This window comes from Neolamprologus multifasciatus, chromosome 22 (assembly GCF_963576455.1).
Source record: "Neolamprologus multifasciatus chromosome 22, fNeoMul1.2, whole genome shotgun sequence".
In the NCBI taxonomy this organism is placed as follows: domain Eukaryota; kingdom Metazoa; phylum Chordata; class Actinopteri; order Cichliformes; family Cichlidae; genus Neolamprologus; species Neolamprologus multifasciatus.
In genome coordinates this window covers 30,686,100-30,758,188 of record NC_140459.1, presented here as the reverse complement: position 1 = coordinate 30,758,188, position 72,089 = coordinate 30,686,100, and the positions used below count along the sequence as shown (strand labels likewise).

General features: G+C 41.3%; 1 long non-coding RNA gene across 1 annotated transcript; it reads right to left on the bottom strand.

The window, feature by feature from the left end:
• Positions 1–56,056: 56,056 nt before the first annotated feature.
• Positions 56,057–70,801, bottom strand: LOC146493736 (uncharacterized). Its single transcript, XR_014871796.1, has 2 exons — positions 59,531–70,801; positions 56,057–59,452 (listed from the first exon to the last, which is right to left on the bottom strand). It is a non-coding gene; the product is annotated as an uncharacterized LOC146493736 (long non-coding RNA).
• Positions 70,802–72,089: the final 1,288 nt, after the last annotated feature.

The following is a 72,089-nucleotide window of genomic DNA, read 5'->3' as shown; positions in this document are numbered from 1 at the left end:
ACTGCAAAGAATTTAGTCTGAATCAAATAAATAGTGAGGATTCAGTGATGATGTCACAGCTTGCACATGCAACAGCCAATGTGGGGATCATGAATTAAGCATTAGGTAGAAATTAGGGGGAGCTACTTCCTGTCATTAGATTAGTTGGGCTGGTGCAGCGGTGATGGTGGTTAGCACTGTTGCCTCACAGTAGAAAGATCCTAGGTTCAATTCATGGCTCTGGCCTTTCTGTTTGGTGATTGCATGTTCTGCCTGTGCTTGTGTGGGTTCTTTCTGGGTACTCCAGCATCCTCCCACAGTCCAAAAACATGCATGGGTTACGTTAATTGGTGATTCTAAATTGGTTGTGGGATCGAATGGTTGCCTGTTGCCTGCCTGGGACAGACTGACGTCTTGTCCAGGGTGTGTCCTCCCGCTTGCCCCATGACAGCTGAGATATTCTTCAGCCCCTCCATAAATCTGAAATGAATAAGCAGAAAAAATGGATGATTTAATACTAACAATTAGTTAAGTCTTTGACACTTCTGTTAGAGGTCAGCTTTTGTTTTGTTTTTCTGAGCTGAGTAACGCGTCCCCACCCAGATTTAAACTGTGCTTTATTCCTGTATCTCTGTGAACACACTTTTAGCTCAACCTCTGACCACCTGGTTGCTAATAACAACCTAACAAACTGGATTGTGATTGGATTTTGTTTTCTGTACCCAACAATCCCACACCTAAACTACCCGTACAATGAAGCAAAATTAGAGAAACCTCCCAAATACATGACCTTGCATTTACCCCAAATCTTCCATCCTACAAGAGTTGAAACTGCACTTTCCATGTGACACTAATCCTCCATCCTACAGCAATCAGGCAGCGTATATCTCACGCTGATCAGCGATAACAATAAACCACTGACAGATAACAGTAACAGTAATGTTACAGTGGAATGTTCTGTTGCAAAATCTCTGACTCTTAGCGCTCTTATGAATGTTACTTTCACATGTACCATCCACCTCGCCATTGTTGGCACCAGCAGTAGCCTCCTACAGCAGAAAAAGTTCCTGATAAACCACAAAAAACACACAGGCGTAACACAGCAAAGAGCCCAAGGCAATGACTCAACCTTCAAACCTTGCCTACCAATTGATTGAACATCTACAAAGGGTGCCAGAACAAGCCTGATCCATGAAAGTTGTGCCCTACAACCTAAAGGACCCCGACGTTTTGCTAAGGTGCCCACTGCTCTTTGAGCTCCTTCATGCATCCTCGATGCATGAAGGAGCGTTTCCGCAGGTCCTTCCTCCCTGCAGCTGTCAGACTGTACAATCTGAACTGCTCCCAACAAACATAGATGTTTACATCAATGCTGTAACTGCAATAAGTTAGTTAATTAACCAATTCGCACTACAACCTGGTTTGCCTCTTACCTGTAATTATTTTTATTTAATTTAATAACTGTACAGTACTCTCTGTTTATAGTAACCATTGTCCTTAATGTAAATATGTAAGAAAAATTGTGTATGTTTCTGTTCCGTGTCCTGTGTACTGTTTGTTTGTATATTTGTCTTTTTGGCTGCTGTTACAACCAAATTTCCCCTTGTGGGACAATTAAAGGATTATTCTATTCTATTCCATTCTCTTATCCCCCAGGCGTCAACTGGTTCATGGTTCATTTATACAAAAGGTATAGTCAGACAGGGCTGTTGCTTCCAGTTTTTTCAGCCACAATGTTTTCCTAAAAGCCAAGTACTTTTCAAAGCCTACATCTAATTGGAGCGAAAGGTAACATAAGAAGCAGGTAAATAAAAAAGAAAAAAAGAAAGCCAGAACACAAAGGTCCCGACAGGATATGAAGCATGTCTAACAAACCTGTGACTTAGGACACATCCACATGGACTTTGTGGGTCTTTGAAAAAGACTTGTTGTTAACAATATGTTGGTCCCTATTGTCCAAAGAAGACTCCCAGAAGCCCGATGTCTGTGACTCAGTGGGTCAGAGTGTTTTTGACAGCATGAAGAAACCTGCACACAACATTAGGTAGCTTAAGTACTGAATCTGACTGGTGTATTTCCTCAAAGTTTCCCAGTATCTAAAGATCCTTCATTCTGCCAATCACAAAATGGTTAATATCCATATTCTGCTTTCTACATATCAAACCCAGTATTTTATATCACAGATTGATCAGTACATTTTTGGCCCTATATCATACATCTGCAAGCAGTCTGTATGCGTAGGATGTAGACAATTTGCCAGCTACCTAGTTTTTGGCCACCATAAAGAACACTACAGCTGAAAAAAGAGCCAATCCTCAATTAGAAAATAATTGTGTGGGATGTTGAGAAAAGAAGACCAGAAATATTCTGTCTTAAGGGGCACTTTGGTGAAAATTATGGGTTTAATCTTATTAAACTCAGAGTTCTGCCACTATTTACTGGTGTTAAAGAGGATAAGCTGCTTATGGCGTGGTGGGGAATAAAGTCAGGCTCGGCTGAGAGAACCTCTCTCAATGTCACTCGCCATCAATAAGCGAGCTATTCAACCCGGCGCCGCGTGCTAGCGCATCACACCAGCATAAGTGAAATACTGTAGTTTACAGTGAGTCTAAAAAGATTACACGCATGCTGCGCTGTCATGTGACTTCAGTTTTTGCCACAAAAAACAGTTTGTGACTTTCCCGTAACATTAGCAGGCGGGGTTTCATGCACCCTAAGGCTAGCACACATACAATTGCCAACGCACACATTGAAAGAACACAAACACACATACACACAGGCACCAAAGGATCCAGCAGGCTTTGGGAGCCTGACCTCTGGTTCCCAGTCAAAGGAGCGCTGTTCACCAGCACACAACGGCACTACTGATCCCTTGTGTTCCTCTTGTAAATTTTGCTCTTTCTCCTCGGGGGCTCAGAAGAGCCCTGCGTTGTTTTGTGAAAAGGAGGAGGAGGAGAAAGAAGGAGTGAAGCCAGTATCTGTGTGTGACCACTAAATCACTGTGTCTGCATGAAGGCTGGGATTGTGCATGCGTTTCTATGTCTGTGTGTGTGTGAGACCCTCGACAGTACGTGTGCATATAAAAAGAGCAGAGAACAAGGGACCTATAGTGCGCGATGAAAACATAGACCAATGTTACAGGCCAAATAAGATTAACTGGTCTAATGGACACACTTATTTTCATTATTCTGCATCGTTGCTACAGCCCAGAAAGAATAGGCTTACTACTACTAGAAGCCCCGAGGCAAAGACGTCTCGATAAAGAAGACTTTGCCTCATCCACTTCTCATTTCCAAGAAGTCGCTTGTTCCTCCTCCCGTTTTGCCATTTCAAACGTCACCGTTTCCATTTATACATAATTTATTGTTTTCAAGTATGTGCAAATTTATAGTATTCCATTTGTGACGGTACAGCGTGCTGTCATGTGCCCGTGCTATATAAAACAGTCTTTTTTCTTTTTGCAGATCTGCACTGTCCAGGGTAATAAAGATAAATAAATGAGAGATAGTGAGGGAGGAGCCACATATATACCCCTCGTCCCCCTCTTTAATCTAGCCTTCCTCATTAACGCAGGCGTAAATATGTAAATGAGAGGAGACAGCATGGAAATACACTAGCCCATTACACAATTAACATGACTGCTTGATTAAACAATATAAAGAGACTTTATAATGGCAGGGTGCATGCATGTATATACATGCTCACACTTTTTTTCCCCTTATTAAGACAAATTCACATCTACACTGGTTTTTCCCATTTAAAAGGGTTTTTTTTCCATTTAAATAATCAATCTATAGTTTAACCTTGAACTGAACACAAAGCCTCAAATCCAGATGTCATATATCTCACGGCTATGTGATGCAAGCTCATTCAGATTAACGGCATGGCCATATAAAGTTATATCTAATCCCATTCTTGCCCTGATTACCTAAGAGCTGGATAGCATCTAAATCTGCTCAATAATTGCAATGCAGATGATGATCAAGCGAGATGGAGACAGAATGACAGTGAGAGGTATCGCCAGTTTGACATGATTACAGCACCGGCCTCCGGGGACCCGTATCTTGATTTAGATTAAACCGCACTCATCAAATGGAAAGCACCCGTCTTTAATGCAGCCATATATCAGCCGCTGCATAAAAATCTGAGGTTACATCAAGTCCATGAAAAGTCCATGAAGGGGTTGATTAAATGAAGAAAGACGGAACGAGGGAAGAAATCAAAAAGCGGCATAGACCAGCGAGAGAACATGAAATGACGGCCAGCAAATATTTTGACACTGAATGAAAGTTGATACGACAGCTTGTGATGGAAAGAAGTGCAGCTGAAATGTGGCACCTGTAAAAAATATCAGACAGGATGCACACCAGCAGTCATCTACAGCTGCGTGCACATCAAATCAGGATGGCAATATGGTACAGGTATCAATTAAAAAGTCTTTCTGTTGTCACTTGCAAATTGATATCTAACATCCTTGCAGATAATTTAGGCTTCGGTGTTTTTAAGTCATGGTTTTCAAAGGCAACATTTCTTCCTGGAGGAATAATAGACAGAAATATACCAATGAATCCATCCATTCGTCCATTTTCTTCCATTTATCTAATTCAGTGGGAGAAATCCAGTTCAGGGTCACGGTTGGGCTGGAGTCCACCCCGGTTTTCATGGGGCAAGAGGTAGAGTTGCTGTCGACAGGTTACCCATCTATTAGACAGCTAACAAGACAGACAATTTAGAATCACCAGTTAATCTAACATGCATCTTGGGAAACCAGATTGCCCAGAGAGAACCCACGGAGACTTGGGGAGATCACAGAAAGGCCCTGAGCTACCCAGTTGATTTGAAGTCAGGACCTTTTTACTGTGAGGTTGTGGCACTAACCACTGCTCCACCATTCCACCACACAAATAGACCCCCAAAGGTAACACGACATACACTTTTGGGGGGGTGAAAAGCTATATATGTGTACCTAAGCATCAAATATCTTACTGAGCATGGGTGATGCTGCAGTGACAAATTAGTAAACCCCTAAAGGTACAATGAGTTACTTTACCTGCTGGACTAGGGTTTAGAGATGTTCATTCACAAAGGGACAAGCATTTTCAAGCAATCTTAAACAGAAAACCTCTAAAGTTTAGCATTAAAAAAGGATCCAGATGACAAAAGTACCACAAATGGAAAAAAAAAAGTCTATTGCCAGTTTTATGGTAAAATACCTGCAGCACACACATTGTGGGCTGCATTTGCATTATCATATATTCCTGTGACAGACGAGTGAGAGACGAGCTCTTCACAGCAGGAAATCTTAATAGTTTTTTCAGAAGCACCGGAGACTTTATTCCTTTCTGAGAACGCAGATCAGTTTTACTGCAGCTAAAAAAATAACAGCGTTGATTTTTTTTCTGGGATTCATCAAGGCCAAAACCCATCCTGAACAAACCATCTTAAGTGTTGTCACTGGTGATAACCCCAACTCTAACTCTAGCCAATCAGAATATGTCTTTTTGTTGTTGTTTCTTTAAATGAAATTGTTCTCCAAAGTCTGGCCGTCAAAGAACAAAGAACAAAGGCCATTTTGACCCAGTGTTTTGAGTTTCTGGTGTTTTAGTATTATCCTCTATTATGGTTTATGTTCTATTAGTATTATCCTATGTTTTGGTAAATGGTAAATGGCCTGTATTTGTACAGCGCTTTTACTAGTCCCCCCTAGGGACCCCAAAGCGCTTTACACACCCAGTCATCCACCCATTCACACACTGGTGGAGGCAGCTACAGTTGTATCCACAGCTGCCCTGGGGCAGACTGACAGAAGCAAGGCTGCCATATCGCCCCATCGGCCCTTCTGGCCAACACCAGTAGGCGGTAGGTGAAGTGTATCTAGTTTTGCCTTCCCTCGTCTCTGATTTGTCTCAGCTGTGTTCTTCCTGTTTCCCCATCCTCTCATAACCCGACCTGTGTATTTTAGTCCTGACGTGACAACAAGCAGGGGGGCTTTTTGTCACGTCGTTAACCTTCCTATACCTCCTCAGTGCTGTGTTTCTCTCCTCATGTTCCTGGTTTTGGTACCTCGGGTCTCCTTGTGTCTCCTCGTGTTAGGTTCCAGTACCCGCAGCATTTAGTTTCCATGTTTGTGATTTTTGGTTTGTTTTGTGATGTTTTGTGCTGCGCTTTAAGTTTACCTTTTCGTTTCAGAGTCCTGTGTTTGGGTCCACATCCTGCCTGCGACACAGCACACACCATGACAAAAATAATGTTTTCTAAAATGGTTTTGGCCTTCCAGGGCTACTACAACAATAATGAGTTAGACTAAAGAGGATTACCAATTCATTCTGTCTGAAATTATGACATGAATTAAATTGAAATGAAAGCCTATTGACTAAAAGTAAATAAGAAGAAAAAGGATGGTTTGCCCATTTTGGTTTTGTGATGAACTGCTCCCCCATGTAGACGAGTTCAAGTATCCCAGGGTGTACTTCACGAGTAGGTTCAGTAGAGCAGCAGAGCAACAGATGGACTGACACACCGTGTGCAGTGATAACGTTTCTGTCCTGATCTGTTGCGGTGAAGAGCACATTTAACAAAAAGGCAACATGATTAACTTCCTGGTTGGTCTACCCGCCTATTCTCACCTACAGCCATTAATATGAGCGAGTACACTGATCAGCATCCAGGCAACTGTGTTAAAAACAGACTGAGGGAGGTTGGTTAGTCGTAGTGTATCCATGTTTTCAGAACAGAATTTCAAATTTCACATTTTCAGACCACATAACAGTTTTTCACTTTGCCTCAGTCCATTTTAAATGAGCTCTGTTTCAGAGATGACAGCAGTGTTTCTGGATATGCCTCTCTAAGATGCAGTCATGTTACTGACCTGTTGCCAATTAACTTAATTAGCTGCAAACTTTTCCTCCAGCTGTTTCTTTTTAGTACCACTTAATTTTTTAGCCTTTTGTTGCCCTTTCTGAGACGTGTCGCTGATATCAAATTCAAACCGAGTTAAAAGTATTTGTGGATGGATGGATTCCAACACACTGCCTGTCCACAGTATTCCCAAAATTACAAATTATAACCAACTATTTCTAGAGAAACACAGCAAACATTACTTCGCATTATGTGTCTTTTACTGGATCTCAATTTAGAGATGAAATGGTCCCAATGAAACACCAACTAAATCCATTCACCTTCAGCACATTGAGCAGGCCCCAAAAACGATTTGCATAGCTTTATGCTACCACAGAAAAAAAGAGATCACATGCTTGCCCTTTTTTCCCATTTGCATAAACTTATTGGTGATCAAGCTGAACTTCCGTGTCACATAAACCTGTAGTAAGAAGCCAGTCCTCGCTGCCACCAGCTCGAACGCATTTATCAAAACCCTGTGAGTTGACATGAACTGATCCTGACGGGGGAACACCGAAGGAGACGCGGCGCTGAGGGAGAAAGTTGACAGAAAACACAGCAGGCAGTGCGATTTTCCTCGGGGGGAGAAAGCCTGCGCAGGAGATAACTTCATGGAAGAGATGGATGATGATCACATGAAAACGATCTCTCGCATGCACCACATTAATGACGTGAGAAAGCACTGCGGCCCGCGCGGAGAAACAAGGCAGGGAACTAAGTTAAACGGGAAAAAGATGCACTGTTTAAATGGAGAAAATGGTGAAATTGTACAAACATGCGCGCATGTCTTGCACAGTCATAACTTGCCTGGGGATTGCAGTTAGTTTGTGATGGAGTGGATGTTTAAGCACCAACATATGTACCAAATGTACGAACCGAACAACAGCAGGAGAGTTGTAGCGTTTCCACTTCTCCTTTAAAATCGTTCTCTCTTTTGTCTCTCTATTTTTCATTCTCTTGCTCTCCATAGGAGAAAAAAAACATGTTTTAGTAGGTGTCAGGCAATCAATATAGTGATGAGGGTTGTTGTTTTGAGGCCTGATATACTACACGCACACCAACACAAGAGTAATGACTACTATCCACAGGCACTGTAACAGTCATGAATTATACTTTATTGGCTGCACTTTGTCAGATATATGACTCTCCTGCCTCCTCGTATGTATTCTACAGCTGACAAGATTTGATACATGCATGAGTACACACACACACGCGCGGGTACAAAGAAAAAAAACTGATCGCAGAACATTCTATGAACTCCTGAACCGTGACCTGAGGCACTCTGCCAGCACACAGAGAGAAAAAAGTGCAGATGAAAGCTTTTGAAAATAACAGAACAAGACATTTTCAAATCAATACTTGTTTCTCTTTTTTCCCCCCATCGTGAGCAGTGCTTGATGACCCACGCCATTAGAGCGGGAGGCGCGTCTGCGAGGTGCTCAACACGCCGAGTGGCGTGAACAATGCCGGGGCTGATTGTAAGAGCCTGTATGCTCCTGGGGGGGTTAATAAAGAGGATTGTTCTTTGTTGTAGTTTCTCTTTACTCATTTATGTCCAGCTAGGTGGAGGCCGGGCATTGTGTCCCTTGAAACCATACAGCAGCACATGTGCGTGTGTTTTCAGGAGGATGAAACCCAGTAGCCTCGAACAGAGAACTCTGAATATATACTCTCTGCTTCACTGACCAAATCAATCATTGATACCTGGTGCTGCTGCCCTCTCAGAAATGTTAAAAAAATGCAGTGTGGCACAAGCAAACTGTGTGCATCTATGCCTATGTGTAAACATGTGCAATAAAATATGAAGAATATGAAGAAATTGTTTTTTTAGCAGGTGTAAAGGTTGAAATGGACCCAAAGGAAGCTGACGATGACCACAATGGAGGGAAAATGATAAAGGAAGGAAGTAAAAATGCACGAAACAGTTACCTTCAAAATAAATTTGCGTAAGTAACTAAAAGACAAATAAGTCATGTTGAAAACAACATGTGGCTTACAGCAGGCAGGAAGAAAACAGGATGGAGAGCCTACTTCCAAGGAGCACGCAGGAGAGCAAGAGTCTAAAAAGATCGAAGCTCTGGGAAAGTAAAGTCCCCTTCAAACAACACGGACTATAACCTGTCACCTGTGGGCTCAATCAACCTTTTTAAATAATCAGGCCCCATCTTATCTTAATGACCTTGTAGTACCATATCACCCTATTAGAGCACTTCGCTCTCGCACTGCAGGCTTGTTGTTCCTAGAGTATTTAAAAGTAGAATGGGAGGCAGAGCCTTCAGTTTTCAGGCCCCTCTTCTGTGGAACCAGCTTCCAGTTTGGATTCAGGAGACAGACACTATCTCTACTTTTAAGATTAGGCTTAAAACTTTCCTTTTTGCTAAAGCATATAGTTAGGGCTGGACCAGGTGACCCTGAATCCTCCCTTAGTTATGCTGCAATAGATGTAGGCTGCCGGGGATTCCCATGATGCATTGAGTTTTTCCTTTCCAGTCACCTTTCTCACTCACTATGTGTTAATAGACCTCTCTGCACTGAATCATACTTGTTATTAATCTCTCTCTGTCTACCACAGCATGTCTTTATCCTGTCTTCAAAGCGCTTGCTCATAGGGGGTCCTATGATTGTTGGTTTTTCTCTGTATGTATTATTGTACGGTCTACCTTACAATATAAAGCGCCTTGAGGCAACTGTTGTTGTGATTTGGCGCTGTATAAATAAAATTGAATTGAATTGAATTTGGACCCTTATGTTGAAAGTTCACATGGCGTTTCATATACAGGGTGTCTTAGCGCATACTGATCAAAACATGTGCTGTTAGAAAGAGCGGATTCGTGAGTTTCACACAGTTGACATGGTTCTACCTGCTGAAAAACTGTTTCATGTGCTGCTTATGATGAGCTCATAAAGGCTACAGAGGAAGGAAGTAACTGCCATCAAAGCTTCAGGTTTAAGCAGTAGAGGTTCTGTCACAATGTGAAACTTCTACAGCTAAAAAATCCCCAAAACAGCTATTCCTCTAAAATTCTTGTCAAATCTTTACAGCATTAAAAGACATGTTTTACTATTGTCGTGTCCCCCTCCCCTCACCCCCAACAGGTCGTGTCAGATGGCTGCGTGCTTGCTCACGTTGGTGTTATTGGTCGAGACTGTTGTTGTGATTTATATAAATACAATTTATTTAAACTGGATAGTTTCCCTCTTCATTACAACTGTATGGGGAGGTGTTTCCTTTTTTTTTTTTTTTTTTTTTACCTCTTGGCTACACCTGCATCACACATTTCACCTCAAGTCCCCACAGCTTGTAAACCCAACTGGTCCAAGCAGCCAATTCATTCATTTTGCTTCCTTGGCTGAGGGAGCTGGCTAATGACATGACAGAGGAGCTCCATGCAAATAGCCAACATCTGTCACATCGCAAGCTCCACTCCATATATTTATTTGCTGATCCTACTTAATATTTCTGCATATTACCGGCTGTTTGTCGGAGGCGGACAGTGATGCATGTTGCCGTGTGACACTGTACAAAAGAAAGCAATCTCCTGCAATCCTCACATCCACTCCTGCTGCTTCTTCTAAATGCATATTTTGTGCTGGCTTTGCAGCCCGCTGAAGGTCAGAGGAAAGTAAGGCCCCCTTCATTGTGGAAATAGGAGAAACACATTTGGTGAAGTTAATGCACACCGCATTTATCACCGACACAATAAGGAAGGCCAGATAATATATCTCATACAATGTGGAGGGAATACATTACACGGAGGTGTTGTGATGGCTGCATCTTGGTGTTATCTCTGGGGGTTATTTAGGTTTATCTTGCATCATGGTGACATTCAGGTTCTGAATACATCCAAGGTGCCCGCTGAGTTAGTTTAAACTCATTTCACCATGTAAATGAGTGTGTTTATATACCTTAGACTAAAACTTTAATAACTCAGATCCCTCCTTCTTATCTGTAAAATAGGAGCCGGTCAGATACTAAATCCTCCTGAGACAACCTAATTGGCATTTAGCTGTCAGCGCCTCATCAACTTACACTGCCGTCCGCCCCGGTTTCTTTTCTTTCCTTGCACGTGGGGGTTGGGTCAAACGTTGACATGGCTGTTTTTTTTTTCCTGTCTCTGATCCAGTGTCAGCCTTCAGAAGTGATCCCTCACCGACATAGGGCTGTCTCAGGTGCCCCGAGCATTGACTGGCAGGTCTTGGAAGTGGAGAACTGCTTTAGTCCGACGTTCAGTCAGCCTGCCTGCTCTCTGACACATTCAGACAGATAGATCACTGAGGGCCAATGACAGCTCGTTATTGCTAGAGATGATAGAAGCTCACCATAGGGATTTGTATCAAAGCAGTAATGTTTGTGGGTGTGTGTGTGTGTATGCATGTATAGAAGCTCAGATGAGAGGTGAAGACACAAGGGTACGAGGGCTGCCAGCAATTTTCTAACCTGAAAACGGGGAAGCCGCTTCCTCCTTTCAGCTTGAAGGGAATACGGAGAGTGCAAAAAAAAATCCAAGCAGCTTTCCTGATCTTTGGATTTCCAAATATGTCTCCCCGTTTGTTGACGGTGGTTGTGGTTGACAAAAATTGCATTTGCTTATAACTGGAAACTACCAAATCAAATCATATGTTCCCTGGCTCACGTCTCGCTTTGCCTGCCGTCTGCTCTTTTCTGTGTAAATGTGTTCACTTCTGAGGAAATGTGTTCATATCTAATAAGAAACAATCAAATTAAGAAACATGGATGAAAGCAGAACTGGGCTGGCATAAATAAACTTAAAAAAAAAAGAAAATAAATTTTGAGCTGGCTTTAAAGGTATAAATGCAAGATTATGAGGATATATTACCGCTTCCTCTACAATAGTGCTTATCCATTTTCAGTGTGTGAAAAATAACACTATAAATCTACCGTATGACCATCAATCCACCGATTGAGCCACTTTGCAGATAATTAGATTTATGGAATGCTTAAAGGGACTTTGATTCATATGTTTATCTGCCGTACAAAGCATCCCAGTGTCTTTTAACTGACTGTTTTGTTCTGCCTGCTTGACAGTTTTAGTGTTTTGGTGCACTCTCACTGCTCTCTTAGTGTTGTTTTTGCCCACAGAAGACAGCTGTTTTAAGGAAAAGTGCCCTAAAAACTAAATATATCAGGATTTTCTTCACAGTACCCGGGTGATGACACAAGGAGGATATAAAAACTGAGAAATCAAAGCACAGACAAAGCTAAAAGAAAAACAGCACAATCTAATGGAGAGCGGAAAGCGAACAGTGGATAATATAGCATACTAGTGTAAGTACAACATGACTGCAATAGGAACATGGATGTACAGCATATATACTACAAGAATGTTTTCTTTTTTATCACAGTATGATAACAATGGTATCAGAATACCTCAAACTTTGCAAGACAGTAGTTTACAGTGCCAGCAAAAAACCCAACCTCTGGCCTTTTTCACCAGGTCAGCGGCACTTTTTCTTCATTTCGGGTTTAGTGGTGACTTGAACAAAATTCTGCAGTAGATACACATTTTGGTGTGAGACAAATGCAGGAGAACATAGCACCACATTCACAGGAAAATGATGAATATGAAAATCAAAAGACCTAAAATATATACGTGACGATTTTCGCGCAAAGTTTGATTGAGATTGGCCGACCCACTAAGGAGGATATGAGGTACAAACAAATGGTCTTTGTGTGTTCTTTAAGCTCAGGTCTGCTAGGTCTGAATGAAAATCAAAGCTCTCTGTCTGCCTTCCAATTTCAAAGTCTCAAACTGAAATTAAGGCTCTCATCACTTAGTTAATTTTGAGCCAGCATTTACCATATTTTGAAAAATATGCCAGCAAGTTAATATTGAGTTAATATTGAGTGTAGATCAAGTATAGAGTGCTATTAGTGCTAACTTTGGTCAAGTTACTTGAAAAAAGTAATCAGTAACTAATTACCGATTACTTCCCCAAAAAAGTAATCCCATTACTTTACTGATTACTTATTTTCAAAAGTAATTAATTACTTAGTTACTTAGTTACTTTTTTGAAACACGCTTTACACCCTGAATAGGTGATAAAGCGATAGATCTTTCAGCCCAATTCTACTTTTTCTGCATAATCCATCATACAAAATGTAATCAGATGGAAAAGTCTCTTTTTAAAACTTGTTTTATCAGTTTTAATCTTTTAACTTTAAGCATCAAGCAAAAATTTAATTATATGCAACATTCTCTGACTGGAAGAAATTTGTTTAACATTTAAACTTATTTTCTGCACATTCCAGCACATAAAATAAAATATTTTTTTGTGCTACACTCAGTCTTTCAAATAGATGCAAGTAAAACAGCAGAAAATAAATAAAGTCAAAGACTAGCGGTCCTGTTGCTCTATTTTCACCTGTAAAGCAGGAGTCAGGCAGGCGGAGGTTTACCCTGGTGCAGGTGTGCCGCAGCGGTCAGTGGAAGGATACGGCAGCTTCTCTGTGAATTTCCCATTACGTTGTTGCGCACTCGGTGGTAGCTTGGAAGTTTAGGGGGTTTTTTTCGCTGTAAAAAGAAGTTTTCTTCCCACGCACAGCGGACACTAATGTTTTTGTCACTTTTTATTGAATCAAACTCAAAGTAAGGTCAGTACTTCCACGCTTTAAACGCTGCACGCTCATACTCTCACGCACTCGATATATGATCCATTGTTGATCTGTGCACAGCTGTTGTCACGAACGTCGCACTTGCTTACGTCACTGTCATGAGACATTCTCGCAAAAAATCACAGTTTTAGTAACGCAGTAACGCATCGTTCCTACGGGAAAGTAACGGTAATCTAATTACCGTTTTTGCAATAGTAATCCCTTACTTTACTCGTTACATGAAAAAATGGGCAGTAACGCGTTACTTGTAACGCGTTACTGCCCATCTCTGGTGCTAAGTAACATACTAATTAGATACCAGGGGAAAATAATATTATTCACAGAATTACATTACATATCTAAAGTGACTACAGAATAATGTAAATCCTTTATACAATTGAAACAGTTAAAAGAATAATAAATAATAATCCAAATTTGTACCAAGTCGTAAACCTTAGACTTTAATTGATGGATAAACCCACCATGATATCACCCTTTGGTTTTGGAAGGTGCAATTTAAAGCCTCAACATTCTTATTTTGTCCACCATCGTTACAGTTTTTTGGGTGAGAGAAATGATGTCGTGTCAGCTGATGTTAGCAGGCTTGGTTAGCAAGCTGTACCCATAGACATCATCCATAGTCTTTTGTCTTGTCTCTGCCCCCTCACCCCCAACCAGTCGCAGCAGATGGTGCCCCTCCCTGAGCCTGGTTCTGCTGGAGGTTTCTTCCTGTTAAAAGGGAGTTTTTCCTTCCCACTGTCGCCAAAGTGCTTGCTCATAGGGGGCCGTCTGATTGTTGGGGTTTCCCTGTATCATTGTAAGGTCCTTACTTTACAATATAAAGTGCCGTGAGGTGACTGTTGGTATGATTCGGTGCTATATAAATAAAATTGAATTAAGTTGAAAAAACTGTATGGGTGTATCACAAAGTCACACATATCTGCTAATGAGCACTACATAACATATTGCAAACACTTAAATTCTCCCAAATGCAATCAAACAGGGCAGCAGCATGAACACAGCAGAGAGGTCCAGTTTAGTGGCTAATTAGTGCAGGTAAGGCCTGGCAGGTACCAAGTGGCTACACCTGTCTGTGCTGGGACAACTGTGAGTCAAAAGCAGCCAATCCAGTGTCCAGATGAATGAGCGTTCAATAAATTCACAGACCCAGAACTGATTTGAAGGAGGAAACTCATAGAGGTCGAAACAGTTTTTCTGTATCAGCCTTCAGAAATGCTTTTTAATGCTTTAAAGTTTGACATTTTATTGGAATTGATTCACTTTTGGCAGTTACCTGCACTGCAGTTACCTTTTTCCTGCTGTTCAGGTAACAATAGACCTTCTGTGTGGTTATCTGTATCAGGACTATAGGCTGTTTAAAAATCCTGTTCTCCTTTTCACATTTTGATAACTATATCGCCTGTTCTGTAAATCCAAGCCTGTGTGTGTGGGCAGGAGGGGCATGCATGTGGGACACATCATCTTCATCATAATACCATTAAACAGTCAATCCCTGTTACAATCAACCCTTTTCATGGGAAGGCCAATTCAAAATGAAGCTTTCACGGAGACAGTGAGGGCTATTGATCTCAACTATGTAATCTGAAATGACTTCTGTGTTATTATTTCTCTCGCACTCTGTGACCCAGATAGAGTATGCATGTGTGTGTGTGTGTGTCTTAGGGGATGATGTGTCGCTTTTTATATCTGACCCTAGTTATGCAACGCAGGTTATTCAACATGCTGGGCCAAGGGAGGGTTACACCCTGGAGAGTGTGTATGTGCATGTGTATGTGTGCGTTCATTAAAACACGCTTTTTCCCATGCTGCTTTTTTTCTTAGAGTCATTTTCACTTACCAGTTTAGTACTGAAAGTGGTGAAGCACGTAGGGCAGTGCGGGAGAGGTGAGTAATGCTTAAAATGCTGAAACTGTGATACAGTGTGTGAGCCAGAGAGGGACACAGAGACAGAGAGCGAGAGTCCTGCTGTTAGATTGAGTGAGTGATGTGATAGCAAGCAGATCCTCTGAGGATTAGCCTCTTTCTCTCTGTAATAACATGTGCTGCTCTCCGCACAGCCGGAGCAAAGATTCGAGCCCAGTGATGACTGAAACTGTAGCACGGGCATGCTGGAAGAATGGAACAACTTTATCTTATTCAGATTACATCTCATTTTCATAAATAAATGTCAGTTCAACTGCCGCTTGCTATTTCACAACAATGATTTAATCTTTATTCAGATCTTTGGGTACATTCAAAACAGTGTCTCTACTAGGACATTCCTGTGAAAACCTACTGACCCAGAGGAATAGGTGTGTGCTATGTGTGTTATGGCTCTGTGTGAAACTGCACAGAGAGCACGCACAGCAATTACAGATGAACAGAAAAGGGGAAAAAAACAAAGCCCTTTGAGACTCAAGTAAGTTGGAAGCCTGAATTGTGAAATTGAATTGATTAAGAAGAAATAAAGAGTAGCTAATTAGGCCTTGTAGTTAAGGTTTTTTCTTTCTTTTTTTATATAATTGGATTTGATTTCTGTTTTTTCCCTTTGGAGTGTCTCAGCAGGTGGTCTCCACACTTCCTGTGTGTTCAGAGTTATTTCTGAGAAAAGTGTAAACTCCCTGTTGCTGGAGGAAATGACCAAGTATCGTCCTGAATCTGTCAAGCCTGAAGTGAAAGAGAGCATTACTTATAAATAACTGAACGCCAGCTGTATCGTACTGTACCATTCTCTGTGGTAGAAGGTATGCTTCGGTTTTTGAATATTAAAAATGCTACACTTGCCTGTTTTTGCAGTATACAGTAAACTTCTTCTCATTCTCACTCCCTTTGTCTGTATTTACCTCAGTGCTCAGAGGTCTTCACAGGCTGACTTCACCAGGAGTAGAAAAAAATGTTCGTACAGTATTATTCTGACTATGGGGCTTGAAAACTGTAGCCTGTAAGTGCGAAAGCATTACACAGAACGTGTCCTTTGTGCAGGTTTGATCTGTCACTGTGTATTTAAGAGGAAGAGTCCCACAACATAATTTTAACCCATATAATTCACGAATGATATGAAATATGTTGTTCATGTTGCACACAAAGGGGTTGCAGATGGGAAAAATTAGTGGTTAGCAGTGACTGTACTGCATATTTTTGCTGTTGGAAACTGATTGGACGTATTTGCAACAAACAACTGTCACCAGGAGGTAGCATGCAACGCGTCAACCTCTTAGTGACCACTTTGGATCACAAGCCAGGTCATTTCGTGGAAGGCATCCTCTGTCCAAGCAGTCCCTAGTCCAGTCACTCTCACACAGATTAGTCAAGGTTTGCAAATCATTGCTATCGAATTCCTGAATGAGTTCCTGCCCCAAGTGGAGGAGTTCAAGTATCTCGGGGTCTTGTTCGCGAGTGATGGGAGAAGGGAGCCGGAGATCGACAGACGGATTGGGGCTGCAGCTGCAGTAATGCAGACGCTGCACCGGTCCGTCGTGGTGAAGAGGGAGCTGAGTGTAAAAGCGAAGCTCTCAATTTACCGGTTGATCTACGTCCCTACCCTCACCTATGGCCACGAGCTGTGGGTAGTGACCGAAAGGACGAGATCGCGGATACAAGCGGCAGAAATGAGCTTCCTCCGAAGGGTGGCTGGCCTCTCCCTTAGAGATAGGGTGAGAAGTTCGGCCATCCGGGAGGGGCTCAGAGTAGAGCCGCTGCTGCTCCACATCGAAAGGAGCCAGCTGAGGTGGTTCGGGTATCTGACAAGGATGCCCCCTGGGCGCCTCCTGGGTGAGGTGTTCCAGGCATGTCCCACCGGGAGGAAGCCCCGCGGCAGACCCAGGAGATGCTGGAGAGATTATATCTCTCGGCTGGCTTGGGAACGCCTTGGTGTTCCCCCGGATAAGCTGGAGGAGGTGGCTGGGGAGAGGGAGGTCTGGGCCTCTTTGCTTAGGCTGCTGCCCCCGCGACCCGGCCTCGGATAAAGCGGAGGAAGATGGATGGATGGATGGATGCTATCGAATTTAAAAACAAAGATTGCTAACATGTTGCAATCAGTCAGCTTACACTGATCAGAGCAACTTGTCAGTTATGTATACCTTTCCAATCCAGGACTCAACTCAACTGGTTGCCAGATGGTTTTATGCTGGTTATATTTCTATATAAAACGCAAGGTTATCGAGCGCCCATGTCATTTTGTAGTTAAATTGCCGTCCTGCAGCAACATCGTTTTCTGTAGGGGAATTTCTGAATTTCTCTTTCAAATCTATGAGGTTCAGGCTGGACTCTGAATGTAAACAGTTAATGTAAAGGATTTGCAAATTTCAGTGATTTACCACGATTCATTGTGATATTAACCATGGTGCGTGTGACTCCACCTTCTTGCAGTTTTATCACTGCTGTAATAATTAATCTATCCTAAGGCATAAAGTTGCTTTGAACATGGCAACTGACTGTGAGTGCTTGCAGACCTGGTCCGCATCTTTGAAGCACCAAGATGGTAAGTTGCACACAGTTGCAATAATTTTAGTTTCGGTCAGATGTCCAACCACTGTTTTCTCTGGCGTGACTGAAGCACAACAAAAACACAAACATATGATATGTAGATGCTGTGTATCATTAATATATAACTATTCTAATGTCAAACTAATCACTTTAGCAATATCTTTTATCAGTATTTATGCCAACACAGACCACTGCATTTAAATGTTAATGATGAGAGAGGTTACAATAGTTATGGACACAATAATATATATTTACCATTACTGAAAGAATTTAAAGTGAAGAAATAATATATAAAAATACAGTGTGCCAAAAGGTTTAAACTAACTGCCCACCCACTAACCATCAGTGGGTTTCCCTTCCTCTTATTTGCCATGACATTTATTTGGGCCGCATGACAGGATGAAAACGAGGGTAAATATGTTTGCATTAGCAACCCCGATGCAAGGCTGCAATATTAAACTGTCCTCTTTGGATGCTTGTTTGTGTGTGCGAGGGAAGAAGCATTACATAGAAGTGACCAGACATGCAACGAACCCCGATTTGAAATCTATGGGAAAATTCCAGCAGCAAAAATGGTGGTAGAATTATAATTTCTTGGGGGGGGGGGAGCCTTATTTTGAACTAAACTTTGGAGTGATTGGGTACATCAATTTTTTTATGTGCTGGTAAGCATTTAAATTACTTATTTTAGATAAATACATCCCCAAAGAACTGCCTGGAGGCTTAACTGAGATGTGGGCCAAGTAGTGAGTCTTGTTTCTGGAAGGAGCCATTAGTAATACACCTGAGTGGAAAAAAGAAGTACATTATAGCTCTTTCTGCTGCATCGATTTAAAATCTTTTTTTTTTTCCCCAACTGGCCACTTTGAGTCTGACAGGAACTCATCGCTGTATGGGTGGAGTACTTTTGTTAAGAGTGTTGGTTCCAAGCAGATTTTTCAATCATGATGACCTCCGCTGGGCATTTCCGAGTATTTGCAAGAGCCAATCCAAAGAAAATTGGACTCGCTGCTTAGTGCGGTTGATTAGACAGCATTCATTGAAAAGAGGCTTACAAGCTATTGAGTGGTCCCAGGCATTCAAACCTCTAATGATCTCATGCATCGTGTAAGAGCGTACCTGAGATCACATATGCGTCATTAAGGTCACGAGACAGACAAGAAATGCATCAATTTAATGCAAAGTGTGAAATACTGAGAGACTGCCTGCCATCTGGGAAACACCTCTGACCTGTAAGAGTAAAATCTTCATAGTCACAATTAACTGGATGATACTGTGACTTCAAACCCAATATTTAACATAGATACATGTACATAAATATACTGCCATGATGACAAAACAAAAAGAAAGTTCAGCCTGTTTCAGTATTAAGGTTTAAAATATCAGGACATCATAAATGAAAATATCTAGTTCTTGAGTAAGTCATAAAATCAGTTAAATACAGCACCTGGCACATTTCACCGTGCCAGTATTTATTTCACAGAAAGCCAAAGTGTAGAAGCAGCATGTGAAAAACTAAGAACACCCCATGATTCAGTAGCTTGTTGAACCACTACTAGTCACAACAACATGACGTAATCGTTTTCTGTGTGACTCTATCAGTCTCTGGTATTACTTTAGAAGACTTTTGATCCAGTTTTCTTTGCAGTGTTGCTTTAGTTCACTGAGGTTTGTGGGAATTTGTTTATGCACAGTTCCCACCACATCATTCCAGTCAGATTTTGACTGGATGACTGAAACACCAGTGGGTTTGTGTTCTTTTCTTTTTCAGTCTTTCTGTTGTAAATTTGCTTCTGTACTTGGATTCTTTGTCATGTTGCATTTGGACCAAGCTTTACATGTCAGACAGATGGTCTCACATTTGACTCTAGAGTACTTCGGTATACAGAGGAGTTCGTGGTTGACTCAGTGGCAGTGAGTGGCTGCTACACAAGTCTGAATCATCACATCTCCACCACCGTGCTTGCCAGTTGGTGTGAGCTGTTTGTGCTGATATGCTCTGTTTGGTTTTTACAAAACATGCTACAATTATTCCTGAAGTCTCAGGAGCTGGTTTACAAACCTAAACCATGTTGTCATGTTCTTTTTATAGGGAGAGTTAATTTTACCACTTAGCATGCTATCTGAGGTCTGTAGAGTCAAAGATGTAGCTCTTGGGTTTGTTTGTTTTTTTGTTTGTTTGTTTTTTTTTGCATTTGTTTTAGAGCACTGCACAGTCTGTCCTTGGGGTGTACTTACTGAAATGTCCATTTCTGTAAAGATTGTGGCATGTGTTAGCTGTCACGACTTTCCTTTTTGCAAAAGCATTTAGTTAGGGCTGGATTGGGTGACCCTGAATCCTCCCTTAGTTATGCTGCAATAGCCGTAGGCTGTTGGAAGAGTCCCATGATGCATTGAGTATTTCTTCTTCAGTCACCTTTCTCACTCACTGTGTGTTAATAGACGTCTCTACACTGAATTACTTGTTATTAATCTCTGGCTCTCTTCCACAGATGGCCCCACCCCTCCCTGAGCCTGGTTCTGCTGGAGGTTTCTTCCTGTTAAAACGAGTTTTTCCTTCCCACTGTCGCCAAAGTGCTTGTTCATAGGGGGTCATATGATTGTTGGGTTTTTTCTCTGTATGTATTATTGTAGGGTCTACTTTACAATATAAAGCGCCTTGAGGTGACTGTTGTAGTGATTTGATGCTATATAAATAAAATTGAACTGAACTAATACTGCCTACACAATGAATGGAATCTGGGATGTGAAGGGGGTGGGACAAAAGGGGCTACGGGTGTATTAAATTGTGCTGAATGAAATAATAGGGGCAGGTGTTGTTCTCCTTTTTACTTGTTTGGCAGATACACTTCCTTTTGTTAAATTTCATCAACTATTAAATTTAATTCAATTTTATTTCTGTAGCACCATCACAACAACAATTGCCTCAGGGTGCTTTATACTGTAAGGTAAAGACCCAACAACCAGAAAACCCCAGCAATTAAACAACCCCCTATGAGTAAACACTTGGTGACAGTGGGAAGGAAAAACTCCCTTTTAACAGGAAGAAGAACAGGTTCTGGCAGAACCAGGCTCAGGGAGGGGCCTTTTTGGCAACCCCACACTTGTTCACACTGGGCATGTGAACAAGTGTGGGCTTGTTGTAGCAGGTTTGTGTGCCGCCCCTATATTGATGTTAGATCCGCAGCCTGGTTTGGTGACCACGACTTTGACCACACACCTGAATGCTCCAGACCTGCAAACTACCAAACCTTTTGTTTTCAAAGAGGTGCTCACACTTGCTCATGATCAGTTAATCAAGTGAATTTGATTAGCAACACCTGACTGCGATTTACCATTGAATTCCTACGGAAGCCAAAACAATGTAGAATTAATATGGCCTCCCCCTAACCAACCATTTAAACAGTCTCTCTCGTTTGGGTCTGGGGGCTGTATTGAAGAATATTCTACATTGACTCCCTCTGATCGTCTCTGAGGCCAAATCAGAGCTTTACAACACTGGTCCAAACATCGAAATTATGCATACCATAGCAAAAGTAAAGAGAAAAATTTCTGCTTATTAACCAGTGAACGGCATCGCTGCCGCCCTGGCTGACCTTGCCCTACAGAGCTACCCTCTGGCTACAGTTTCTGACTTAATTCTCTAGCACAGCAGTGCTGCTGACTTGGGATGGGCTCCCACCTATTCCGAGTCTTTTCCCAGTATTATCTGGAATTTTAATATTCCTATCACAATTTCTTTTCTTTTTATACCTCTCCCCATTAGCAGCCTCACACCTGCTACACGCTCACACACTCACCTCTGTTCCAGTTGTCTTTTTTTTGCTGTTTGTATGTGCTTAATTGCCTAAACCTGATTTCATGCTTTATCCTACTCTGCATGTTGTTTTATTTATTTTAGTAAAGCTATAAAAATATATATTTTCTGACAAACTAAACTTATAGAAAATGATTTCAATATCTGGCAAATCACAGTGATTTTTAACATGGACAGATGTATTTAGCTGGCTTGTTTCAGTGAAGTGTGTGTATGTGATGACTTAAATATTCCTTTTAGTCAGTCGAAGACACTCTGGCCAATCTTTACATGGTGTGTTTACCTCGCACAGCTTCTGAGACAGTTCACATGTTGGGGGTGCACTGTATTTAAAAGTCGTCCTCACTCAAGAGGCTAAGCATCACCTTGATTATAGGGACTTGTGATGATGCCGGCACCACATACGCAGCCACATCAGCATCACACCTGTAATCAGAGTAAAGAAATCCCCCGCGGGTGTTGCTGCAATAACAACGCATGACTTCATCCCTGGATTTCATCACTTGAGTGCAGCGTGAGACTCGATTTCTCCACATGTGAGTACGTTTGGCATCCTTTGGGGAAATGAGGCTGTCAAGCGTGCAGACATCTTTGGCATTACCTTTAAATATTGCTGATGTCCCATATTTCAGGTGAACAAACAACAGCCGGCTTCTACCGCTGCTTTCGGCACCGCGCTTATCAGATTGGCTGAAGTTGAAATCTTCCAGAAAGGAAGTCCCGTCATCCCTTTTTTTTTGCGCACAAATTCAATTGTGAGGGGACCAGACCTCAATATGAGAGTGTGCAGGTGTGTGTCTTTGTGTTATGCTCATCAGTATTCATCTACTAGAAATATGCATTTCTTCAGCATGGGCAGTGGTCTGGCTGTGAAGGCTAGATAACAAGAATATTGCAGTTTTTGAAAAAAAGAGAAAAAAAAGGCTGAACAGGTGGCCAAATCTTTAAGCACTTGACCCTCTGCCCTGCAAAAGAAAATAGCTAAGTATGTAATTTAAAAGTGTGAAACGTGATTGCATGTTTTTCAGCGGTAAAACCACTTGCAGGACCATTTTGAGATTTTTCCCCGCGCCTAGATAAGGAGACTTTGAAGAAGCAATTTCATGTGATGTTCGCCCAAATCCATTCCCCCGAAGCCTTTAAGCCAGGGCTGAAATCTCGCTGGTGTGAGGAGTTTGTGTCTTACTGATCGGCTAAGCCCCCGCGCCTCTTTTCGCTGCCTCTATTCACAGCGGCGCTGCCTTTATTTGAGAGGGGGCAGACTTGAGCCTACACGAGTTAGAAGTCAGTGAGGTAAATGGCAGGCGGACAGGGTTTCTGAGTTTAACTGCAAGGCTCTGAGATGCTTTCAGGGCGAATCTATAAGAAGGATGTAAAGATGCAACAATAACCTTTACCCCCAGCTGTGAGCAAATCAGAAAGCATAAAAGATGAGAAGGGTGAGCACACACACGGAAAACACAGAGATGATTGAATCAGCATCAGAAGCAGCCGTGGACGCTACATATTCCATACGGTTCAATAACATTGCGCTCAGATCTCCGCGTAAACCCCTCACAGGAGTTTCCTCATAGTTTTAATTACCAGCTTGTCTGCCGCCGGAAGAACATCGCGCCCGTTCAGACTTTAACTTTCATTGCAGAGGAGCTACACACAAACACACGCACACATAAGCTCTGATCCTCTCCAAACTCGCGCTCTCTCTTGTTTTTCATCTTTATCACTTTCCTCTTGTCTTCCTTCCCGATGACATGACACAAATAAGGAAAAAAAAAGAAAAAGAAAAAAAAGCTGTGAAGGCAGCCGAAGCGTGCCAAACAGAGCTGCTACAAACAAGGATTGCAGGGCAATTGCATGAGAAACAAACATCAACAAGCTGCGACAGCGGCGGTAACTGTAATAGATCATCATCTGCAGCAGCAGCAGCAGAAGCAGCACATGAGCCTCCAGATTAAATTTACCTCGATTTACACTGTTAAAAGGGGAGAAGGAGAGAGGAAGGGGGCAGAGATTGCAAATGACATTACGAGTTATTTGTTATGTCTTTGCTGCCGAGCCGATGGGAGAGAGAGAAGTCAAATGGTTAAGAGAGGTTAGAGAGTGTATGTGAGGGAGAGAGAGAGAGAGAGTTCTGTACAGACACTAATGCCAGCACATCCGCCTCGGGGAGGAAACATAACGGTAAACCTGATGAACTCATGTTATCTAATCCCTACTGGAATACACACTCTTTCTGTCTCTCCCTCTTTGGCTCTTCCTAAACAGAGCCTTGGCACGCTACCTTCAGTAAGAACACTCCTCATCAGCGCAACGCCACACTGATGAATCTTTTATTTCTGTCCGCAGCCAGTGATTATGACACTCTGGCGATGGGGGCTGAGACTCGAGTATTAGTGTAAATAGTTGATGCTATCCAAAAGGAACACGGATTCCAATAAGGATGTGGTTATGAGCGCTTCCAACCAGGCAGGCGGGGTAAGCGATTAGTCACTGGTGCATACAGACTGTGGGGTGATGTTTCTTTTGAAATAAATAATGAAATAAATCAGCTTAAACCTGAGGCCGTTTCCAGCTCAGTGCAGAGCTCAGCGCAGAGTTCGGTGTTGTTTTTGCCGTCTCGTCTTCAAATATTTAAAAAAAAAAAAAAGAAGAAACAAGGCAAGAAAGAAAGCAGGGAAAAATACACTGCCTCCCCCGAGCGCTTGTGTTTGTGTGTGTGTGTGTGCTTTTTAGGTGCTCTCATCTTTAATTTGCACAGCCAAAACATCGAGGTTCAGTAATTGGATGGACATATGTACCATAACTCAAGCCACATTTACCTCACTGCCCCGTGCCCTCAGGCAAGGTCTGAGCATGGATTAACAAAACTGTCTGCAGAACTCTGCGCTCATCTGTGGTACTGGGGCTTTTAATGTGAAATCCAATAGCTTCAGGGTCAACTGATCTCTGACAGCATGTCTGGATGTATTATTCAATGCCCGTGGAAGTTGAGGCAGCAGGAGGATGGACACAGAATCGCAGACAGGCCAGCCTGAAAAAAACAATCCGAGCGCATATCCTTCAAAGACGCAAAGACCTGAAGTACACAGACAAAAAACAACCGTTACCCCCCCCCCCACCCGACCTCGCCTCCAGTGTGGTGGCACCTTATGCAACAGATTGAAACTTGGAGTCAGTCCACAGAGCTGCAGCTCAAAAGACAAAAAAACAAAAAAGGAGAATCGAAGATGGCGCCTGACCCCCGCGGGGTCACGGCAAAGTTCTGCCAAACAGATCCTGTTGCAGCTCGCGCAGAAGGTCTCAGCATTTTATTTTTATTGCTGTCATGTTCAATCATCTCCCCTGAGAATTGGGTCACCTCCTCCCACCCCCCAACCCTTCCGCTCATCCTCCCGTCTCTCCATCTCCATCCTTCACTCCGAGCCGCCGTCGCTTTCGCTGACACAAAGAGGTCTTGCCTGAGACATAAACCATGCTGTTAATTAAAAGATTCCTCAATGGGCATCTGTGCAGTAATCTGTGTTCAACGCACCCCCTGTCGCATATGGATCATTTGACTAACGCACAACTACCCATGCATTAATGAATGTATAATCATCCAGACGCAAAACTGCTCTGGAAGCAGAAGAAGAAGAGATGGAGAAGAAAGAGTGGAGCGGGGAGAGAGAAAGATGGATTGTTAATAGTTTTATGACTGATAAACAGAGCAATCGATCAATCCGTGTGTAGCCGGAGAGGCACTTACACAGGTTCCTGGATGGTTGGGAATAATTTGTCGTCCTACGGTGTTAACCCTTCCAAGCGTGGAGGATGTGGATTAATTGTGAGATGGGTGAGAGGGATGGGCGGATTTCTCCACCATGCAGAAATGATTAACGCTGCAGTTAGGCTGTGCCACAAACATAACAGCTGCAGTAAATGTCTGAACGGATATGAATGATTTTGCCTATGCGCGTGCGTGTCTGTGCATATGTGTGCAATTATGGGCGGGTTAGAGAAGAAGCGATACAGAATGTGCGTGAATCTAAATTTCAGGGTTTTGTTTTATTATTTTTATTTTCACTCAGAAAAGTAAGAAGACGTCTGATTGTGTTTCAAAGTTATACCATCATCTGTAGTCACTGCACTGAACGTTGGGAACAATGCAACACGCACACACTTTCCTGGACGTCTTATTTCAGTTTTTTCCCACAAATTATTGCACACTGTTTGGGCAGGCCCTGAAACTGTCCCAGAAGAGGCCAGATCATGCGACCATCTGCAACATCCCATCTGGGATAGTCTATCATAAATGTTGATTTGGCCAAGAACATGCACTCTCTAAACATAGTGCTTTTTGCCAAGGAGAACAGTTGCCAAGAAGAGGGAAAACATTTGCACAGTTTTCACAGCTAATTGTAAAACATCATCATTAGGAGAGGAGCGCTTTGCCAAAAGCAGTCAAATCGGCATCAGACAACAAGCAGAACTTTTGTCAGACTGGTCTACAGAGCTCTCCGGGGTGGGGGTGGGGGTGGGCATCACTGCAGGAGTAAATTCTGTTTGAAAGTTAAGAATTTGGGCAAGAGAATTAGTGTCAAGTGTTGTGCAACAACATAAAGTAAAGTTACAGGTAGTTGTGGTTACGTTGGTGAGCTACGTTTGAGGGCAGAGTTTGAAGCCGTTATCTTGATGCCCCCCGCCCCCGTGTGTTACGCAAAGCAGAAAGCAAACCAAAAAAAAACTGCCTGTTGCATTAGCTTGGCATTTTAACAGTCAGTAATGTGTGAAATATAGCAAACCAATCCAAAAAGAAGAGGGCTTCTTCAAATCCCTGCTGTTATTCACAAGGCCAATTCATCCTCATCCCCAGGGGGAGTCGCGTATTGCTGATTAGTCGGGTGCTTTTTGGACGGTGGCCCTGAGAGGTCAAATGCACTGCAACTTGAGAAAGCACAAGAAAACAGAAAAATGCTGCAAAACACAAGCAAAACATGCAAAGGATTGCAGTGAGATACACTCAGAAGAAGCCAGAGGATTCATCTGTGTTGTTGCAGGTAATCACATCATTCATAGAAGATTGTTAATACAGGTTCACTATTAGCCGTTTCATGTTAGCGTCTCACTTTATCAGCCGATCTGTCACATTATTGTCTCCCCCCAAAAAACTTTGTTGTATTGCGTGAGATTTTGCTTTTCTATTTTTGTTGTTTGTGTTTGTTTTTTAGCTTTTATGGCATTTTTCCCATTTTCATTGTGTTGTACTAATCTCCTGTTGGGTTTTGTGTACTTTTGAAGCATTTTTCTATTTGCTGGCATTTTCTTAAATTGCAGTGCGTTTGACCTCTCAGTGCATCTGGGTATCTGTGCCATCACACATCAACCACCTCAGTGTTTTAAAGACCTGCAAAATCCCCATAAGGATCATTAGTCAGGTGACTATACTCTGCTTCCTGTTTGGACCTCCATATTTTTTCTTTTTTTTAGCTTAATACTTTTTTTGCTTCATGTAATTTTCACTTGTTTGTTTACTTTGATTTCATAGGTTTAGCAAGTAAACGGTGTTTTGTTGTAGGTTTTAACTTGAAGGCTGGCACACCTGTACAAAGTTTTGTGTTGTACAGTTACTGCCATGTGTCATGTCTTGATTTTACTTCAATTCATCCATCCATCCATTCGCTTCCGCTTATCCTTTTTAGGGTCGCAGGGGGTCGCTGGAGCCTATCCCAGCTGTCATAGGGCGAGAGGCGGGGTACACCCTGGACAGGTCGCCAGTCTGTCGCAGGGCCAACAGGGACAGATAACCATTCGCGCTCACATTCACTCGCACATTCACACCTAATGGCAATTTGGATTTTCCAGTTAACCTATCCCCACAAGCTGCATGTCTTTGGACGGTGGGAGGAAGCCGGAGTACCCGGAGGGAACCCACACAAACACGGGGAGAACATGCAAACTCCACACAGAAAGACCTGATGTTGGAATTGAACTCAGGACCTTCTTGCTGTGCGGCAACAGTGCTAACCACCGTGCCACCGTGCTGCCGTACTTCAATTCAATTCAATTCAATTCAATTCAATTCAATTCAATTCAATTCAATTCAATTCAATTCAATTCAATTCAATTCAATTCAATTCAATTCAATTCAATTCAATTCAATTCAATTCAATTTTATTTATATTGCGCCAAATCACAACAACAGTCGCCTCAAGACACTTACTTAATCCACTACTGGTAAGAAAGCTAATAAAAGCGTTAACATACTTCACAGTTCCAGGCCAGTAACTGATTGTAGTTAGTACTGACTGAAATGAATACATCTAATAAGTTTCATTCTGTTGGTCCACAGTGCCATATTTGATTTGGCTCGCTAACGTTGTCAAACAGTTTATGAAGAACATCTATGGAGGCCTTTAGATAGGCAGGAAATGTGTGGAGAGACTGTGGGGGACTGGCATGCAGAAAATATTTCCTAAGCAAGCATATAACTTTGAATTTAAAGAAGAAATAACAAAAATATAGCCTTGAGTCTCGGCTTGAGTTTGGAGGTCAGATTTGGCAGTACCGTTTAAGTTCTCTTAAATCGACTTTGGGGCCTAAATCTATCTGGAACAAACAAGTTTTCATTTCAAAGCAACGAATGTCACGTTCTGTCAGATAACGCTGCTTTCACACAGATGTGCACAAGGTGTCTTATGGTGTTGGTGCCTTGGCGCATCTGTTGTTGTGGTTAAAAGATTACAGGTGTGTCAGCTAGAAGTGACTGAAATAAGTGGCTGCTTATGTTTAGGTTTTGGTTAAAATATGCCCCTTCATAAAATTAACCATGCACACTTGGAAAATTTTAAGCTTCCCCAGTATATTTAAACATTATACCCATGGCTCCACATGTGAGTCTGTGTCATTATTGTCAAATACACTCAGAGTAAAGGTCACTTCCTGAGTGTCTGTGACAGTTCAGCAGCTTTGACAAAATGCTTAGTATTTGGTGGAGGAATTTTGGCCCACTCATCTTTGCATAATTGTTGTAATTCAGCCCCACTGGAGATTTTTTGAGCATGAACTGCTTTTTTAAGGTCATGTCACAGCATCTCAATCAGATTCAGGTCAAGACTTTAACATGGCCACTCCAACGTATTCATTTTGGAGTTTTTTTAAGCGATTCAGAGGTGTACTTGGTGTGGTTTGGATCATTCTTTTGCTGCAGAACCCAAGTGTGCTTCAGCTTGAGGTATCGAACAAATGACTGGACATTCTCCCTCAGGGTGGTTTGTTAGACAGCAGAATTCAACGTTCCATTTACCACAGCAAGTCTTTCTGAGGCAGCAAAACAGCCCCAGACCATCACACTACCGCCACCATATTTTACTCTTGGCATGATATTCCTTTTTATGAAATGCTGTGTTAGCTTTATACCAGCTGTAGCAGTACATACACCTTCCAAAAAGTTCAACTTTTGTCACATCAGTCCACAGAATATTTTCCTGAAAGTCTTGTTGATCATCAGGATGATTTTCTGGTAAATGTGAGACGAACTTTTGTGTTCTTTGTGGTCCGCAGTGGTTTTCTCATTGAGCTCTCCCATGGATGCCCAGTCTCTTTCTTATTGTTGAATCATGAACTCTGACCTTAACTGAGGCAAGTGAGGCCTGCAGTGCTTTAATGTTGTTCTGGGTTCTTTTGTGACCTCTTGGATGAGTCATCGCTGTGCTTTTGGGGTGATTTTGGCAGGCTGGTCACTCCTGGGAAGGTTCACCGCTGTTCCAAGTTTTCTCCATTTGTGTATAATGGCTGTCACTGTGGTTCACTGGAGTCCCAAAGCCTTAGAAATGGCTTTGTAACCCTTTCCAGACTGATTGATGTCAATGACTTTGTTTCTCAGTTGTTTCTTTAGATTGTGGCATGATGTGTTGCTATTTCAACACATCAGCCTGCTTCACTTTATCAGACAGGTTCTATTTAAGTAATTTGTTGATTTAACAGGTCTGCCAGTAATCAGGCCTGAGTGTGTTTAGTTAAACTGAACGCAGCTTTCCAAAACATGTGGTTAATCACCGTTAATTTATGATTTAACAAGATGGGTAATTACTTTTGTACACATGACCGGGTAGGTTCGGATAACTTCTCTCCCTAAATCAATAAAATCATTATTTAAAAACTGAATTTTGTGTTTACTTGTGTTAAATATGCAAAAAAAAACTAGGAAATTCAGAAGGGAGCAAGGAAAACAGGAAGAAACATCTGGAAGCAGTAGGCTCAGGGACGGGCAGTCATCTGCCTAACCATGGTTAAGCTCAACCTCAAGAAAATGCAATATACAGATGCAAACATCAGGACCTGAATTCCTTTCTATTTCTTTTGCTACACATATTCTTTATATCCACCAAACAAATCTGAAATTCAATGTTGTGATTTTAGGTCATGTGGCACTCTAATCCCTAACATTCTGTTTCCAACCAAATGCAGTAATTCCAGAATAAGAGAGCCATAAATAATTTACTATATAACTGTGTTTAAACAAAGTGTGTTCAAATGTGAAAATTATTCTAGGATTTAAAAAAAAAAAAAAGACTTAAGTTTCACCAAATGGAAACTGTTTACTTCCCCTCGCCATATGTCACCACTTACTACGTGACCAGGTTTCTGCACTTGGCTTGATTCAGTGAGATGTATTAAATTAACTATGGGTTTGTGTGTCTGTGTGTGTATGTGATCCCAGTTTTGCAGATGGGCCTCTGTGCGCAAATTAAAAAACACTGTTTAGCATGATGTCATTACTTTTACATTACTTTCTTTCTTTTTTTCACAAAATGTATTCAGAAAATCACTGTATTGTCATCTACATTGTCAAACCTGTTTTACCCAAACACTGACTGTGCTTCCATGGGGAACTTTAAACTGGGAGACATCATTTCATGCATACAGCTGCGGCAAGGCAAAAGAGTCGTTTCATTCTAGGAGGGGGGGGGTAAAGTGCATGCACACCCACTGGCACCTAGCAGAATAGTTGCTGTATTTTGGTTTTGAATGTAAAAGGGGGCGTAGCCTGTTGATTGCAGCCAATAGGGCAAGCCCTGGATATGATGACACAAGCTGTCTGTGGCACTTCTCACCACGCTGTGGGACACATCCCAGCAGCAGGTGAGGCATCTAACGGGGGTAAACACTGCTGACAGTGAGTCAAAGTGACAGACTGATCACACTTTACATCAGCAGCAATCCCAAACCACAGTGCGGCGGACCTCCGCACCAACACCTTCAGTTTCACTCTTGTGTCATCACACTGATTTCCCCTTCTCACCTAAACTCACCCTTTACCCTCTATGGGTATCACACAGGAGAGGGGGGGCAAGGGGAAGAACAGCACTTTAGAGCAACAAATGTTCAAACACTACAGTCCCAGAGGCAACATTCTATTGATCGCATTCGATCAATGCCTTTTATTTCTTTTGTGTTTAAAAAGCGGCATTAGGTATCCGCGCTAGGTGGAAGACTAATTAAACGTTCCAACAAAGAGATCTTGCACTAATCACTGGTCCGAGTGCAGCCTCTCCTCATGAATACTTCATTTAAAGTAGTTTGTATTCATAAAATCATCCTAATGACCTCAACTGACTTCACTCTGCAGTATAATGGGAGCCTCTGGGCGTCTGTTTTACTTTCTGCTTCGGTATTTGTGCGTCTGTGTGTTTGCTTGAAGAATGCTTTGCGCTAATGGGCAAGTACACTGTAAAAATATTCATCTTAACACATCTTGATTTCATTTTCTTTCATACAATAAGGTATTTTTTTGGTCCTAAAACAAAATGTTGAGCTTCACAAAGCACTGTGACAGACATGTACCTGGTGTTCAAATGAGCCTTGAATGTCAGTGTAATCATGCCTACGGTATGGTGTAGCAATGTAACTGTTCTGTTCAAAAGCAACCACTGATGCAAAGATGACACAATAAATCAAAAGCATGAGCTGAGTAATGTAGCATTTTGTCAGACTTCAAATTATTAAAGCTATGCAACAATGGAGCCAAAAAAGAGACTCCCACACATCGTTCTTCCACAGGTATCCAATCTTTTAAGTATGTGTCTAATTTCTCTCTGACGTGCTAAATGAAGGAAAGATGTTGTAACAGAATCATTGACTGTTAGTCGCTTGATATTATACAGATTTCTTGCAGTTTTTAAGTAATAGAGAGTATTGCAAACAAACATGGAAATATAGTATATCATGCAAATCTTGTATATGCTGCACAATTCAGTATATATAAGTCGACAGGACCACTTTTATTTTTCAACACAGTCTGAACTTTCTCTACTACTACTCTTACTTGTAATCTCTCTTCAGAAATAGTTCTCCGGGCTTCTTGGAGGACATTTAAAGCTCCTCTTTGGGTATTGGCTGCCATTTATTCTATCCTCTTTCAACATGATCTCACACTGCTTTGGTATTGTTGAGGTACGAACTCTGGGGAGGCCAATCCATGACTGATAGTGTTGTATTGTGTGTTTTTCTATCAAGCTATGCTTTTGCTGCATTAGCAGTGTGTTTTGGATCGATGTCATGCTGAAAATTCAAGTCATTGCCAATCAGATGCTTTCCAGATCTTATTGCACAGTGGATCAAAATGTGATGGTACTATTTTGTGTTCATAAGTCCATCAGTTTTGATTTCCAACAGCACTGGTTAAAATGCAGATCCAAACCACAACAGAGTCTCCATCATGTTTTACAGATGGCTGTAGACACAGATGGCTAGATTCATCACTCCATGAGACCTGTTAGCAGTTCTTGTGATAATTTTGCATACTTCAGCCTTTGCTCGCTGTTTACCTTCCTTAAGATTGACTTCTTGACAGCCAACCTTCCACTGAGATCATTTCTGATGAGGCTTCACTGAACAGTAGATGGATCAGCTGAAGGGCCAAATGCATTTCTTGGGTCCTTTAGGGCATGACTTTCAGATATTGCCACTTCTTTTTTCCTCCACTTGTCCAATTTCCTCAAGTTTTTTACAGGACACACTGCACTCCATGTTAATATATGCCAGGTTTTTGGCTAACAGCTCTCTGACAATCAAAAATACAAGTCATGCCTGTCAAACTGTCATTGATGATATTTTTCATAGATTCATCTAAAGAGATGGGATGTGCTTGTAAGACAGACTGCTACAAGATACAAGACACAATTTAAAAATGTTTTTTGCTAAGTTGTCTGTTATGTGTAGACACAATACTGGTTAGATGTTAGAGTTAGATGCCACTTTTATGTTTGAAGCATTCAGGTCAGTGTTAAGTGGCTTAAGAAAAAGAAAACATTCCTATACATTCTGAGAATAAGTGAAAAAGTGATCAAAGAAAAACTACAAAAACGTGTAGTTTCTTAGAAGCAAAATATAAAGATGTCAAGATGGCTGTGAATTTCGCACAGGACTGTATCTATTCTTGCCATGCAAAACAGACAAGGTTGGTTTTTTTTTTATTATTTTAATCAGTTATTTTAGTGCAATTGATTAAAGTAGCCACAGTGTGTCATTATTTTCGATATTAATAATATATAGCATAAATATGAATACATTGAAAGCTGTTACTGTTATTGATGATGCATGAATGCATAAAAAGTGATGAATAATCACTTGATGATTTTGTTTCCTTCCTCTCCACAGAGTTTTATCATATCCACAAAGCAGATATCCAATTTTTTTTTTTAACAAAACACATGCCTTATTACTTCATGGCATTATTTATGTAACAGAAGCTAAGCCAAAATATTGAAGTACTGTGTGAAATGCTAAGTACAACTCACAATTCAACAATACTTAGGTATACTTAGTGATAGGTAAACTACTTTTACCTATCACTTTCTGATGATCATTTCATTTAATTTATTTAAATTGCGCTCTTAATTTATGTGAAAGACATATGGTTGTACTTGGTTTTTACTCATTGTTTCTGTATTTTTCTGTATTTTTGAATAAACAATGGCGCAGTAGTTATTCTCAGGCTGCGTTTACCTACCTGCTTTGCACCAGATGTTTTTTTAAGTTATATTCTCATAGGTAAGACCTTAAAATTGAATTGGGTATACTTTCTTTTTACCATAACAGTATATATAAATAAACACTACCATCCTATTGATCATACCACTTGTACACCACTGTGCAGCTAGCAGTTAGCATATTGGAGAATTTAGAAGCTAGCTTAGTAGCCCAGACGCTATGCTACTAAAGTACAGATAATTTTTAAAGAATTTTCTCCCAGTAAGTTGTTTATTGTTTGTTTATTTGTTTGTTTGTTTTAGCGCGGTCAGCGTAAATCTCGTTAAAATGACTTGGCGTCAACGCGTTAGAGCGGTTAGCTCAATAACGCGTTAGTGCAGTCCAGCCCCATGCACGGGGCGATCCGCGCTAACTCGCTAACGGAGATTTGCGGCGTTAATGCAGTTATGCTGTCATTTTAATGAGATTAATGCTGACAGCACTAGTTTGTTTGTTTTGTCTTAATAACCCAAAAAAATCACAGGTCATTAAAGACAAGGACAACAAAGCAAACTAAAGTCAGCGAACAACCGCCATCATTGCTTGATGGGTCCAGTTTCAAAGAACCAAGACTGCACGGAGAAAATGTTCAGCTTGAAGCTTCATAATAGGACATCACTAACCAATGGTTGATGGTCACAGTGGCTATGTCCACATTGTATGTACAATTTATATGTTCAGTGCATTAAAATAAAATGTGACTGTCAGAGGGTTTTTGATACAGTAACCTAAGAGATAGGGTCTGTATCAGTGCTCTTATTGTCTAAATGTGCATGCTCATGTAATTCTGAGAGAATGTTTTACAAGCGTTTGCTAGCCAGCCACTTGGGGCAAAGCAGCACAGACTCAAATCTTACATGTTCATATCCTGCAGCCATATCTGGTCAGTCGGAGTTGTAAATCCAGCAGGACAGATCAGTGTGGTTTATTTACACCTGGGATGAAAATGTTTTGAGGGGCTGTCATTTTAGAGATGTGCGCACATACTGACATGATGAACCAAAGGTGCTGGGGATTTTTCCGCAACCAAGTCACACGTTTAGCTTTTGATTAATGCTGGGGAGTGATAGATGGGTAAATTGTCCCTGGCGTATGTCTCCGTAGCCTCCCCGCCTACTGTCTTTCCATTTATCTCACCCTTCTTCCCCTCGTGCTCTTTCCCTCCCCTTTCTCCAGCAGCACTAGGAAAACTGGGGATGTGAACACACACTTCTTTGCCAAGCCTCACAGCTCCCCTGGCACCACACTGCAACATAACACCTTCCAAACCATCCTCCTCCCTCCCTCGCACTGCACCCCTTTTCCTCTCTCAGCACGGCTGAACAGCATGTTTGATTTTACAGCAGCTAACTCTGCTAGGGTTTGACCTTTATGGGTTTTCAAGGCCGATACTGATATTTTTGGAGTTAAAGTGCTGATAGCAAGAAATGTAACTATTTTCACTCACACCATCATTTGTTCGGCGCGGAAAAAAAATACCTGTGAGGCAGAATCAGATCATCAGAAAAGGAAAAGCTCTATTTAAACCAATGACATTCATATGGCTGAATCAGCAGCTCCCACACTGATGCCAACACAGAGCGAGGCATTGGTTTGGTCATATTTTTTGGTCATTGCAAACTCATTAAGTGAGAGACAAAACTTTAATAAAGTAATTGAATATTGTTAAACTGATTTAGTGGGAAATGTGGACTGTCAAAAAGAAAAAATGTCAGTTTGGAAGACAATGTAAACAAACCATATGTGAAAAAAACACAAGATAATATAAGTTACTACTTAATGCTACTGAATTATGCTTAAATCCTGTCCACATGGAGAAATTGCAAATTGCTTCATTATAAATGAAGACAAAAGCAAATCGGATAAATTTGTTTTCACCAAAGTAACAGCTGGTTTTGTACAGCATCAAATTTGTGTCCAAATTATTCAACAAAGGAATTGTCCAAAAATAAATCAAATGAGTGAATGCAAATAAGCACAAGCTCAAAGAAACAACTTAAATCAATGCAATGTCTGATCACTTTTCACTTCCTGAATATTCAGTATTTTGCAGGTTACTGTTTCAGTTTAAAACTGTCCAGTTGTCTTTTTCCATAGAAAATATATATTAAGAAGATAAATAACTTTAATTCATTCAGTGGCCAAAATTTCATGGGGTTATATAATTTATGTTGCACCACTTGTTGCACCTCCGGTCTGTTTGCATTCAGGGTAATACCTGCGCACAGAAGCAGCAAAACGTGACAAAAACAACAGAACGGAAGGAGAATCGTGATCATATGATAATGATTTTAGAAATACACTCACCAACCACCTTCTTAGGTACATCTTACTAGGAGTGGCACCCAACAGCTAAGAGTAGCAGAAGGCCACATGGGAAATAATAAGGCTTGGAGTGTTGTGCATGAGATGCTCTTCTGCATACCTTGGTTATAACGAGTGGTTATTTTCCTGTTACTTTCCTACCGGCTCCAAGCAATGTGGCCATTCTCCTCTGAGCCTCTGCCATCAACAAGAAAGTTTTGCTCAGAGAGCTGCTGCTCACTGGATATTTTGTCTTTCTTTGGCCATTCTTTGTAAACCTTAGAGATGGTTGTACTTCAAAAACAGTGCAAAAGAAAGAGTACTCAAGACCGGCTCGACTAACAACTACGCTGGAGTCAAATTCACTTAAATCACCTTATTTCCCCATTATTTCTCAGTGTGAATTGTAGTAGTTGGTCTCGACATGTCTATACGCCCAAGTTCATTGAGTTCCTGCCATGTAATTGACTAATTAAGTACTCGCATTCAAGGAGCAGTTTAGTGGATGTATTGTATATGTATGTATAATGAAGTGGACATGGAGTGTATATTTCTTTGATTTTTCATCATAATCAAATCCAGTACTCACAATCTGATTGTAAGACTTTTGACTTTATTTTATATCATTCAGACTCAATTTATGTGTTTGATTCTTTGATTTACATGCTGTAGATTTTTTTTTAAAATCAATACCATGTCAGTCAATAGAAATTCTTGGAAACATTTTCAAACTGTGGGCTGCGAGGGACCACAAAATATCAAAACCACGATATCTGATGGATCAATATCGGCCCAGGATATTGGTCTAAACCCAAAGCCTGCAAGCCAGTAACCCTGACAGGATGTGTTCTCTCTTACTCATATTTTTCTCTTACTCCTTTTCTCTCGCCCTTGCACCTCCCCAGCTGCCTCCAACATAGTAATGACAGTTTTATCAGTTTAACCACGTTTGCCATCTCCAGGTCTGGGCTGCTCTCCAGTCCTGTCTGCTGTGTGCTCAGCTCTGCTTGGCTAAAAGCAGACACTAACAAGAGGCCCTTGTATATCCATTATGTAGATCTACCGTTTCTACCACTGTCAGCGTGCGTGTGTGTGTGTATATGTGCTGAAACCTGTCCAGGTTTAACATATGGAACCCGGCTGCCAACACCTACTTCACTGACACCTCAGTCTCTTCCAAATACAACTTGACTGTTACATTTTTTCGAGGCCATGAAAGCTAGGTAGAGATTTAAATTAAAACGAAAAAAATCTTAGCATAAGTTATACGCATTTGCAGGTGTGTCTAATTGATTTTCAAGAAAATTCCAAGAAATATGACTTTTGGCTGCACTGCATCTTTATAACAGGAAATGAACCCTGCTTTCACACGGCGCTTGCCTTAAACTCCGCTGTACACATTGTTGTACTGATAGGGTAGAAGGTCCATTGCATCTACGGTTCAGGTCATTAAAGCTTAAACTCTAATACCATCTCATTATGTATTGAAGTCATCCCTAGAGCTGAAACAGCATTCGCACCGCAGTTCTAAATCTTCCTGCCCTCCCACCTAAAGATAGACTGCAGCTCTTTTTATAGAGGGCTAAGCTGCAGAATTGCATATTCTATTTCAGACGTCCCAAGCTCACATCATTGTTTGTTTTAGCAAGCTAACCTTCCCCGTGTATTTATAGGTGTCGAGGCCAGGAGAAAGACCACAGCAGCTCCATAAAAAAGCTGCCCGGGCCTCCAGCGAATGTCCCAACCAACAAAAGCCCAGTCATTTCACAGGCCATTACCTGGAGGTGCCTCGCAGGGAGGCTGGCCTGCACTCCGAGGCAAGGGAGGGCTGCACAGCTTTGAGGGCGGGAAGACCCGGTGGGAGGAAGGGAGCTGTTTGGATTAATAATAAATATGGTGATCTGTTTTCTGTGACCGCAGCCTATGAAAATGCAATGGAAGTAAATGGAAAATAACCAGCTGTGATGTTCTGCATATGAGGCTGTTTGGAGTTATAGCTCATGCAAGTTTTCACTGTCATCCTGAGCGCCTTTCATCCACTTGCCTTCGCTTTCATCCACACAGGCTGCCACTCATCCTCTTTCTCACTCTCTCTCTCTCTCTGTCTTTCTCTGAACTTTTGGCCCCCAGGATCCTGTTGGAACCTCACCCATATGGCCCCTGGCTCTTAAAAATAGATGAACCACAAAACATCACACACTCGCACAGGCCCACAAAATCCACTCATGACGTCAGACTTCGAACAGAATGTGTGCGCACTTTGTGTGCACGCGCGTGTGTGTCACCGCTTATCTCTGCCTCCACAGATGCTGTGTGGAAAGCCAGTCAGCAGAGGCCACAGCCAGTGCACTCCGCAGCCTCTCTGGCAGCCAGACCTCGCTGCGCTGAGGAAACTGCACCCTGCAACACAAACAACCCATCAGCCACAGCAACGCTTCTGCGCTTCTGCTGCTAAATCCCGGTACCTCCCTGCGAGGTACAGCCCTGCAACACCCACACAGCTTTGGGAAAGTGCTGTCATCTTCCCCCCCCCTGGCTTTAATCTGGTTTTCCAGAGTGATGAAATATTCAAAAGCATTGTTTCGCGGGGCCATTCTGCTGTGGCATTTGTCCTAACTATTGCTGCACTCATTTGCTGGGCGGCGACAGTGATGATTCCATAAAGCATGTGAATGGAGAGAGTTGTCATGTGAATGCGGCTGAGCACTGAAGGCTCATAATCTTAAATCAGAGGGGAGCACTGCTGACTGGCACAGCAGGGGTTCCAGCGGAATGACTACAACTGCTAATTTGTCTCAGAACGGCTTTTTACGATTTCAAGGGCACCATAACTGTTAGCTGGAGAGATGTTGTTTTTTTTTTTTTAATTTTCTGAAAGTATCCCAGCCACACACAGCATGTGGTAAGCTAAGATAACAGTACTAAGGCCGTATCTTTGGGCGCTCCGATGATATCTTCATGAATACCTGCATTTTAAATGCCTTCTCTGAGCGCACACTTAGTGTCACTGGAGCATAATAGATACACGTACGGTATAAAATTCACACCAGTCAGTCACAACATTAAAATCACTGGCAGGTGAAGAGGGTTTCTTTTTAAGGCTGGTATACTTTCTCAGTTGTTATCAAAGAGATTGCCATATTTTATAAGTTGCTAGAATACCACGGTTTGGGTAACGCAAACATAACTGCACAAAAGGCTGCAGGTAAAATCAGAGTTAAATTCTGTAAATGTTTGTTTCCTGCATTAATTTGAAGATCCTATCAAGACCTTGTTTTGTCTTGTTACAAACAAAGTAAAGACATTACCATAATATCCGTCGTTATCTATTATCTTGTTTTAGTTCAGCCCAAGCCAAGACGATGGAGACCTGAACCTTCCCCTCCCCTTAGAGTTTTTCTTCTTTTCTCTCTATGTGTTTATGGACTGGACTGGTTCTTATATTGTGCTTTACTGCTCGATCTCTATCTACACAACTTGTACATTCACTCATTCACACTATGCCGTTTTTAAGTACTTGCTATCTAACATTCACACGCATTTATACTCCGATGGAGCAACATGGGGTTAGTATCTTGCCCAAGGACAACGGGGAAGACTGGGATCGAACCATCAACCTTCCGGTTAGTAGTTGACCTGTGAATCCTCACCTCAACCCCGACTGGTCCCAGCAGATGGCTGCACTGAGCCTGGTTCTGCTGGAGGTTTCTTCCTGTTAAAAGGGACTTTTTCCTTCCCACTGTCACAGAGTGCTTGCTCATAGAAGGTGACTGTTGTGGTTTTCTCTCTAATATTGTTGGGTCTTTACTTTACAATATAAAGAACCTTGAGGCGACTGTTTTTGTGGTTTGGTGCCATATAAATACAACTAAATCGAATTAAATTGAATTGTATGAATCTCTTTGGATGATCACAGCAATTTATGCACATTTTCTGAGATTTGACAAAAAAAGTGTCACCAATGTTTATTTTACCTTTACCATCAGGGATCATCTGAGTGTTCGTCATTTGGGTCTAATTAACCCAGCGCTGTCATACTTTGCACTGCTTGAAACTGACATAAGAGCTGTTTTGATCTGTAATTTTGGTGTCCGGCCACAAGCTCCGCCCACCTGGCACAAAAACAAACACTGAGGGTTGATTGCGCTAACCGTCCGTTTCGGGTCAGATGGCATGTTTGTTCAGTCAGAGGTCGTGAGTAGCTCTTGATTGAGGAAAAAGCTTTTGAGTTGATTCAGGCTGCGAGTCGATGAGGTGGGTCTGTGCTCATCGTCATCAGCTCGTAATGACACCAGTACCACTGCTGTTATTGCAACTCCCTCTGTGTGGGTGGTTTCCCCCACGTGTTGTGTGTGTGTGTGTGTGTGTGTGTGCTTTAGAAGTTGGATTCAGCAGTGCTTCTCTCCTTGATCCTTCTCACTCTCTTGTACCCCTCTCTCTCTCTCTTTTCTTCTTACTCTCTTCCCCTGCTTTTTCTCGTGTCAACGTCTGGAACTCCCACAGAGCTCCCAAGCAGCTCAGATTCAGAGGAAGCCCTTCCTGGGATTAACACACACACACATACACAAACTTCCTCGTCAGATTTACCCTCTCTCATCTGTCCTCCCACAGACATCCTGTTTGTCTCCTGCAGCTCCTCGACTCCCTCAGATGAACATAAGCCAGGGTATGCGCTGCATAAACACAAGAGCTGTTTTTGACGAGAAGGCCGCACGGAAGCACGGAGAACTCCAAAAAACAACTGCAATTCCTCTCACCCCATTTCTCCAGCTCACAGTTTTCAGTTTTATCCTCTGTCACCTTGTGGGGGTTTTTCTCCTTTTCCATATTTAGAACTTGTTGATGCTGTGGATCAAATGCAGTGACAATCAGTTTTAACTAGGATCTGGGGCCTCACCAATCATATTAACAGCACGTTTTCGAGCAGTACTCCTGGAATGAGAGAAAACCTTGTTGATTTTTTCTGTAATCAGTTTCCATTATCTCTCGCTGCGGCGGTAGGCATCAGCTCTCCGTCTTGTCTCCTCATCCGTAGAGCGGTCTATCCAATCCATTTTACCCAACTGCCAATCTCCATCATTTCGATCTTGGTTTGTCTGCTCTTCCCTCTCTTTTCTGTCTCCCTTCACTCTACCCGTGGCTAATCCATTACATCTTCTAATGACTGTTGTTTCGCTCTGTAAAGAAAAGTGTGGCGCGGATTGGCATTTCTGAAGCCATTTATATGTGCGTATGTGCTACTAACACCTTATCTGTAGCGTCTGTATATATTTCAGTGAGAAGATACTTTATGTTCAGTGTGTATTGGCATTAACGTAAAGACTCAGCATTTTCCATTTTCTAATTCTTTGATTTTTACTAAACTAGACATGAATAATATAAAGTTCAAAATAATCCTTATTTATTTTTACTGACCTTTGATCTAGCTACGATTCCCCTCCCACGTCCCTTTAAGCCCACCGTCTTCTGATTGGCTGCTGCTTGTAAACAACGTGTTTGATTTGTGAGTGGGTGTGGCTTCTGAGGTTAGCCTACCAGATGACCATTTGTACAGTATGACATTATGACTTACTAGGATTAGGAAAAGATTATGGTTTGGATAAAAACACTTGCTTTACAACATGAAATACATATGGAAACCCCTTTCTGCAACTAAAAAAATAAAAAAGTATCCATAACTCAAAATTTCAAGTTAATAACTCAAATTTTTTTGACTTAATTTTCTCAAAATTTTGAGTTAGCGCTGCCAATCAGTAATCTACGTGAATGACGCCATTTCCTTGTTACCTGGAAGCTGAAGCCCTCAGCTACAAATGCTACAGCTAAGCTACCAATATTACAGCCAGTCTTGAATGCACAAATTGCTGATTATTTTGAAGCGTGGCTTCACAAATGATGAAATCCTTGTGTTATTAGCTGAATCACATGGCGTTACTATCAGCAAACATACTCTCGAAGTTTGTTGCGATCCGGTTTTCAGTGAGCATTCCATATAGATTACTGATTGGCAGAGCTAACTAGAATTTTTGAGTTACTTTTCTCAATATTTCAAGTTAATAAGTCGAAATTTCGAGACAGTAAGTCAAAATTTTGAGTTAATAAGTCGAAATTTCAAGTTATGGATGCTTTTTTTTTCAGAGGCAGGACGTAACAAAACGGGCTTCCAAAAATTCATTTGCTAGAATGCTGTGTTCTGCACTGTATAAATGTGACAATAAAAAAAGGGTCATGATAACACCAATTGGCATATGGGGTTGTTTTCAGGGCTTGAGACTTTGTGTTTATGGCTGATACTTCTAAAACTAATAAGATACAGTCACAGCTTGACTGTTAAGTTGCATTTGGAAAATGTTAGCGTGCTAACATACTTACTGAGATGATGACCATACCAACTGGACCCCAAAAATTCACTATGGTAACACTGTCAGTATGACAGCATAATGATAGCAGAGCTGCCAGTGTATCTATTAGCACTTTATCTGGGAGATGAAGCATTCTTGTCTTGATCTTTCATGTGTTTTTTGATTGAGGGAACTCCAATAATAACTTACTAATTGCTGTTAGCCAAGATATAGGCCATTAATTAAAAATAGCTTTTGTGTTGCCAAGTCGTGAAAAATCCATTGACTCATTCAACTGCTTTAAATTTTTAAAACATTTATAAAATTAGCAGTTTTATATTTTGGTTCTGGGGTCTTTACCCACCACAGGGCACAATCCTTTATAGAGAAACACATAGATTAGACCAACTACTGTAAAACCAGAAATGTTGCCAGTGAGCCAATCAGAAGGGGCTACCTGGCTGCTTTCCAGTGAACTGAACTTCCAGACTGTGAATGACTGTCCATTACAAAGCTGCGTGATGCCATGATGATTCTTTCAGATGTATGAAAGAGGAGAAATGATAAAAAGGAAAAACAAACAAACCTGGGCAGCCACACAGCTCAGGTCTGTGTGGGAAACAGATAAAGTAAATTTTGAATCACGTTCTCTGATGCTTTATATGACTCATTAGCTGAGACATAACCCTGATGATGAAACAGTGATATCATCACGACCTGAAAAGGTGAGTTAAGCTTGAGTCAGTAAATCTGTGTAACATACTGGGAGTATTTAACAGATTGGAAGAGTCAGCTTACACAGTGCTCTTAAAAATATTTTCCCCCATTCTTGATTTCTTCTTTTTTGTATATTTGTTATACTTACATGTTTCAGATCAGAGTTTCAGAGTTCATTTATTAGAATAAAAAAAAACTATCCGAATCTAACTGGCTGTGAAAAACTGATTACCCCCATTGTTAAATGATGAATTAACTGTGATTAACCACATTTTTTGGAAAGCTGAATTTCAATTATTTAGCCACACTAAGACTTGACAGAACTGCCATATCTAATCTATCTATAAATCACTTAAATAAAACCTTTCTGGCTAAGAAGTAGTCTTAGTCTGTAGATTTTAAAAAGCAACACGTCATACTACGATCTACAGAAACTGAACAACTGAGAAACAAAGACATTGACATCTGTCAGTCTGGAAAGGGTTACAAAGTCATTTCTAAGGCTTTTATTCACAAAACTACGGTAAAAGCCATTATCCACAAATGGAGAAAACTTGGAACAGTGGTCAACCTCCCAGTAGTGGCCAGTTTACTAAGATTACTCTTCACTTGTTTCAGTTGAGATCAAAGTTCATGGCTCAACAATAAGAAAGAGAGTGGTCAAAGATAGCATCCATGGGAGAGTTTCAAGGAGAAAACCACTGCTGACCAAGAAGAACACAAGACTCATCTCATATTTACCTAAAAACATTAATTTACCTTGATGACCCTCAAAACTTTTGGGAGAATATTCTGTAGATTGCTGAGAGAAAAAGTTTGAGTCCTGTTACATCTGGCACCAAACTAACACAGCATTTCACAAAAAAGATCATCACACCAACGGTCAAACATGAAGATGGTTCACGGCTTCTTTGCTGCTTCAGGACCTGAACAACTTGCTGATGGAATCATGAATTCTGCTCTCTACCAGAAAATCCCAAAGAAGAATGTCCTGCCATCAGATTGTCTTCTTAATTATGAGCACACTTGGTTTATGAAGCAGGAAATGATATAAAACACACCAGCAAGTCTTCATCTGAATGGCTAAAAGTCGACAAGTCAAAGTTGGGACTTCAGTCAGACTGAGATGCTTTGGCATGACATGAAACAGGTGAGCCAAAATTCTCTGACTCATTATCATAAAACACTTTATTGCAGTTCTTGCTGTCAAGGGTGCCACAACCAGTTTTTAAGTTTTGAGGGGCAATTTCTTTTTCACACAGAACTGGGTAGGTTTGGATAACTTTTCCCCCTTAATAATTAAATCATCATTTAAAAACTGCATTTTTTATTTACTCAAGTTATCTTTGTCTAATATTAAAATTTCTTTGATGATCTGAAACAGTATGCAAAGCAATAAGAAATCAAAAAGGGGGCAAATACTTTTTCACAGCACTGTAGGCGCTACTCAGTAGTGTAATGTGAAATGTAGTGAAGCCTGATTAACAATCGGAACAAAACAATGTACTGTGCTGCTGTCCAAAGCTGTTCTAAATGTATGGAAGCTTTAAAAGTGAAACAATTTCATAAGAGAAAATTACACTTTGGCTGACAGACTCGTGAAGCCTTTGAAAAAGGGACTGTTGTTTTCCTGTGGCCCATGTCTATCTTCAATATGATTAAAGCAAATAAGAACAGAAAACCTGGGTAAAGTTGAAGTGAGTTCATCCTCCAAAATCTCTGAATAATTTACCCAGATGTGTCATGTTAAACATATGACTTTTCCACCAGGAAAATCTTCAGAAGTTACGTAACTGGGAGAACCCACAACTGTCCTCTAATTAGATGGAGAGAAATGTCTGGCCTGTAAAACGCTGTGTGATATATATTCCATCACCACCCCTCCCCCCTGCTTTTTAATCCTGTCTCTCAATTTCCTCATGGCCATGTGTCAGGCAGAGCTCTGGATACCACACACATACCCACTTCATCATATGTGTGCTTACTCATCATCACAGCACCACATCAGAGAGGCCCCATGCACAATACACTTGTCTGCAAGCCAAATGGGAAGAAACCACAGCAAGGAGACCAAAGAGACCAGAATGACCGATCCCCACCCCCGCTGCACCCCCCACCCGTGCCATTCCCAACTGCGCTCCCTGCTTCTCACTCAACCTCCTGAGTCATAAACTATCGCTGCCTCAGAAGTTCTGGTTCAGAAACTTACCCTCGCACTCCCCAGCCCCGCTTGGAAGAATATTGTCTCCACTGTGAAAGCATCTGTTAAGGGACGAACAATGATAAAGAAAAACACTAATTTAACACTTATCCTTGGCACGCAGGGGGAAAAAAGCCATTTGATGCAGGAGAGTGCGCTGAATCTAAGAGCTGCATGGTCGTGAGATGTCAGCAGCTATGACAAGGTTAATCAGCGCCCGCTACTTTGCCTCCAAACATGGATAAAAAAAACGAAAAGAAAAAAAAGTCTTTCAGCGTCTGAGTGAACAACATTTTGCAAAACCAATTATCTCTTTTGAATAAAGGGCGTTCGCCTATCAAGAGTGAGCCCACTTAAACAGGGTCAAATACAATTCGCTATCACGCCACTTTCAAATAACATATCAAATTGTTGTCACTTCCATTTGCGACAGTAATGTGCACCTACTAAATTGCACTACTGCCTTTGGCCGCTGACAACAGCTAATTGTAAATGTCAGAGTCATTCATGCATGTCTCTCCGTGGTGGAACATGATTAAAAATCACCTATATTCCTTCTCTGAATATCTTGTTGTAAAAGCTGTAAACATATATTTGAGTGGGTGACAGCGTGCCCGGGGAGAATCCCTCATTCGTTTGTGGCGATGTGGCAAAGTTACTCTCTTTGGTATCACTTAAAAAATGACCCAAAGAGAGGGAAGAAAAAATTATCTTTGTGTGCATGTGTGTGTGTGTTTGGGGTGAGAGGGTGGCTGGGTCATCCAGTATCTTTGTCCTGGCCAGGGGTGCATGCATGTGCGCCTGCCCACATGCGACAATGATTTGTTTTTCTTCGTGACCGTGATTAGAGGTTGTCAGCCATGCTTTTACTAGAGCTGATGGGTAATTTCACTCTTTAACATGGTTTGGACTTGACGGCTAGATTGGCACAAATACACACACACAAGCGGACGCACACATGAAACATACATGTTAACAACATGCACACCAAAGCACCCAAGGGTAGAGTCACTTTTGCCCACATCCATACTCGTATTCTCTCACTCTCACACACACACACACACACACACACACACACACACACACACACACACACAGTGACAAGACAAACAAATCAAGTGCCATGTCTATTAGAGTGGACTAATCAACAAGGCCTACATCTTCTGTCACAACTCACACAAGAACATTATGGATAATTTGTGTCTATAACTCTGCATGCAATTATTCCTGCATACATTCCTGCGTGCATGCCGTTTAATGAGCCGAGCTAATTAAATATGGAAATTAATGACATACAAAAGGAAATAGGGAAAAGCACAGTCCCGATGCATGTGAAGGAGCTGCTAAGAGCCTTTTATTGCATTAGGGACTAGGAGAGAAATGTGCCTTCCTCTGAGGAGACTATTAACAAACAGTGATTAGCACAAGCCAAAAACACCATGTACCATTAGATGTTATTCTCAATACGGCAATGAAACTCGTTTTACACATTCCATGAATTACATGAAATATTACAGTAAGCCGCTGCAGGCCCTCGTGTTTGTCATCATATACTTTTTTTTTATAATGAAGCTCATCGTCACAGTAAACCAACATGAATCACCTTAATTACACAGTGTTTCCTGGCTTGTAAATGGAAAAAAAGAGATGATTTTACAGATGTACAATCTCATGTGAGTAAATTTAATCATGGACTGATTACTACTTGGGCGGTGCAGGCGTATGCTTTGGGCTCTAAAACCAATGGTAGCCCTTGGCCTTGCGGGGGGGAGTGGGTCTTGGAGCCCATCCCAGCGAGAGGCGTGGTAATCTGAAGCAGGGCTAACAAAGAGACAAACAACCATTGACACTCACATTCATTTAGAATGACCAATTAACCTAACCCCGCTAAGTGTTTGAACTGAGGGAAGAAAAGGGGAGTACCCGGAGAGAACCCATGCACACGGTAGAAGAACCACACAGAAAGGCCCCGGCCAGACACTGGAGTCAAACTGTAACCATGCTTGTCAAATCAAAAATCATAAGGATGTAGGCTAAAAGCTGAATATAACTGTCTGGCAATCAAAATGAAGGCAGCATAGACAGTCTATAGATAAAGGCATACTTAGATGACTGGCAAAGCATTGCATGTCAGCAGCTGTGCCAGTGCTACAGTCCTGGCTCCTGTGATGACCTGGAGGCTAATGCTTCCATCTCAAGTTCCCAGGTGGACTGCACCCTTTTTCCATCCAAAGTACCTGGAAGTTTTTCTCAGAGAAACCCTTGAGGTAACTAAAAACTTACTTCAGAGCATTGTTTGTCTGCGCGTACACAGCAGTGGAGGCCTGTGAAGAATATCTGCATTTGTCTGGTGTGTTTTAACAGACGCGACTTATAAAAACACCTCCTTGTTCACTTATACAAATGTAGCGACCAGGTTACACCCCGACCGTCTCGTCTGTTTTTCTGTTCTGTCTATGTCAGAGCTGCAGGTTTTTGCAGCTACGCACACACACACACAAAAATGCATGCACAAAGCAGTGAAAGCAGACAGGCTGCAGCCTTCTCATTGGGTTACATACAGGGCCTTCCCACAGGGTTTTGTGGAGGTGTGGGTGGGTAACAACTTTAAAACTATCAGAAAATAAAGTGCTTTATCAAGCGACAGTACTCTGACTTCATCAGCAACATAGTAGGCCAGAAAGAGCCTGCACAGATTGATATTGAAATATCAATTCTTCCGATACCAGTAATTTATGTTCTAGAATCGATTCTCATATTAAAATATCGATATTTTAGTACCTTTTGCTAAATTTGTAGTTTTTCATTAACAGGAACACCGTAGAAAGAATCTATATCATTCGGATCGTCTAAGTTGGAAGGAACTACTTCCTCTTACGCCTTTCACAGTCATATGCAAAATAAGGCTGTATAAATGTGTCAGCCCCTGGCGTGTGCACTCACAACAATGGCTGAGTGTAAATGGAGTCATGTGAGGACGTATTTTACCTCCACAAACAGCCGAGACATAGTTTGCAATACATGTGGCAAGACAGTGAGGTGCTGTGCCAACACCACTAACCTAGTCGAACACCTCAGAGTAAATCATATCACAGAATATGACGAGCTTATGTTGAGGCGAACTGAAGAGGAGGAGAGGGACAGGTGCTGCTAGGGCGAGACAGACGTCCTTTAGTGCTGCAGGCAGGCAACGTGTTCAAATAGCGCACAACTTCAGTTGTTTTTATTTCTAATGATAATAATAATAATGGCTTGCACTTATATAGCGCTTTTCTAGGCACCCAAAGGGCTTTACAATTCCACTATTCATTCACTCTCACATTCACACACTGGTGGAGGCAGCTACAGTTGTAGCTACAGCTGCCCTGGGGCAGACTGACAGAAGCGAGGCTGCCACATCGCCCCATCGGCCCCTCTGGCCAACACCAGTAGGTGGTAGGTGAAGTGTCTTGCCCAAGGACACAACAACTAGGACAGAGAAAGCTGGGGGATCAAACCGGCAACCTTCTGGTTACAGATGAGCTTCCCAATCCCCTGAACCACAGTGACACATGATGAACAAGTAGTCTGATGTCCTGTAATCATTATGAAGCTATATTATTACGATTATATAATACAATTATATATTGTATTATGAAATACAATGAAACATTAAGTTTTTGTACAGAGTATCGGTATCGGATCAGTATTGTCGAGTTTTACTTGGTATCGGATCGGAAAGGAAATCAGTGATGTCGCACATCACTACCATTCAGACTGTGTATTTAAGGACCAGCTGTGTCTTTTATTCTCTCACATCCACAGTGATGGTGACTTGGCTCACCCAGTCTTGAGTTGGCTTCCCTGTGTTTCTGCCTTTAACCCCAGAAGCTTGTTACCTGTTCTTGAGAAAATCACCGTGTACACTGGATGAGTCAGGAGCTCACAGCTGGTCTCAAACCTTGTCACCCTCACAGTCCAGTGGATTAATCGACTCCAGCCTGCCCATTCTCCGTGGATACCTAATTGCCCACACCGCATGTCCAACTTCTGTCCTCTAAGTAATATACCTCAAATATGCACTATGAAAAATGTCTGAATGTTTTCGTGTTTCATATTTATTTACAGCCTTAAACAACAGAAGCTGACCAACGGTGTTTTAGCGACAGGCACATTTACATTCCACGTCTCCAAAAACCCATTTTCGAAATACACAAAAAGATGAAAGTTGTGTTTTGTTGCATTTAATTATTGTGGAAAGTAAAATTCATTGATTTAGTGGTCATTAAAACATGTTTGGAATTTGGAAAATTTATGATGATTTCTCTCATAAACCATAACATACCTCTCTCCTACATAAGCTGCCTTTATTGGTAAAGGCATGTACAATAAAGGGCTATTCTATTCTATTCTATTCTATTGGACAAACTTAGTCCAGCTATACCTAACTGTGTCTTTCCCTCTCTACAGTCGCCACCTGGGTTCACCAGTAGTGTTTGGGACGCACCCATTTTCCCCACAGTCCATCACTGCTCAACACTCATTGGAAATAAACCTTTAAAGACTTTCAACTGTCTACTCTTTGGCTGTGAAAGTACTTCATTCTTTGCTAACAACAGCCCTGAGAGACGCCTGGTGGTGGCAATACACATAAAGGTTCAGGCCAGCCAAAAATATTAGGTGGTGGACCATCGAGACGAGCGATGGTGGTGAAGCAGCAGTGTTAGCACTACCTTGAATGTTAATTATATTCAACACTTTCTGTATACTGTTGAGACTATTTGATGCTTCCTGTCAGCACCTGCCAAGGAATAAACTAAGGAGAGCACAGAGATGCGTGAACAGCCTGTCACTTGCAGCCACTGAATCAGAACCGTCTGGCAGACTGTAATGACTTGATCAATTATTTTTCTCCATGCAAGAAGAAAGTCAGTGCTTTAAGTAGGGCATTTTCTCTGCTGGACATTTTGCATTTAACTGTGTGTTTGACTCCTTAAGTCTCGATGTATTGTGCTGCTGATGACATTTATAGAACATCAGTATAAAGTAATATATGTTACTTTGTGTTACAGTGTGGACAAAGTCTGTGTGCTGGTTGGGCCTGTGCCAAGTTTGCATCCAGATTATTCTGAGTCATTATAATCCGCCCGTGATTTAGTGGAAATTGTGCAGTGATTCAAAAGCATGTGCAATGTAAGTTGCTATTGTTTGCATAACCAGTGCTTTTCACACTGTCCGTATCATTCTGTGTGTGTCACATGAGATGACGGGAAGCTATGGGAACAAATAAAGACGCCTTTCAGTGAGAAGCAAGTCATCACATCATGTTTCATGCAATGTGTACCCCACTAAAGACACATTCTTCAGTGAGAATATGAATGTATGTGTGTGTCTGTGTGTGTCAGTTTGCACAGGGAGAACCCTCCAGACACACAGGGTCAGACATAGTTTACAGACGGGCTGACTCCATCCCAAAAAAACTCACACACCATGGGATACAAGCAGGCCCGAGGGTGTATAAACTCAGATTGAAGCAAAAGGGGGGTAACAGCAGGGCGGAGGGAGGCTAAAGTTCATCTAAAATCGCCTTCCTCCCCTGGGGAAGTACCCGACGGGCTGGCTTGTGGACACCCACGCATGACCCATGAGTTCAGGTCAAAACAAACGAAGCAGAACGCCTCGCCTCCCAGGTCTTCACCTTAGATAAATTCCAAAGGCATCAACTCTTGTCCTTTCTGCAAAAACAAGCCATCATCTGCTTAACCTCTGACCTTTCTCCCTTCTGATGTCACCGCTGATGTCACTCCTTCCCCCTTAACGCTTGATCCTCTTTTTGTTAATCTCGCCTCGTATCGTCTCACCCTGGAAAGAGACGAAAGAGACCGATTGAGGCAAAAAACGAGGAGGAGTTGGAGAGGTTTAGCAACTCAGCGCTCCTCTCCCATAGGGCTTACCTCATCCTTCTTTCCGTTCCCATCCCTCCCACCTCTTTCTCGCTTGTCTCTTTATTTATACTGGACTTTTTTTCCATTCCTATCCTTCTCCAGATTTTGCTGTCCTGTTTTACACAGCACAACTTTTTGCTGCAGAGCTGATAGCAGAGATGCAGCTATTTAAAGCAAAGAAAAGAAACATGACAGCAAAGGTCAGGGTTTAAAGAATTTGCAACTACATAAACTATAATTATTTGTTTATCTAATGAGAACTTGAAAACTTTGAGAGGTGAAGAAGGTGCCGGGGGGAAACATGTTTAAAAGTGGCGTTTTTTTTTTTCTCTGTAGGTCACATTTAACCTTGGTGTCTCTGCTTAGACTGATTTAACCCAGACAATGAGAAATGGAGAAGAATTGTTGGTCTGATGGCAGTAGATACTGCTTTTCAGCTTTTGTTAAAAAGAAAATCCACCACTTAATCCATTATTACCATGTTTTTGGCATTGACTTTTACCATGCATACCCATGCATTTAAATTTCTTGAAACCAATGCAGTAAAGTTACACTCTACTGCTCATTTCTCAAATTCATGGCTGCTAAAATTCTCACAGATTAATGGATTATTTTCTCAATTACTTCAGATTAGCAGAGATGAAAATGACCCATGCACAGATCTGAGACAAATGGTCCAACTGTCAGTTCATTAAGAATAGGTATTAAAAAAAGAAGAGCAAGCATTTTCAAGATAACTGCAAAAATGTACACGTGGTTATTGAAGTGCAACCTTTTTGATACTTCACTTCAATTTATCAACATAACCAATATATAAACACAGATGCAACTTTCAGATCTGAGAAGTAAAGCCAATGCAGAAATGCGTTGAACCAGCATTCTATTTATTGGCCACCAGGGGGAAAAATCTTCCTGTCCAATAGAAGGCAGTAGATAAATAGCTCTCACCACAGACCGCTGCAATATTCAACTTTTATGCTGTTTATGGTGTCATGTTGTGGAGTGTAGCAAGTTAGGATCCAAATGCAAGACAGAGCTAAAAAACAGAAGCAAGACTTTTATTTGGCAGTTAAAAGTCTAAAGCATAAATTTAAAAAAAAAAAAAAAAGGTAAAAACAGTCAAACAAATTCAGGAAGCACGTGAAAACATAGAGAGAAGTAGAAAGGCAGAGAAAGAGTACAACAAAACAACGAACAGTCGTTTATACCAGGAGAACTGAAAGATAGCAAGGGAAGTAGAAACAGCTGTGTAGCAAGAAGCAAGTGTCAACAATCAAGACAAAGAGGCAGGGGAGCAAGTAAACTAAACACAACACAAAAATAAAACTGAAAGTGAACAACATAATAACCTAAACAAAAACTTAACATTGACCCAGGGTTTTTGAGTTTATTATATTATTTATAATTTCTAGTCTTTGGGTTTTTGTTAGAGTTCTTTCTTATGGTTTATGTCTCTGTGTAATCCTTAGTTGCTGTCTCCCCTGTCTGCTATATCCCCGTGTCCAGTCAGTGTCTGTGTCTGCCCTGGTCCCACGTCTCTGTTCCCTCTGTTGCAGTGCCTGCCTGTGAGTCTGTGGCTGTATCCCAATTCAGGGTCTGCAGCCTTAAAGGCCGCATTTTAAGGCCGATTACATCACCGTGACGCGACGAAGGCTGTCCCAATTCGAAGGCTGCTCGAAATGCGGCCCTCAAATGCGTCCTTCATTTCCCTGAATTTTAAGGACGTGGCGGTGTAGACTTCGTGGCCCAACATATCCCAGAATGCATAGCGCGGCGGTGGGTGTGGATAATTTTGCCGCAAAAAACGGCGGATGAGGGGCACCTGAAGAGTAAACTTTAAGTAAGTACTGAATATTATGTCACTTATTTATGTGCAAATGTTTAATAACGAAGAACATTAAAACATTACTGTTGGCCACATTTCGGCAAAGTTATGTGACATTAGTGACGTTTGTACTAACTTGGTTTTAAAGCCTTTACTTTAAAATATACGCCGTTCAATAGCTGACCTTAATCTTACAGAGAATGATCAAAGCTCATGTAGAAACAAACAAACAAATGAACAAATATTGTCTCCTTCATTTCTGTCAAACAATGCTGTATGAAACGTTTCCAGCTGTTAGTATCATGGTTGCTAGGCAACCTGGGCAGCGCAACGGGGGCTAGACCGTCCCATTTCACAAGCCTCGCACTTCCGGCCTTAGCGGTCTTTAAGTACGCGGTCCTTGAGGATCGTTGAGGCTGCGTACTTTAAGGCTGCAGACCCTGAATTGGAATACAGCCTGTGTCTGTAAGTTCAGTCTGTGTTATGTTTCCTGTTTTATTTTGAAGGTCCATGTCTTATGTTAATGTATCTTGTTTTGCTTCCCCTGTTTTGTTAGGTCTGATTTGCCCCAGCTGTGTTTCCCTCCTGTTACTCATTCCCTGATGAGTAACAGGGAATGCCTGCCTTCCTTCCTTCTCGGGTTTTGTTACGTTTTGCCATCCAGCATTAAAGCTGAGTTTTGAAGTACACTTTTGCCTGTCGAGGAGTCTGCACTTTGGGTCCTTTTCCTGCCTGCACACAGCCGTTACCTGACACAAGTAAGAATAAGTTTAAATGAAAAGTAACAAGAACCAAACTAAACAAGAACCATAAAGTCAAAACCAAGACTGACTTCAAGACTAGTTCTGGGGCTGGAACCATGTTTAAGGTTTCAGTTTTTCAGCTCTCAAGATTTTTCATACATTTATGCTTTTAGTAGAGAAAAGTGAACAAATAGTACAACAGTGTTGTGAGGGCCAGGATTATCCTTCAGACCTGCTGCTCTGTTCCAAACTCCCTCAGTACTGGGTGTGTGAAAATTCAGAGTCTGATCAAACACAAAGCCAAACAGAAATCTATTACATAGTACTTGATGCAAAGACAAAAGGTCAAAAGACAAAAGGTCCTCAAAACAATTATGTTGCTTGCATAAATTATTTATATGATATGAATGAAAGTTTAACGAGAAGCTACTGAACCTGATGTGATGCAATATGCTAGAGCAGAGTGTGTTGGAGTGGTTGGAACATGTTGTACGGCAATGAGTGAAGATTCTTTGGTCACAAATGTTTGTCTGACTGTGGGCAACAGCTTGCACACACTTTAAGCAGACAACAGATGAGTTTATTTTAGCCGGGCATCAGTTCACATGAAATAGAAACAGTTCATATAATTTCCAACAGATAGGCTACTACCGAGTGTTTTGTAGTTTGTGCTGCCAACGAGAAGCAGAAAGTATTTACAATGGAGCTATATACACGTTTACTGGGGCTACGTCCAAGATTATGTGTTCATTTTAAAACAGCTTTTTCCAACAAAAACAAACGTGTTTCAACCATTTCTTAGGTTACCTCAATCCATATTATTACACATGAAAATGCGAGTCACAGTTAGCAAGGTCCTTCTTAAATGAAATGATGCTGAGCTTATAAAGTTAACAGCATAATGAAGAAAAAGCACAAGTTCAAGAAGCAAATGTAACCTACTTTTTTCAAGCTTTACAGCCTCATTAACGACTGTATCTTACAAAACTCACTGGTTTAACTGTATCAACGCTTAGGTCTCTGTTATTAAATACATGGATGCTTTTTTTACTTGACAAATATGACTAGCTTTGTACTAACTGACACTATAAGAAGCGTGTAGCTAGTCATACGTATTAGCATTAGCTATAACTTAGCATATCATTCTTTTATCTAAATAGGCTACAAAAATCACAATGGCACAAATGCTACATTCAAAAGTTTTTAACATAGCATAAAAATACTCCTATTTTGGTGTTTTGAAGCCAGATGTGTCAAGGAAAGTGGGGTCTGAATATGCTTACTAGCTAATTCATTGTGATTGACATGTCATGTAGCCATACTGCTGAGTGATTCTCCTTTCTGACACACAAAATGACTGAAATTTAAAGAATGAGCGTAGTGTTTTTATTTAATATGCCCCCAATTAGTGACTAACTCCATAAAATCATCAAGAAATTGATAACTCTGGTTAGCACCAAGGGCTGTTTTCCTATAGGTTTCCATAGGACTGGAAGTTGTTTCGCAACAACAGTGACTGCACCCTGGCGCCCATTTACATTTAAGTCAGTCTCACACTGGCTTCACTTTTTAAACCTGGAAGGTACATCCATCTTTATCCTGGTTTCCAAACATGGGTGATGTCACCAATGGGCAATGACACAATGGCCCCATTCATCTTTTATATAAGCTACTTTCTGTGCGCACCAAGGTCGCAAACCTCACCGAACCAAATATTTCACGAAGCTGAAAGGATTAATATTGCCATGCCACATTCTAGCATGACTAAGAATTTAGACAATGACCACAACATCAAAAACAAACACAGGCGCACAAAGAACTGAACAAAAACCCATTACTAACTTAAAGAATGTCAAACTCAAAGTGTTTGCTTTCCTATTGCTAACTTAAACCTCGTGTACATTTCTAAACTTTTGTAAACTATGAGGTAGTTCCTGTAAGTTCAGGTGGGTTTATCCCACAACACATTCCTGGGTGACACTAAAAACATTGATAGTAGAGCTACATGGATAAGTTTGGCTGTGGTGCATCTCTCAGTGGAGCTTCATTATCGGTCTTCAAAGCAAATGTCAACTACAAAAAAACATCATTAGTCTCTTTTTCTTTTTGTGGTGGAAAAAACCCCACTAATCATTAGTGTGTTTCACTCTCCCTCTCTTTACTGTGGCTGCAAGACAACGCTTCTTCTCAGCTGCTGCTGTAAAAGGTATGTTGAACATCTCTCCCCGAGTCTCTTTTTTTTTTTTTTTTGCTCACAAGCACATACACATGCTAACTGATTAAAACCTTCACAAACTACTCACATTTGCATAGACAGCAAAAACAAGTGATATGAAAGCAAAAGTTATTGCTGCTATAGCTTTCACCCTGACAAAACACAGAACGCTATATATGCTAATTAGCCGTTTAATATGAATGGCTAATTAATGGTATGCAAATGAGGGAGTGCCATTATTGGACCTGTTTGATATGAGGGTGGACGCGGAATTGAAAATCCTTAGGAAAACAGACATTTGATGCTGTCGCTTAACACACACACACACACACACAGGGAATCAATTTGGTTAATTGTCAAATATGCAAACATGTAAATTGAAGTCATGCATTGCCATGACCAAAGCACCTAACCATTGTCCCTGGAGCATGAATGTGAGCACAGGAGTCTGAACACACACAAAGTTAAGTGCGCAAGCACACACTCCTCTTATCTCATCAGCCCTTTAATGGCGTTGGTATTCAGCGCTCTGTCCTCTGACACAATGCATGCCACTAATTACCAATTCCCTTGATAAGAGCACTGCCAATAGAATACATAATGGAAGATGAAGGGCCTGCATGCTAGGTCACAGCTATTGAGCATTCTGACTGTACACCACTTTGAAAATTGGCTTTCAATCAACAAGGGCTGCTTAATTCTGCCACAGTTAGGAACCTGTGCCATCCAGGGAGGTCTAAAACAGCTGCTATCCAACCATCACAGACGACTAATGGCACAGGACGAATACCTAACAATCTTTCGTGAAGGGTGAGGGCAAAACATTCTCATTCTGCTCTTGCAAGGATGTCTGGCTGTGCTCTGAACTGTATCACCTTGCAAAAGACCATAAAGCATTCATCAACAAGCCTGAAACAGAGAAAGTTGCCGCAACACAGGCATTCTTCTTCACTCACTGTGTCTAAGAGGAAGATAAAATGCAAAAAGAGTAGACATCACACAAAAGATTTGTTTTCTATCTTCCTGCTTCTTCTTTTTCTTTTCTTTCTTTTCTTTTTTTTTTTAAACTGAAAGTTAATTGAATTTGTATGTTAATGAGGGCTGTGCATAGCTAACGAGCTCAGTGTGTGACCCATTAACACGTTGAATGATTGTTATGCCCGGGGCAAGAATCACCTATAGGAGCTCAAAACACAAAGACAAAGAGCCAGTCTGAATACATTATAGATTCATTTACATGTTCATTGACATTACATATGTGTTACAGTGATATTTGTCCACCGATCAAAAATGCCTGACTACAAAGATCTTTGTGTGGCCAGGTAGAAAAGAAACGTGAAGAATAGTATCAGTCATACATTTTCATACATACGTCTGAAGTATAATATATGCTTTATGTGTAAAGACAGAGGAAAGGTAATAGTAGATAAGAGGATAATAGACCTAAAACCAGAGGGTTGACTCCAAAGTGTTTTAGTTTAGCAACAATAGCTTCCACCTTGTTGGAAATGAGGAAATCGTGTGATTCACCCAGCCTCCCTTCATCACCATGACAATACAGGAAGCACAGTGAGATCTCTTAACTTCCATTATGATGAAAGCCATACTTCTCTAAATAGCTGCTCGCTCACAAGTATGAGCAAAAACAAATGCATTTCCACTGATGCATAACAGGCAGTCATTTATTATCACTGCTTTCCTAGCAAAACTATGAAGTCTGGTAAAAGAGCTATTGTTCTGTTATCTAACACATCATTTCTGCTGAGTGTAAAAATTCCACTGCTAACTTACAAGCAGCTGGGGGAAAACAACTCTTGAATACTGGCATATGGTGTATTCGGTATTTGATCAGCGGAGGACTCATACTAGTTATTCGCTGTTTCATTTCTAAGACCAGCCATTCAGTCTTACCACTTCAGTTAAAGCACTGAGGTACACTCAATAAAGATAATACTATGATCACTATCTCTAAGCGTTTGCACTCAATCTGTGAAACACTTTGTAATGATGTGTTATACAATTAAAGTTATTATTAGTAATATTATGACCATGGGCTCAGTTTTTTAAACTAAATTGTTAAATTACAGATATCCATCATTAGGATATGACTCGTCCTAATTAATCTGGGGATCCCTGGACATTCCTATAACAAGTTGTCCACTACTTTGGATATTAACCAAAATCATGGAAAAAATTATTTGATTATTTGAACACCCAAACCATTGCTATTGTTAGAAAGCATTAGCATTTAGCCTTTAGCCTACAGTACAAGCAGAGAACATTTTTGTTGATACGTAGTTATAATGTGTCTGTCTGGGTAATTGTTTGAGTTTGAATCTACTATAATGGCTAGAAAAGTGAAAATGCCTGCCTAGCAATCACGATCGCCAGGGAAAGATGAATATTCCCTAACTGGTTGTGAGTGGTTGCTTAAGGCTGCCGGCAGTTGTGAAATTGAAAGTCCCAGTTACACAGGCCTAAAGGAAACCGTGACGCCCTGGTAAAAGTGTGTATTCCCTGCATGGCTGTGAGCTGTTGCTTGTTGGTGCTATGTGAAATTGGTCACAAAGAAGTACATGGAGCTGCAACAGAAAATCATCTTGTGATCACTATGGTCTTTAGCTGTTAACCACTGTAACCTGGAACTGGAACATTTCATTTTCTTTAAGCATTCAATATCTTTCAAAGTGAAAGCTGCGCCTTTTACATTTCTGGTGTTGCACTTTTAAAGATTCAGTACCGCTCAGTGGTTAGTTAGCAAGTGTTTGGAGACAAGTTGGCCTCTTCTATGTATTCTGCTAGCGACCCAAGCAATCACAAGGAGGTTTTTGTTGTAGCAACATCTTTGCAGCCAGTTTTACCAAGAAACCTCAATTTAGCCATTCACCAGTTTGGCGATTACACATTTTTCCCTAAAAACTCGGTTGTCAGGGCATCACCAGCTGATCTCTAGGCCTGTATGACTAACGTCTTCTAAAGTGTTATATGAACTTCATTTTCTTGAGTACATTGACAGAGAATCAAGTCAGGATCATTTCCTTAGCTTTCATTTCTTCCCCGTAGCTTGGAGCAGGAAATAGTTTGTATCAAACTTGTTGGTGATATTGAAAATAATCTTTGTGGTTTTAGTTGAGAAGGCCGACTGTGTCACGGTTTGCCAGGGCAAGCCGTGGGGAATGTTGGAGAAAGGACCCAAACGCTGGACTTAGTGCAATAAACAGTGCATTTATTTACAGTGGGGGTAAATATACACCACACAATAAGTCTCCCGAGTGCTCCCTCAACTCCTGTGTCGTGCCTTCTCCCAAGTGCTGGTATTCCGTGCTCTCTGCTCCTGTGCCTACGCACACCCCGTGCGTCCTGCAGTCCCGTGTTCCGCTCTCCTGAGGAAAAACCAACAGACGCAGCCGTTATGGCACCACTCCAGCAGGCATACACTTAACAGTACTTGCGACACTGACATGGAGTCTAACTCAACGATCCTGCGCCGGAGGAAGCTCCATCGCTCTGTTAAGTAGCTCCCCCGACGAGCCTGATCAGAAGCAGGTGTGTGGGAACCTAGGCGTGACCAGCAGCTGGCAGGGCCACACCCATCAGGCCTGCCGGTGGCTGTCCTTCATCCTCCAGCCACACCCGCAGACACACACGTACACACACCAGCATGGAACACAAGAGCACAGTGCAGCAAACATACACCCAATAATAATAATAACAATAATAATAATAATAAAGGTTCACACCGTTCACGGACCCCGAGTCCCCGGAACCGGGTCCGTGACAGTCTGAAGCAGAAGGCATTACCAAACCATTAAATGCAGTGTTTGCATGTTGATGTAATCTGGGATCAGACAGAGTTTTTGCAAAGACGCTTTCAGGTTAGCGCCCCGGATTGACTGCATCAGATATTTACATCCTCACATACACCTTTGTTGGCTGATGTCTACAAAAATTCAGGGCTGCAGTGCTTCTGCGAAACTGAACTATAACTACATTTTTCACATCGGTGAAAAGCTCGTCTTGGCTCCGTCGGTCAAGGTCCCTTTACTAAAAAACATAAACAAGTGGATGTCATTTTTCATGATTGCTTCTTCCACTGGTTGCCATTATGACACACAGTGAACGCAATTAAAGCTGCTCTACTGGAAATTAGAGAAAAGCACCTGCTGCTTTGCAGCTTTGTACATAAAGCACTCTTTCCTGATGCTGTAAAGTAAAGTAATACAACAAGCAGTGCAGAAGTGTTTGTAGACTGCCAATCATCTCCACATAGGTCCTTTTTTTCTGTTTAAAAGCTGGACTATTATCAGAATTGAAGCTTCAGGATTCACGTGTACTGTATTCAAATGCCAAATAGACGAAGTATAAACCAAACATATAATCTAGTACTCTCTTTATTCTCTGTGTCCTCATCCACTCTCTTGTGTGAAAGCTTGACTGGGATTTGACTCCTGCTATTGGATGATTGCATAAGGCCACTGCAGCAGCAAAGTGAAAATGGGCCCTCATCATAGTTGCTGTACAGCAGATAATAAGAGTACCACTCTGAATAAGTCTAGACATCTTTGCTTCCATGGGGTCTTGTTCGTATCACAGAGACATAGACAGGCTAATCACGACAGGCTTTCATAACGCACACACTCAAAGCATCTAAAGGGATGCACTACATGGAAATTTCAGATCAACCTGGATGTATCATTCATTTCTCTCCATCGCTCTCACACACTCCACCCTTGCTGGCTCAGCTGTTATATAAATTTTCTGTGCATCTACTGGCTCTGCCTGCCTGGCTGCCTCCAAGCTCTCACTTTTCCAGTCTAATGGCCGAGTGTGTATGTATTGACACAGCTCCTCAAAGCTACACTGCAGAGCGAGGGCAGTGCGGTCCAGCTGCAGGTCTCTGTAATGATAAGGTTAATGAAGGTGGCTGGGACTCAGACATGCCTCCATGGGCCATACCAGGAAGTAGAGGAGAGGAAATGTAAAGAGAGGGCAATGTGGGACGAGCGATGAAAGGGTGAGGACAGAAAAAAAAGAAAAGACAGAAAGACTGCAAAGGTAAGAGGAGAGAAAGGAGACGAGAGAAGATGATAGAGAGGGAGGAAGTAAGGAGAGGAGAAGGAAACAGCAGTTAAAGCTACGTATGGAGTTTACATCATTGCAAATGTAAAGTAATGTCAAAGTCATAATATGAATGAAAGAATTAGGATTTTAAAGACAATTGGGAGTAGAAGGCAAAAAACGAAGAAGCTAAAGGGATAAAGAAGTGAAAAAAGGAAAGGAAGAGAGAGAAAATGTGAAGTGAAAGGAAATGGAAGATGAATGAAAGCTCACGAAAGGACAGAAGAGGAGGGGATACATAAAGAAAAGCAGCACATAGGGAAGGGCAACAGAAGATAAAGGAACAAGGAAGAAAGAGAAGAGAAGCGAGGAAAAATGAAAAGAGGTGTGTGGAATAGAAGACCAAGGCAAGAGTACAGAAAAAAGAAAATCAGGAGGAAATAAATAAAAAGAAAAGGGAAGACAAAGAAAGAGTTAGGAGCAAGTTAAACTTGAGGGAAAGAAAAGATTGAATGAAAAAGAAAAGGAAGCACAGTAAAAGGGGGTAGGGGGCATAAGATGGAAAAAGAATAAATTAGAAAGAGAAAAGATGGGTGGAAAAAAAAGAAACAAACAACCCCCCACAGTCTGGGAGGCTGAGGAAGGAGAAGAAAGGAAATGAAAGAGGGCGAGCAAAAAACTGGACACACACAGGCTTAATCATTCACACTCAATAATACCCCCACTATGCAAGCCTCCCTGCTCTCTGCTCGTGGTTCGTTTTCCTGGACACACAATAGAACTAATGAGCACATGTGTCACTTAATCATCAGCACAGATGCTGGTAAAGAAGCGGTCATGCTTCCAGCAAGATGCCAGGAGTCACACTCTCAAACACACAAACACATGCACGCTGTTCAGTGCGAGTGCTCCTGTCCATACAGAGCATGTGCCCCTGCCCAGACAGCCCCGTTGGTGTAAATCCCCAGCTGACAGACACAATGCATGTGTCCGGGCAGAGATTAGCCTATTTCCTTCTTCAGTCTGGAAAAAAAGTCCTGAATCAGCTTCGGAATACTGCTGATTCCCATCTCTAATAGGCTAATCTGCGCTAAACTCTTATTCCGTGCACGTGTGTGTGAGCTAAAGCGCCTTTTTTTGGAGATTAACCCAAAGGTGCCAGTGAGGAGTTGTGGATGTGCGCCTCAGCTCCTAGCCAAAAATGAAAAAAAAAGTATCTAGTATAAAAACAGCTTATGCGACAAATCAGACCAGTGGAAGCATTCAGGGATTTTCAGTTTTTCATCTTTTCTTTTCTGTTCACATTTAGCTGATGTGCCTATCCATTCTGGCTTAAGAAGTGCACAACTGTAAAATAAGCTCAGATTTTCAGTAAAGTAACAAAAAGTGCTAAAGGGCAAAGTTCAAGGCGCATTTACCCCTGGAATACACCCCAGCTGAGAGAAGGCAAAGTTATTCTGAATTTTACTGAAAGCAGCATAACTGCTGTTAACATCTGTTTGTATAGACGTGCACAGACTGTATCCAACTACTGGGAAAAAGCAGATTAGGAAGTCCAATTCTTTCTCATTCTTTCAAATGGTTAACAAACCCACTGACTGTGGCCTTCCTTCCTCACGCGGCAGCTGAGATGAGTCAAGCTTGTCCCTGACCTCAACCCAAGTCCCACAGACTCTTGTTAACAACACTTCCTTGTTGACCAACCTTTGGGCAATACACTCAACAACTGCGAATATTCATTTTGAAATATCTTTTATCATCGTCTCATAGAGCGTCACTGAACTCTCGCTTCATCTGTTAGTTTTAAACGACTGCTCCTTGGTCTGTAACTAAACACAGCCGATGAAAAGCACCCACACTGATGCCAAAGAAGCGTTACACAGATGGTGACGGACATGTGGATAATGTGGAGATACTTCCCAGAAGTATCATTGCTGCTTGTTGTTTCCTTGCTTTTTTATCAGTCATGATGTGATAACCAAAATGCAGGACCATGTGATGCATTGTTCCCCAAAAGAAAGGTCAGATCAAATCAATCCCATTATAACATGAACTCAATTTTAAGTGTGTTACCATACATTACACAAGAAGGGATCCAGCTGGTATTTGCTGTAGTACAAAGGTGTTTTTTTTCTTAAAAATGTTTTTAATAGGTTGGAAGACGAAGGATTGAGAACCAGCTGGTTATTGGTATTGTTGGGAGTGCCACCCCAGGCCCTCCTGAGTCGAATCATGACCCAGAGTAGCTAGGTGCAGGTATGTAGGCACAAGGAATACATGAGAAGAGGTGAAACGGAAGAATCAAAGAGGAAATCGCAATGTTCCCCTGCTGTATGAATTTCTATGTAGCCAACATAATTAAAATCCTATTTTGGACTGTTTTTAATTTAATTAAGACCCGATATTAATGTTTTTTATTAGTTAAAAAAACAAACAAAACTGAACTATACTTTCAGTATAGCTGGTGTTTCATTCCCCTTTAAGTAGTTCTTAGTTTGTGATGAGTTAATGTTTAAAATCCCACACCTGCTAAAAAAAAAAACTGTTCTATCTCCGAGGTAGATGAATGCATCCTTGAGCAAGACTCTTATTTCCCAGTTACAGCAGGTGAGCTGCTCAGTGGCCAGTAATCAAATGCACCATAGGCCAATGAGTGTGAATGACATTGCTTAGAAAAAAAAAAGTACCATGTAGTCTCAGTTCTAAGACATTGCTTGAAAAAATAACTTATCGCACCATTTGACATGCTACCAATTGTGTGCACAAGCCTGACTGACCAGCCTTAATGCCCAGGCGCTCTGGATTACACACACCAGTAGTCTGCTGGCTCCACAGCTCCAGTCAGAACACACTGAGGGAGGACAATTGAGTGCGTGTATATAGACACATATAAAGTGACAGTTCATATGAGCAAACATAAAGCCTGATCAAACATGTGAACACGGTGCTACAGAATGCTGAATGGCTTTTCTATTTGTGATCTTCCATGTCTGTGTGAAAGCTCTGCGTACCGTGACGCTTTGTGCTTTGTATGTGTTAATGGGACTTGCTGATCAAATATCCTCTGATCACTGGCGGGGATATGAGGGCGACGTTAAGTCAATTGACTCTCATCCATCATGGTGTCTACAGGGAGGTAATACATAAAAAATGTCTTTGTAATATCACCTAATAAGTGTAAGATGAATTCATTATACATTTTTAAAGTAAGAAGATATTGAGAAATATTTTCACCGTCCAAAGGACTTCAGTCTTGCGTCAAACTGAAAACTGAGTCACTACACTTGTGCATATATCAAACAGAAGGTTTATTTGAATTTTTATTAAAACAGATAATGTATTGGAAGAAAATATGCTGTCAACTTTTATAGTGCACTAGTGAGCCTACACTTCCTTAGCAGAGAGGGAAGCTAGCAAGCTAGGCTAACAACCTCTTAATAAGTAGTTAGCCTTGTTTGTATTGATTTGTTATTTCACTTGTTTCTTATAAATATTTCAACCAAGCAGCAGCACCTGATACTGGAAAAAAAGAAATTAACTGTGAAGTCCCCACAAATGCAGTTCATAAACTGGCCACACAAGGCTAGCTCTAAAAATGGGTCAACCAACTTAAACCTCCATGTTAAACTACCCAACTTACATCTAAAAATATACATTTACAGCTTTTACAAAAATGGATTGGTCTGTACACATAATTTTCCCATTTTTGTTTTGATTGACAGGTGTGAAGATGCTTGGTCCGACTTAAATACACGCTAGTAGGCTGATTAGTTTGTCTGCTAGCTACATTCTGTTTTTGCTAGCCAACCTTAGCATCCCATTTCACGTAATCGTTAACTCCAGAATGTATTTTCTTAACAAACATAGCTAGCTAGTGACTTCCTAGCTCTATTTTCACTTCCAAATGTGGTCATGTCTATTTAAAGAGAAAACAAAAGGCAGAGATACCAAAAATCCCCAAACAATAGTGTACAAACCAAAAAGTAATGTCACTCTGGATACGTACACTTTTAATAAGGTACAGTTAATGATTAAGAGAATTAAAAATATGCTTTAATGAAATAAAGTTTTGATTTGTACAACTGAGCCTTTCTAACCAGTGCGTGACTTTGACATGTACAGTAGGTTCCTGTTGCTTCATACAACAAGAATTTAGAAGAGAAAGGCAATAAAAGTCAAGGAAAATATTATATATCCTTCTCGGTGTGGAACCTCAGGGAGCAGCAGTGCATTAGTCCAGTGCTGACAGTGACAGGATATGACAACATAAACCTTTTGTGCGAAAATGATCCTGCCTCGTCACACCACTGAACAGTAAGAGCTCGATGAGTGAACTGAATAAATATTTATGGCTCCATGACTTGCCCTATCCTGTTCACTGTCCACCAGCTGAAGTGGGTGTGTGGGCCCAATGTGGGAGGAAATGGAAGTAAAAATAATTCCCAGCCAAAGAAGAAACAAAATGGCTGTATAAGGAGACCAATCTGGATAAATTACATCCTTGGGGAATATTTTGTTCCGGTCTGGATCTGATATCAACTTTTGCTGTTCAATAATCTTACTGTAGGTAATTTGGTCTGACCCAGGCATCCAAAGGACTTGGAGCAGCTTCAAAACCTTCAGAGGGACAAAGACAGAAACATAACAACACAGCATATGAGCCCAAACACAGAGAGATAGATGAGGAGAGATGGAGAGAGAAGGAGGTGATGAATGGTGTTGTTTTTCTCTGTAAGGAGGATAACTGTATCCTCCTCTGGGAGCAGTGGAGCCGGAGAGCGTCAGTGAGCAACCGTCATGTGTCTCGGAGACAGCCAATGAAAATGTGCCGATTTGGTTCATATGTAAGTTTACTGGGTCAGAGTCAGAGCAGCGGAGAAGGCAACAGCCAATCACAATGTGAAGAAGCGTCTGGAGGATTAGCCAATGAGGTTGGAGCCTGGTGTCTGGTACCAGTTGATGTCTGACAGTTAGACAGACTGTATCTAATTTCCACAGCCAAGGCTCAGCATGGGTCTGTGTGCATGTATGTGTGTGTGGGGGTAACTGAGGAGAGAAGGAGTAAAAATTAGAGTTAGAAAGGAGGAAGGTTGTTTGGAGGTTTTGGCAAAAGTTGAAAACAAGGCATCAGATCTGGAGCGCTGCCACGTGAAATGAAACCGCGCCAATTGACACTGTAGTTATAAATATACAAACTGGATTTAGAATTAAATTTGCCATATAAAGTGATTGCTCTACATGCCTGCTATTAAATAAGCTAGTGTCTGGTACAGCGTGTGAACAGAGGAAGCATGTATAATGGCTGGATGTTTTTGTGAGGATATCTGTATATTTCTCTATTTCCTGTATGAATGAATAGGCTCTGAAAAGAGAGTTCAGTTTCCCACCATGTAATAGTCTATTATTGTCTCTAACACATTGTTCTCCTCACTACAGGTAACTTCATTCAACATCTCTACTGGTGATTGGACAGACAGAGACTGCTAGGTGTTAATGGGACACACATACACCAGCTGTAAGCAGGTGCAAGTGCGTGTGTGCATACACGCATGTACTCAACATCAGCCAGAGGTGAGCAGGGGCGACAGACAAGGGCAGCTGGTTGGTGCTTTTTTTTTTCTCACTGCTTCTGTCTGGACACAAATGCATTACACACTCCCAGACACACACACGCACACACACACTAGTGCGACTCATTTACACAATGGCTGGCATGGATTATTTTTTCTTTGTCGCAGATTTTGATATGTGGTTCCTTAGCTGTAGACAGAAACGATGACGTAAGATTAAGATAAAAACAGCTAACTTTAGCCCTAAGTGAAAGTACTGATTAAAGGTCATAGTTTGACATTTGCAAAGATAGAAGTATTTGCTTTTTCTTCTGAAATGTTAGATGAGACACTCATATCCCTATTAGATCAGTTAGGAAGGTTTAACCTAAACACAGGAAGCAGAGGAATAAAAAAAGCTGATCTGACTCTGTCTAAAATAAGAAGCACGTCAGGGCTGAGAATTCAAGCCAACACTAAAGTATAAAAACTGCAATTGCTATAAAGACCACTTGAGATTACTCCAAAAGCAAAGGAATTCTCAGAGACTCCTGATAAAATACCCAAAGTCTGCCATGAAAATATCATGCTATACAGCCTGACGCAAAAAAAACAAAAAACGATGAAACATTTCGGTCTCTATGGATAGTTTCATATGGGGGACAATTTTTCTTTAAAACTTAAAAATTCATTTCAATACTCTGAAGTCTTGATGCATGCTCAATCATCCAGGTAAGTAAATCCCCAAAAGTTGATTCTGTTCATCCAGACGAAGCGTTTTCAGTGGGAGAAATGTTTCGTCACACTTCTTCAGTCTCAGCTGACTGCAGGTTTCCCCAATCTTATAAACAGTACATTTGCATAATGACTGAAACTAGCATGAAACGTTTCTCCCACTGAAAACGCTACGTCCAGATGAACAGAATCAACTTTTGGAGATTTACTTACCTGCATGATTGAGAATGCATCAAGACAAATAAGGTGTAAATTAGGGATGTGACTGCTTTGACAGTCTGCTGCTTGCTGGATCTCACCTCAGATAATTCCCCTAATTCAACGGACCTCTCAGCTGTGTTTATAGTGTCTTTTGGAGCATTTTAAAAAGCTTTATCAGCTAAATAATGGAGCTTGCTACTTGGCAGACGCCATTTAAGAAGTTTGGTCTTGAATCTCAGTGAGTGACATAACATTTTATTGGTCTGCAGGTTTCATTGTCTATCCATTGCACTCACACAGTTTCTAGATTCAGCTTGCTAAACTGATAACCAAGCTTAGATGACCAACATTAGCTGAAAACTCTTGTTCAGATAGGGACACAGTGGCAGTCAAAATGCTAATGTTGACTGTTCAAAACTGAGTTCTGAAACCAGTAGGTCTGTGGTGTAACCTCTGCATAACAACATCATTTAAGTGTTCTAATTATATCCTGTTATATCCTGTTTGTTTAAGTCATAGAAGTACACAGGTGTAAAAATAAAATGTTGTGGTTTTTCAGGTTTTGTCAAGTGCTATTTCTTAGCCAACAAAGACAGCTGGAGAGGGTGCTTCCTAGTTATACCACCACTCTGACAAAGCATATTACACATACTTGTTCAGGGAATTCTCTGGAAAACTGTGTGTACATGTGCCATGTTTCCACTTTCAAATTGTGAATCCAACAACGTGTGAGCGAAGAATACCTCTTCCCTGAAGGCAACGGCGTTTCAAACAGAAACAAATAAAACACTGAAAAAAGCCAAACATTTTTAGGTTATCTAAGTGACTTATATATCATGTTTAATGGGGTGGCTGTAGCTCAGGCAGTAGAGCAGGTCATCTACTGATTGGAAGGTTGGTGGTTCGATTCCTGGCTTCCCCTAGTCTGCATGCCAAATATCCTTGGGCAAGTTATAAGTGTGTGTGAATGTTACTTAGAAAGCACCTAGAAAAATGTGCTTGTGTGGATGGGTGAATGCACAAGATGTGTAAAGCGCTTTGAGTGCTCAGAAGAGTAGAAAAGCGCTAAATAAGAACCAGTCCATTTACCATTTAATCTCAGTAGTGAAAGACTGCCAGGAGTTTGGCGTTCTTGCCGGCTCTAGTGAGCTATCGGTTAGCTATCAAGCTGGTGGGTAACAGACGTCTCAGAAAACGTCGGAGCACGTTTGCAAATATGTGGTGTCTTTATAAACCGAGCAGATATTTGAAGTTGACACACCTACATTCCCGCCTGAAAATATCTTAAAGGATTATTTTGTGACCAGAAGGAGTAACAAGAGTAATATTAAAACTAAGTAGCTGCTGCCATTGTTGGAAAATGGAATTGGCTGGGCCGCGCTATGAATTCTGGGATATGGTGGGCAACGAAGGACACACCCAACCCATCCTTCAAATTCGGGGAAATGAAGGACGCATTTGTCGGCTGCATTTGGAGCAGCCTTCAAATTGGGACTGCCTTTGTTGCTTGGCTGTGACGTAATCGGCCTACAAATGCAGCCTCCGTAGGATGCGGACAGTCTGATTTTGACAGCCATTATTCAGGAACACCAATAGTATTTACTTAGCTCAGTTTCAGTTTACGGCTCAGCGCCACCATAGTAAATATCAGACTTTTCAACAAATGCAACTGATATGTTTTCTTGTTAACATTTCTTGAGGAAAAACACATAAACACTGCCAGCTGAACACTGCAAATACAGCAGTGGTCGTCCAGAAGTAAACAAGCAAGCAGAATAGCTCATAGCGGTAAACGGAGAGTCACCCATTTCCAGGTTTTTTGATAAACTAAACAAACGGCTCCTGGCTGTAGCTTCATGTTTAATAGATACATTTTTAAGAAGTGCAACTGCCTTCATCTAACTCATATACATATCTGTTGTAACCATGGAGGCACAACTGGGAAGTGTGGATTCAAATGGAATGGGGGTGCATGGGCAGATTTTTATGTCCATATTATGGTGTGGACATTCTCTCGGTGTCTGTGCTCCTGCTTTCATCCTTTGATGTTTCAGTGTAAACGCTCGCAAAATAATACTGTTCTGGTAAAGTGTAATTAAAACAGGCTCATGGTGTGCATGCATTGGCAATCACTGGCATCAGCACAGCAGAATTACAATTCATCAGCCCAAAGACCTTGATTTTAGCTCATCTTCATCTTCTCCTCTTGCTTTCTCTCTCTAGGATCTCCCTCTTCCTCAGTAAAAACTTGGACCATTACACTGAGCGCCAAAAGTTCCGACTGAGGATCCGTATTAGAGAGATGAAATAATAATCCTACATTATGTAGTCAGCAGAGAGCATCAGCACTGATAGTGCTTCAACCCAACGAAGGCCTGTTGTTGTTATTCTTTGATCAGACCAGCAGGAATAACAATCTATAATTCATAATGCTCAGTCTAGTCTGGGAACACTAGGCACTGCACCTTTAATTATTGATCAAACAGAAGAGATTTAATATCAATCGCTGAAGCATAGGCAGAAGTGAGTAAAGTAGGAGGAATGGAGGAATCTCTCGGGCTCTGCCATCTAACTCTCTAATGAAAACAAGAAAGGAATACAGTGCATTTATTGTTGCGATGGTGGTGGTGTGCAAACAGGATCTTGGGCTTAGCTTGGACATGGATTCACTGAGACTAAAACTCACAGGATACATAGTGTCTGAAGGCCGATGCTGGAGGTTTGGGGTTTGAAGCGGCACTACTCAGTTCCTGTGCGAATCAATTTACATCACTCATTAACATCTGTGAATGTGACGATTAAAAAAGCTGATAGATAACAGGCAGCGATATCAGTTGACAGCTACTGACACTGCTGATATTGCTTATGCAGTTAATGTTGCTAATATCCAGAGGTGGCAAAAGTACAGAGATTCTTTACTTAAGTAGACGTACAGATACTAATGTTAAAAATACTCCAAGTTGAAGCAATGATTCAACTTCTTTACACTAAGTAAAAGTGAAAAAGCACGGGCTCTGAAATGTACTCAAAATAAGAAGTAAAAGTAGTTCCTTGAAGAACATTTCTACCAGCTATTTTTATGCAAAGCTAACTGAACCTTGCGCTACATACTACACAATAAAGGAATCACAACTTGCAATAATTTATATTGAGAGTGTGACACAAGATGTCATCAGATGTTTCACAAACTGTCCTACTACTGTTTGTGATGTCTATATTTTAGACACTATAAAGGTGGAATTCAGTCAATGGATCTCAGCCTCACCTGCTTAACTTTATATTAATCTCTACTAACTCTGACCATGAGCACCAGTCACACACATTTTAAACCCATCACAGTCAGCAAACTAACCTGTTCATCTGGCACTAAACTACAGAGTATTTTCACGCATATAAGCTTTAAATTCCCAGTTTATCAAATCCCACTGAGCAGTCCTTATCTTAAAATCTAACCTCTTCCTCCTTTCTTTTCCTGACTTTCTTATCTTTCTCCATCTCTGAGTGAAGTTAGCTCTCTTTCTTTTCTTTTCCTGTGAAATACAGCAGCTGGACATGTTCATCTTCTGTAAGGCTAGCTAGATGCTAAAGTTATAACTTATATAAACTTATGGACACCTGCAGTCGTTCCAAAGTTGTGTCAAACAAAGAAAAAGAATGGCCCACTTTAACCCCTGACTATAGCACACGGTTTTGCTTCTTTCATCTCTTTTTATGCGACACATCCTGATGATTAATATGTGAACAGGATTGCCTTTCAGGTTTACTGTTTAGCCTCAAGTCGGTTTGATTTGACTAAATAATAACTCAAATGCCTCAAACCAAAAATGAGCCTGTTTTGAAAATGTAAGGAGTAGAAAGTACATATATTTGTTCAAAGATGCAGGGAGTATAAATAAAAGTGGAAACTTGTCAGAAAAAGACTACTCGAGTAAAGTACAGATACCTGAAAATTCTACTTAAGTACAGTAGAAAAGTATCTGTACTGCTAATATCACAGTAATAGCAGTACTTTAATTATTATGACTAGTTTTACAGGGGGTAGGGCACTGTGTCCTGCCACACCGCAAAAACTACTGAAGAATGGCTCAAGGCTCATTACAAAAAGCTAAAGGTGTTTATCCAACCTTTCAAACAAAACAGCCCCTCCGCACAACCCACAGGACCCAACAGATCCACGTCCTGTTCCCAGCACAAGACACCCAGAGGTGCTGCACATGCCCTAATGGTTCAGAGCTGTTTTGGCAGCGTGGCCTGTACAATTTTAGGCAGGCGGTTCAAAATAACATATGCACTTTTCTACAATAGCAACTAAGCACCATCTCTACTACTGATTGTATGTGTACATGAAGTTATTTTAAATCATTCCTTTAATCATGCAGGTCAAATATTTCATAGTGGCATTTGTACTATACAGTATAGGTTTAAATTGTAACGTAAACCTGCATTTAAGCCGGTTGCTTTCAGCTGTAACTCTACA